At 34.7% G+C, this 60,948-nt stretch overlaps 3 protein-coding genes across 3 annotated transcripts; all 3 read left to right on the top strand.

The window, feature by feature from the left end:
* Nucleotides 1–14,338: 14,338 nt before the first annotated feature.
* On the top strand, nt 14,339–15,941 carry LOC127865052 (serine protease inhibitor Cvsi-2-like). The gene is made up of 3 exons (XM_052404936.1): nt 14,339–14,506; nt 15,050–15,160; nt 15,696–15,941. Exons 1-3 carry the CDS (start codon nt 14,470–14,472, stop codon nt 15,812–15,814), a joined length of 267 nt encoding a protein of 88 aa, XP_052260896.1. The 5' UTR covers nt 14,339–14,469; the 3' UTR covers nt 15,815–15,941.
* A 3,972-nt stretch (nt 15,942–19,913) lies between these two features.
* Nucleotides 19,914–21,234, top strand: LOC127865037 (GTPase KRas-like). The gene is made up of 2 exons (XM_052404916.1): nt 19,914–20,077; nt 20,306–21,234. The coding sequence occupies exons 1-2, from the start codon at nt 20,052–20,054 to the stop codon at nt 21,021–21,023; spliced, it is 744 nt and encodes a 247-aa protein (XP_052260876.1). The 5' UTR covers nt 19,914–20,051; the 3' UTR covers nt 21,024–21,234.
* Nucleotides 21,235–47,229: 25,995 nt separating this feature from the next.
* LOC127869071 (uncharacterized) lies at nt 47,230–47,847 on the top strand. Its single transcript, XM_052411397.1, has one exon. The coding sequence runs from the start codon at nt 47,230–47,232 to the stop codon at nt 47,845–47,847; it is 618 nt and encodes a 205-aa protein (XP_052267357.1).
* The last annotated feature ends 13,101 nt before the right edge of the window (nt 47,848–60,948 follow it).

Genomic DNA, 60,948 nt, shown 5'->3' with positions numbered 1-60,948 from the left:
TCAATATTGTTAATTAAGCATGGAATATTAATCAAAATTGGGGGTAAAGTTCAATCGACCAGTATTGACCAGTAATGACAAATTTGGGAGTATTGACTGGGGCGGTTTTAACCGGTAAAAACCGCCGGTAAAAACCTGGGGCGGTCGATTCGTGCCAACCCTGGGTGTACTAAAGGAATACTAGAGGAATACTCGGGATATTCTCAAAATCTTACACATGTTGTTTTTAATATAATTAAATAGGAACAATTGATGAATTAATTCAGTTTGTGTAAACTTGGGCTGGGTTGTGGAACTATAGTTATTTGTTATTATACAATTAAATAGGGTACTATGTAACTGTCAAAAAAACATGTGCATTCACACGCATATAATCCAATTATTGGATGTCACTGATATTTTCAATTTTACTAGTAGCTAATTAAGACTAATTAAAACAGAATTGGACTTTCCTTGCAAAGTATTTCATTATTAATAATATAATACTATAATTAGCTAATGTAATCAAAAAATATTGATATTTTAATAATTTAACTCAATGATATTAATAATATTTAAATTTTCCCCAAAAAACTAGGGCACGAAGATAGGAAGGATTTTTTTTGGAAAATCAACAGTATTGTCAGTGTAAAATATTTGTAAAGCTTCTTCTGAGTTTGAACTTCAGTTTTACATTTTATGACCTGCAACATATTCTATGCTACTTTATTTCACTATTGTAAGTCATTAAAGTGTTATTTGTTTTTCAACTATATAATGTGCTAATCTCATATAATGAATTACTACCCCATTTAAAAATGACACCTAATCTAAATTCATTAATACAATAGTTATAATTGTTTTATTGTAACATACTATTCCAAATGACCATCATAGAACATCAATGCTGTGCCTTTACTAAATTTTTCAATGATTTCAATTATTTAAAGAAAGAAATCTATCAGGCACTTATAAACAAATATATATAATAAGGGTGTCAAAATTTAACAAACTGAACAAGTCAATTTGAACTTCTCTTGCAATGCAAATGGAGCCACTTGAAATATCAAATTGTTCCCATACTAGTCGGCAATATAGCTATGACATTGTGTCTTTTCAAAACATGCATCAGACACACCTTCTGAAATTTTTTAAGCGGTTTTGAAAACGCTATTTCATTGCAAACTTTCGTCAATAAAGGATACATGCATTCTATACATAGATGGTGACGTCACTACGTTATTGTCACCTCTATACTTAGACGCATCACGCACCTCCATTTGGAGGCATTTATGACTACGACACAAAGAAGTCCGCGGATGAATGAAGAATTTGCTTTATAAGTAAACATTCGTGTTATGATTTAAAAGTTAAGTATTATTTTGTTCAGTCTTACGGTCTTATGTTAGTATCAATTATAATTTTCGTTAGTTTTCAACAATTTCGCTCTTTATTCATTTTTTTTGAAACAGTACTTTCACTTTCGGTTGTATAACAACATGTATCCTTTATTGACGAAAGTTTGCAATGAAATAGCGTTTTCAAAACCGCTTAAAAAATTTCAGAAGGTGTGTCTGATGCATGTTTTGAAAAGACACAATGTCATAGCTATATTGCCGACTAGTATGGGAACAATTTGATATTTCAAGTGGCTCCATTTGCATTGCAAGAGAAGTTCAAATTGACTTGTTCAGTTTGTTAAATTTTGACACCCTTATTATATATATTTGTTTATAAGTGCCTGATAGATTTCTTTCTTTAAATAATTGAAATCATTGAAAAATTTAGTAAAGGCACAGCATTGATGTTCTATGATGGTCATTTGGAATAGTATGTTACAATAAAACAATTATAACTATTGTATTAATGAATTTAGATTAGGTGTCATTTTTAAATGGGGTAGTAATTCATTATATGAGATTAGCACATTATATAGTTGAAAAACAAATAACACTTTAATGACTTACAATAGTGAAATAAAGTAGCATAGAATATGTTGCAGGTCATAAAATGTAAAACTGAAGTTCAAACTCAGAAGAAGCTTTACAAATATTTTACACTGACAATACTGTTGATTTTCCAAAAAAAATCCTTCCTATCTTCGTGCCCTAGTTTTTTGGGGAAAATTTAAATATTATTAATATCATTGAGTTAAATTATTAAAATATCAATATTTTTTGATTACATTAGCTAATTATAGTATTATATTATTAATAATGAAATACTTTGCAAGGAAAGTCCAATTCTGTTTTAATTAGTCTTAATTAGCTACTAGTAAAATTGAAAATATCAGTGACATCCAATAATTGGATTATATGCGTGTGAATGCACATGTTTTTTTGACAGTTACATAGTACCCTATTTAATTGTATAATAACAAATAACTATAGTTCCACAACCCAGCCCAAGTTTACACAAACTGAATTAATTCATCAATTGTTCCTATTTAATTATATTAAAAACAACATGTGTAAGATTTTGAGAATATCCCGAGTATTCCTCTAGTATTCCTTTAGTACACCCAGGGTTGGCACGAATCGACCGCCCCAGGTTTTTACCGGCGGTTTTTACCGGTTAAAACCGCCCCCGTCAATACTCCCAAATTTGTCATTACTGGTCAATACTGGTCGATTGAACTTTACCCCCAATTTTGATTAATATTCCATGCTTAATTAACAATATTGATAATATAAATTAAACAGACATGTTGCCAATAATGTCTTAAGCTATTAATACCCACAATTTTATACATGTTCAATGCAAATAAGTCAAAGCTGGTCAACTGGATTTTTCTGGTTGATTGAATTTTATTTCAATTTTAATGAATCATGAATGCTCAGAAAATTATGTGCTTGATTCAACACAACCTGTCAATTACTGTGTATTAGTTGTTCCTCATGCCCCACTGTCCCCAGTCTTCTCACAGTCTTCTCACCTATACAGGTTAGGGCATCCAAAACTGATAATAGGGCCTTAAATGGCACCTTCTTGACACAACCCTTACTTGTCATGTATTCTTGCCTGAATTTCTTTAAGTACTTTTTAAACAAAATAGTGAAAAAATATTTTTACTTTCCATTGATATAAAAATAAAATAAAAACATAATTAGAAATAATTATTAAAAGAAAGTAGAGTAGACCCACAATTGGTAACAATATTTGTTGGCAAAATCAAGAACTTTGATTGCTTATTCATTTGAAGACCAATTGAACTTTAAAATATAAAAACCCTCTTAATACAGAAAGGAGACAAGTTAGAAGTAACTATTAAATTAATAGCAAGTTATCTCCTTTTGTGTGAGTGAAATGAAATAGCCCAGGGCCTTCAATCCATTTTAGGGAAAGCGGGTCGCTACCCATAGCAAGGGGAATTTTCGCGGCGTTGCCCTTTTGGGGGGATTTTTTACTTACTCTCTAATTATAACATTTGTACATGTTTGCACTATTTTCATTGCTTTTTTCATAATTTAGTATGTTTGACAAGATTAAATTAAAATAGAATTGAGATATAATAATCATGAGACACATCCATCTATAAAAAAAAATAAAAAAAAATAGGGGGAATTTTTCCCCCAAAAAAGGGAAAAAAGTACACTTTTCAGGGGGGGGAATGCGGCCGAATTTCGGCTGTGGATTTGACATATTGAGGGCCCTGTAGCCTAAGGGCAGATTTGCTTCATTGTCACTTTCAGAGACATAACTCTGCATGCATATTATTACCAATTAAGGCTTAGGGGCCAGATTTATGACCCTAGAAACCACACTAGTTCTGTTTGTCATTCTGCCTATCAAATAGATATATCAATAGATCAGTGAAATGATGAATTATGGTTGTTTTTAGGGAAGCCTCAAACACATTTTACCAATTAAATAGATCAAATTAGAATGGTTTTTATAAGTACCTGAATTTTTTCTTTCATTTATTGAGATCCTTGAAAAATTGACTAAAAACACAGCTTTGATGTTCTATGATGGTCATTTAAAGTGGAATAGTTGTGATTTTTAATGAAGAATAATAACTATATCCAAGTTTTAACTGAAACACAAATTATTTTGACTAAATAAATATCATATGGGGATATTTATTTTGAGACAAGTAAATAAAATTGTAATGTAAAATTTAAATTATAATGTCCCAATACAGCTAGTATGAACATTTGACATTGATTTGTAGTACTCAGGTGTTACCTCTCAAAAATATTCTTTAAAAATTAAAGGAAACTCAACAATGAAAATATTTTCAAAACCAGGCAAATAATAGGAAAGTTATGTTTTCACTAATATTAAGTAACAACACACACCTACCATTGAACAATATATCAGGCACTTATGGTGCAATATACAAGCGTTAATTGGATTAGCAAGTGTATATAACAAGATAACAGCTATTGTATAAAGGGGTACTTATGGTGCAATATACAGGCCCATTAATCAGCATTGATGAGATTAGGTGACATCTTTGAAGGGGGATAGTCATTCATAAGATGAGATTAGCACATTATCATACAAAAACATTTTTATATAGTTTATCACTGTTTTAATTATTATTAATAAATTGCTTTGAATTTACCTTTTTTTAATTTATAAAGTTATTAATTTTTCCTTAAATTCCACAAATTCATTTAATAAAAACGGGTAATTGTGTTTTGTGTTTCTTATATCAATAAGTTTTTATTACATTTGCTAATAAATTATATTATTAATAATAAAATAATGTGCAAGGAAAGTTCAATTCTGTTTTAATTAGTCTAAATGAGTTATTAGTAAAAATAAAATATCAGTGACGTCCAATAATTTGATAATAAAGTTTAAACATATGAATGCATGAAAAAAATGTTGACAGTTACAAAGTAAATATTTATTTATCATATTTAACTGTTACAAGCAAAACAGTTTCGAAATTAATTTAAATTTGATTTTAACATTTTTCTATTCACCAATTGACCATATTTATTTGGATAAAAAACAACAAACACTACAATTGCACAACCCTGCCCAGGTTCACTCAAACTGAAATAAGGTGTTAATTGTGTATTCAAAACGGGTCTTGATTACACATTATTCTTGGTTGCATTTGTGTTGAGCAACATGTATAAGATACTCAGTAAGATTTTGAGGATATTCCATTTATTCCACTAGTACACCAACATGCACTTACTAATGATTTACATGCAATCATTACACAGTTAAACCCTCCAAAAAACAATTCTAAAACCAAAAAACCATACAAGCTGCTTCATAGATATTAAAAGTTAATTAAAGACTTCATAAACAAAATAATAATTTTGATAATAAACAAAGATTATACTTCAACCGAACAATTATACATTTATTGGGGGGGGGGGGGGGGAAACATCTGCACTAAAACTAAAATGGGGGGGAAACGTCTGGGGAGGAAACGTCTTTGGGGGGAAACTTCTTGGGGAGGAAACGTCTTGGGGGGAAATGACCGGAAACCATTCCCAAAATGGTGAAAAAAAAGGCATATATATTAAATGGAAAACATTCAATATTATGTCAAGAAAAATACAGCTGTAAAAATCTCACCTGCTTGTCTTTGATGTTGCAATTAGCACATTCAGCATTTTCAGTAGCTCTATCTACTAAATAAATATATGAAAGTGCCAAATGTCCAAGATACCATGACGTCTTCCTCAAAATGTTAGATCCTTCGAACTCCATTTTATTTTGTCCCTGACTAATCCTCTCACACATTAGGCCTAAATGTAAGATTCCTTGTAATGTTCACAGCGTTTATTTTAAATCGTTTACGTTCTCAAATTTCAGCAGGTATCTAATTATAAATATTTATTTATGATTTTGATTTATTTACTATTTCGAAGATACAGTCTTGTAACATGTTTACTAAGGCAGTTTAGTTAGTCTAAGTTACGTGTTTAGTGATTCTTACAAACAATAGACTGACATGAAAAGTGGCTCCTTTGAAGCACAAACTGCATCCAACTATATATTACAGCTGGCCCGGTTTGATGGAGCCTGTTTTTGATAATAATTAATTACCATTTTTCACTTCCGTGTTTATTATGTTTACCAACGCCATGATGGAAAAAAGTCCGTTTCCCACAATGCTTAGCGCGCATTCACACAGGTCAGTAAAGACCGGTGTGACACAATGGTCAAACCTGCCACAAAATGTTTAACGGGCATGATTTTTCGAGAAATAATGTTAATCAGGTCACAAAAATAGTTAAACCGGCCAAGCAGCCCAATAATTATTCACATACTTTATGATATAAGTAGTATTATAATTATATGTCCGTAAAGAAATGGAAGTTTCCAATTTGTACTGTATGTGGGTTATTTGCCTGTATATACGTGACACTTGTTTACGCATTTATCGCAAATCACGCACATCAGTTAAAGTGGTTTGCGAAATATGAAACAAAGTATCACTATGTATTATTGTTTGAATACATGTTAATGATATAAAATGATACAGTATAGAAATTTAAGACGGGTGTCTCTGCTGTTAAATGAAAAATTTCAGGCTTACAATAAAAGGAAATGTAAAATAAAATATTTATTAGCCTAAATAAACTTTGAAAGATTGCAAGTTTTGTCAAAATATTTTTCAATATCTGTAATGTATTTCCGACTCACGCGTCGTTAGGAAAAAAATACACATAACAAATCATTGTTTCCAATTACATGTAAATCGCCACAAAATAGGAGAGGTTGGTCTGCACAACCAATCACTTTTTGGTTCCATATCATACATTATTTAACTTGTTCTGCATTAACTTAAAACAGTGTTAAATTATAATAAGAAAAACTGATCGACTGTCTTTGTTGTTTCATAAAGGCTAAAGTAAGCTCCATGGATTTAAGTGAGGCTAGTATGAACTTACTTCTAAGATGGCGTCGTTTTCGTGTTTTTCGTGAAGGAATAGTGGATATTCTCACCCGGTAAGCCGCTATATATTCATATTTCATATTTCTTATAAATAAATACGCCCTTTCGACTGTACGGTGTTCATTTTCCCCTCTGTATTGTGTTTTAATATCGTAGACGTCGGAAAAAAAGTTGCAGCAAATTGAAGCAAAATCGTCCACAAATTTGTTGTTTAATTTCTTGACCTTCGAGACTTTGGTTGTTCGAATATCGTCTTCAAATATCGTTTCCGTGTAGGAACTGAATTTCTTGTAAGCATATTTTGGAAGCTGACTTTCAAACGACCAACACATCTCATACATATGCTAGAATGTTTTACACGGGGAAACTTTTGAGAATGAATTTTGCATTGATGCGAATGGTGTGAATAACTTTTTTCATTAGTGGTCAAGAGTTAACATTTGTTATTCATTTGCAGTTGACCCAGTACGTTATATACTAGGAATTGTTTATTTTTAAGTAATTAGCTCACATGTGACGTATAAATTGATTTCAACGTTGTATCACATTTAACGCTAACATCTGGTGTGCGTAATATGAGGCATTTGACGGTATTATTTACACCGTGTATTTTTTTACATGCTTTTTTAACACATATGAACATATTTCGATTTCAAAACGCCTTAAACTAAATACTATGCTTACTATTTTCAGGTAGCAAGACACCAGTTATAGACGCCGTGGATACCAAGATTAAATCAAAGCGCTGAAGGCACTGAAGATGTTCGCTATTGCATAATTTAACACGCAATTCATTTTTCAAAATCAATCGCAAGTTTGAAATGAACACACGCAATTCAACTTTATAAAGTGTGTGTCATAGCGCACGGGTCGAGTTTTGTATGCACTTTTTATCATCCTTATTATTTCATAGAAATAACTTAGACAAAATAAAAACAACATGCTTTATGGACGTTCTGAAAGCATAGAATGTATGATGAAAATGGTAATGAGAACTTAATATAAAGAAAATTTTCAGTCACCATCATATTAAATGAATATTTTTTCTAATATCAAATAACTATCTCACCAAGAATATAACTTCATAATGAAAGTTCCGTGTACAAAACTTTTATTTTTTGACACCATATACAAATTCAAAATAAACAATAATCTTCGTATCATGTATATGGAGGAATAAAAGTATATACACATTGCTGTTTATGCTTTACTTGTTACCCGAGCAGTTCACACGGTGTCAACAACGCTGACATAAACATAGGTATGGTGCACTAATGCGCTTTTAGGCGTTTCTGTTTTACTATGTTTTCATCTAAGTGACTTTTACATAAAGCCAACAGACACGCATGAATATTTTTGAATATTTAATAAGCTGATTCGAGATACAATCTCTGAATTTTTGCTACATCACTGCGTGTGTGCTCAATTCAAAGGATGTAGCACTGTTCAGTGTAAGGAATTCCGGACTACTCTCTGTATGCTCAAACGACACAAATTGTGGCCCTGTTACAATTACGCGTTACAATCCATCTCGCAGAATTTCACTTTCGCCTCCAAGATGAGAAAACAATCATTAGCGAAATAGTATAGTGTCACGATAAGAGAAAATCGTTTAATTATCATACCACAATGTTTGCCGTACTTGGTCAGCACGTCTGGAAATCATTCCTTAATGTGTGGATAGGCTGCCATTATTAACAAGTTTGCTATTTTGGATTCAATTTTGTATCAAAAACGAATTGTTCTTAAATGTGACATTTTCAATTCGCAATGAGATTTGTAATGACCCTCGTCATGCGAAAATGGGTCTTATTCCATATGCGCCCATCACATAAATAGCCCACTCAGCTATCTCTCCTTTTGGTAAGAAGAAACATAACATATTGAGTGAGTTTTTAGCGAACAGCATCGCCTACGGCCTGACTGCGCAAAAGTACATGTTGGGTTTAACAAACGCTTGCCGAAACGCATAAGACCCATTTTCGCATGACGGCGATATTGACGTGTGATTTAAATGTGTCGAAAGAAAACTGCGTTTAAATCAAATATCAACATACGATATATTTCGACAGTGAAGAAAGATACTCATAACAAGGCATATGAGGACACATATGAAGTGCTCTCCCGTAGTATATTTTTTATCTACTCACACTAATGTGTGGTTTGACAATGCTAACACACATTTTATGCGGTGAATATGCATCTTACAAGTGAAAAACACAACACAATAGTTTAACTTTTGTTTAATTGTATTTATTTATTTAGAAAAGTAAATTGCAAACTTTATTTCAAAGTCAGCCTATACGCCGACTTCATTTTTAAAAGATAGTTATTGTATTAAATATATTTAATATAATATATTTAGTTGTTTTCGGTTTTAGCGATTATAAAGCATTTTCGAGGTTGCCTATAGTTCGACTGTAGTAATTGATGAACTCATATCCAACTGTCTATGTATTGAGAACTGTGAATATAAACAAGCTAAACCTTCTACTAACCTTCTACTATTGCGTTGCTAGCACCCGTAAATACAAAAGATCGCCGCTATCTGTTGAGAACCAGGAACGTTTTCCAGAAATACCCGCTGTAGTAGCATGAACGAGGTTACGAAACAGGTCATTCGTATTATTATTATAAATTGTTTGTTATATTTGGGTTTAGCGATTATGAAACATTTTTTGTTTTTGTCTATCGTATCGCTGAAGTTATTGTTAAACTAATGTTCAACGTTTTATAAATTGAGAATATAAATAAGCGTTAACTTTTTCCCGATTCTATTAATAGCCTCAATTTACGACCTGTACTACGTCACTGAGGTGTATTTGAGAGCGTAACCTATTGCGTTGTTATCGCCCGTGGACTTTCCTTTGTTTATCGACAGGCGCATCTATCAATAGCCTCATATTATGAATGGACTGAGCAAAAATACTACGTCATGAAGACGCTGCAGAAAGTGGACTATTTTATTCATTTATAAACAATCTGCTCCGCGACACGTACACTACGATCATTGTTTATTGATTCTTTTCTATAATATCACCGTTCGAAACTATTGCATTTAACACGATATTAATATCATGTTTCCATTTGTGAATGAATATAATTGGAGAACTCAAACCTCTTGCATAAATTATACAACTTTTTCTCGCGCGGATACGGGTAGTAAGCGGGTATTGGGCTCCTAGTAGCTAAGCCGTATCGACATGAATTTTGACTAACCACCTTAGACGGCCGCTAAGCGACCATCTAAAAAGAACGCATTACTAACCGTAAAAGAAAAAGAAAGTTACAAACCCAGCAAAAAAAAACAGATTACGAACAAATACCACGCCCGTAAAACACACAAAAACAATGGCACAGACGTCCAATATATATGCATTGAAAAAAAATGTTCGATACTATTACAAGGTTGATGAGACAAAAATATTACCAGTATTGTGATTCGGAATACATGAAGCGATATGGAATACCTGACACGAGCTTAAAAGATGCATATCAGTTGATATTTTTTTAATTGCAAACTAATACTAATTGTGTATTGAATACAATGACATTTTACGCGGTTTGTCACAACGGTACTGATATACATGTATGTATGTAACTTTGATGTGACACATTTTGGACGACCTACTTTTAAACATGTTCTAGTTAATGAATTTATCCTAATCTTAAAAAGTGAACTTGTAGCGGATGTTTAGATTTGTGCAAATGCAATGCATGATATGATTTCATTAGAAGTGATCAATATATACATGTATTCTTTTTCTATTGTATGCATCTGTGATTTAAGACTGTTGTGTTGAGGAAATAAAGTTTTGGTTCACCTGGAAAGGTTATTTCGTTTGTTCCTAACATTACCTGCTCATCTTAAGTTGTGTTAATGTGTCCAATGCATAACGAATTTATTTCGACCCAAATTAATTATTTTATCATGTATTTAAGTGCTAAGGACACTTGAAAATGTATGCACAGACACTTTTGAAAAAAAATGACGTAACACGTATAATGGTTTATTTTAATATAAAATACACGTACGAAACTATCATCATGACATATACGGAACGGAAAGTGTAATTTAGTAGAAATACTAGAAATTATATGACATACTTGTCTATGAAGACTTTATTATAAAAAACACTACAAACATCTGCTGTACATGAATTTGATGGTTTAATGTGTCTTAATCTGCTGCTTTAGTCAGGCTCTGTTGACGGATTCTTTATGAAATAGTCTAGTTAAACTTTGTGGTTCCATGAATGGGGAATTATATCTCAGTCCTCCTCTACTTTTAAATTCTCAAATACATATACTACAAGGAAAGATGCCCTCATTATCGCCCTCTTAGGCATGCATCATCTGAAAATACGGTAATATAATGGTTAAACAAAAGCTCATATTTGAATATGGTCGGCACGTCATAAACTCCATTAAATATTACTGAAAGGGGCTGATAAACACTTTATTATCTCGTATACCAGGGATCCCACAACACATCCTATTGAAAAAAAATGTGAATTGATTCAGTTGGTCGGTAGTTATTTTCGTACAGCATTATTATCATTCATTAAGTAACTTTATTAAGACAACGCGTATATTGCACCACATAACATGCCATATTGAACATATTGAAGTACGTGTATAGACTTTCGTGTCAAACCCTTTAACATAGGAAAAAGCTGTTTGTCATTTGAAAGTCAGCTCCTAAAATGAGCTTTAAAAAAGTCAGTTCCAAATAAACGGGGGGGGGGGGGGGGAGGAATAATCCTTATAATTCGACGCTAAATGAATCAGTAGACATAAACATGCGTCAATAATAATATAATCGCGATTAGTATTATAGTTTGCTGTAAACATGCACAAATACTGTTTGTTTTACGAGAAAATGATATTCGAACAGAATCTCGAAGTCCAAGAAATTAAAAAACAAATTTGTGGACGGTTTTGCTTCAATACATTTTTATATCGACTTCTGTGGTATTGAAACAAAAAACCAAGAGAGAACAAAACCGTCAATTAAGTTGTATTCCAAGGTCTGCGGTCTTGAAACAAAAAAACGATTGGAGAACAAACAACGTAGAGCCGAAAAGCTGTATTCGTGAAAAAGAAATATGAATATAAAGTGGCATACCTTTTGAAAATATTGGCCCCTTCACGGAAAACACAAAACAACGCCATCTTCGACGTAAGTTCCAGCTGACATCACTGAAACCCAGTTAGCCCCAGTCTACGCATGACCCCCCCCCCCCCCCCCGCCTAAAGGATGTACACCATCGTACGCCTAAATGATGTGCGCCATTGGAACATATCTGTTCTAGTATTCACCCCGTGTATAGTCGATTAGTATGACTATATAACAGGCTATAGAGTGGAAAACCAGAAAACGTCCTACAGTCAGGAGCGTGTTTTTGCGAAAGTTAAATTGCCCGGAAGTTTGCAGACGATATAGATAACATTTAGTATAGGTATTATGTTTCGGGACTTGTCATGAAAGTTTGTGTAGCGATATGGTAGCGTATTCGCTCACGGTCGCAGAAGACACAGGTTCGAATTCCGGCGAATTCAAGTTTTTTTCTCAACTTTTTTTCTTACTATAAATTACTTAAGACTATTAAAAACATTAAATATTTTTTTGTAAGCAGTCATATTTATTTTCATATTAAAATGCCCAAATCTATGAACAATTCAACTACTGGTAAGCAAATTATGATAGTTGTATATAAATATGACATGTTTAATAAATTTATGCCACAACTAAAATCACCAATTGCAAGTTGTAGTATGGTTGTATCAAATTCATTTGTGTTTGCAAGTGAACCTGGAACTTTAATTATTATTTTCAATCAAGGATACCCCAGAGAAAATTTCAATGCTCAAACTTTGTATTTTCTCTTCCTTTATTTTTCGAAATATTGTTACACCCCATTTGCTACCAAATTCTGTTATGGGATGGTGGTCAAACAAAGGGTAAAGAAAAGACGGTTGGCAACGTTGAATGCCTGATGATTCTTAATTATCCGTGTTTTTTTTTTAACTTTGATTGTGACGCGGGATACCATAGCAATAGAAAATATGTAAAGAAAAACAGACAATCAAAATGTCGTATAATACCTCTGAACTCTACATGTATGTAGATATAATCCGGCAAGTAATTGTTCTGGGAGAAAGACTTGCATCATAACTCTGTGATTGCATTGATTTGAATGACGAATTGTTTAAATCAACAAAAACTGATCAACACCAAGGCAGTACATATTTTTCTTAAGTTTTTTCAGTTTTTCCCATTACATCGCCAAAATTAGGGGAGATGATTCTGCTTGACCTTATCTTCTTTGCCATACACAAGTAATTTCCCATTGATAAGGAATTTCAATGACAGATTTTTCAAATCTCGATTCCAACGTTGTTTTTTGTTCATGTTTAAAATCGTTTTGCAACATTCTTAAATATTTAAAATAAACTCAGCCTGAAACACCAAAATAAACGTAAAGGGTCGGTCGGATAAGTGGAGACAAACAACTCTTTTTACGTCTTACATTAAAGAAACAGAGTTTGGCATGTATTGAAGTTTGTCATTAAATGCTTTATATTTATAAATGTAAACATTGGATCTTTAAAGCTCCAGTAAATTTTTTTAACAAAAAAAACATTTAAAAAAAGAAAATAAACGTAACCATCAACTGGGCTAGAACTACTGACACCTGGTGCCCTGGAGAAAAAATCTACCGCTTAGACCACTCGGCCATCAGTGATCATACAAAGAGTAACGTATTTTATACTTTATATAAGCAATCCTCGTAGTTTCACAAAATGTAACGACAACAACAGAACTCCCCAAATTATTCAATCGTTTCGCGTTGCAACGCTTTATAATTTTCAGGTTTTTAAATCGTCATTAGATGCATTTAGTTGATATTTTAGAACATGGTAAATGTTCAGTATTAACTGTTTCCTCACAAATATCCTAACAAAAACGAAAATTTGCGAATCTAAAACAAGTTTTTTTATTCTGTCAATTTACAAAAACGTGAAAAGGCCCCTTTAACGTCGAACACAGAATACTTTATTTAAAAATTGATATTTACCAACAGGACAGTAAGTTTGATTCCCAGCCGGCCTACATTGGTTATGAAACAATTTATACAATAATTATCTCCATGCCTATGACTTTTAAAAGTAGAACGGTTGTAATTATTAGTATAACTTTTGTTTATACAAAGTACTGGTAATTCGTCCATAGGAAGATACTCTGCCAGATGAGAGACCGTGAATCGAACGCCGTAATATGACATAACATTTAACAGTCTCACTTTATTTTACGTTGTTGCTCCTTTCGTAACATGACACGGTTGCGTAAGGGGAAATGACACAAACCAGTTTTTCGACGAGAATCGTGAATTTATATCACGACGAGAGTCGGTATTCGTGTTACAGATCAAAAAGTAGTATTCATGCAAGACACATTCAAATGGAATGTCAAAATAAGGGGTCGCTTATCGCGGGACCGTGCTACCGTGATCTCGAACTGTGTTGGGGATATATAAATTGAGTAGTAAGGACCGAACACACCAGTATAATTAATTGCAGTACTAGTTCGTCGACTGCCAGTTCCACTCAAAATGAAGGTCGCCATAGTTGTTTTCGCTGTTTGCATCGGTATGTAAAAACTATTTGTTCGTTCAATCGTTCGTTCAATCGTTCGATCATGCGTTCGTTCGTTCGTCCGCTCTTAGCTCTATCGACCCCACACACGGATCCAAGGCTTGTCAATAATATATTTTGGCCGGAGGCATCCGTTAATGTCAAATCCATGTATTTACTGAAACTTTTGTTATAACTTGTTTGTGTCTCTTATTCGTCTTTTGGCGAAAGGCGCTTTTCGCTTTTCGTTTGTATCATGGTTATGACACTGCTTGAAAATATGAATAAAGAAAAATGATTCGTGCAGCTTCATATTTCAAACAATTTCAGCAGTTTCATTGACTTTAATGAGTCAATTATGTATCTTTCTCATGAAAATCTTGTCGAAAGAAAATTTCTCATCGTCCGTCCGCCTCCCACCGTAATCCCCTCTCTGTGTCGCATGATCGAATAGTGCCGACCGAACCTAATATGTTGTAGTTTTTTAATAAAAAGAAAATATATCGTTATACTAGTACCTTACAAAGGCACTACACACTCAGCTCAATCTCGTTTCAGCCCTTGCCTATGCCGAGGAATGCCGAGACACCGGTGACTGTGGTCACGTGACGTGTCCAGAGCAAGACTACGTTCTGGACTGTGCACACAGGCAATGCACGTGCACACACAGTGAGTAGTCGGGTTTAGTTTAGACCTATTTATTACAGATCGTTTCCGTTAAGAATTTCAGGTTTATTGAAACGCTCTCGTAACATATGTAGTTCTTGGCGTCTTAAGGGCCGATCTAAAGAATGACCCCACACTGGGGATCGAATCCATGACCGGTTTGAATGTGATGATGTAAGCCCGTATATACTCGGACTAGTTATTGAACGAATTGTGCAACGAAGTAAGGATCTTCATGGGTTCTCACTTGACCTATGTTTGTCTGTAAAACTTTCCGTTTGGCCATTGTCTGTTAACAAAAACGTATCACTTTTCAACGTGCAACTTGTATGATAGCATACATAAGTATTGGCGAGCGTAGCGTTTGATCGAAATAATGACATGAATTGCCTCTTTAATTACGCTTGCTTAGTTTATGATGATGTTAATGATGCTTATCTGGATGCTAAAGTTGACGCAATCAGCCCTCACGTGCATTATCATTTCCTGCTAAATAAACCAGAACCCTATAACAGATATATTTAATATTGAATTGTAGCGACCGCCAGGTGTGTTGCCGCTCGTGACTGTTCGGGCCAGTGTGACCGCGACTGGCACTGCGTTGACGGCCAGTGTCGCTGCGGGTTCGGATTTGGAGGTGGTCCCGTGGGCAAATAGACAAACACGCTTTGTTCTGGCGTCACCAATGCATTTCGTGTGTAGTTTATGATGAATGATAGTCATTATTATAGTTAACTGTGAATTAAATGTGTTGTTTTTATGATATAAAAGATATGTCAATACATGTAGACGTTTTATCTTCAGTTCCCGTCGATTCTCGCGGCCTCCGGAATTTCAGTCCCTCGAAAATCCAGGTGGTCGGTTTATTGCACGATCTTTGTTTCAGTTTTTAATAATGTTTTCATTTAACATGCTCATGTACTTTATAATAGACAAACGACTGTTGGTAAAACGTATTATATTAATGTCATATCTCAGATTGCGTGCATTTGATTATGCAAATCTGAACCACCGGTTTTATTATCCCAAATAAAATGTATGTCGTGAAAAACGGGTCAGGTTTAAGGCATTTTTAATTATTTTGTTAAGCCAAGCGAACTCTCATATTAATGTGTCCCAATTCCATGTATAACCTGGCGCTCAATTGACCATCGTCGCCTCAGGTACTACCGGTACTTTAAAGTTCCCCGGAGTACCCTGCTTCCCGTTAAGTCCTGTTTTGCGACAAACAAGCAAGCTTACATTCGCCGGGATCTGGCATTGAGCCAAGGGTTTCACACCGGAGAGCCGCTTAGTATGTGCGTTAAGATCGGCTTACGTATACTTACCCAGAAAGAGTGCGGAAAGTTTAACTGACCGCCGCGTTATAATTGATACACTGTTAAAAATGGAGAACAACAGAATAAGTAAACATAAATGAAACAAGAATGAAATAAATGATATATTGTGAACCATCATATGCCAATCGAAAAATCTGAAATATGTATCAAGGGAGCTTGGTATTTTTCGAGCAAGTAAATGCGCGGCTGTAAATATTATTTATGATTGGCTAGACTTTTATCTATGCTTTTGTATTTTAATTAACGTTATCGTCATTACTATTTACGAGACTGAACTCCTTTTTCATTCAGAAGCTAATGTAAAAGTTATATCTTGTGTATGTTTTCTTGTTTTGTTTGTTACAATTCATTATACTGTTATTATCGCTTCATTTTTATTTAAGCACAAAGGAACAATTCGTTGTTATTGTTGTGTTGTTGTTATATCTACTGACGCAAAATATTACACGTGCAATGTATTTTGGAGTACATTTTATGAAAATTTTAATCTTTATTCAAATTCTTTAAATATTTTCAAATAATATGCAACATAATCTGCAGCTTAATGTCAAAATACTTTACTTTGACCCCTTCCTGGCCGCCCAAAATCGCAAGGAAAATGTTTGGCGTCACAAAGTTTAAAGATATTACAGCCCTTTAAAACTCGCCAGTCTTCTGCAAGAAACGAGACAATTATTTATGCGTTAAAAAATTTAAAAGTAAAGTAACCCATTAATAAACACATAAGTAAAGTATGTTATCTAAAAATCAAATACGACGAGATTCACTTTGTGAAAAACACTGAGTATGCAAAAAGTTGGCCAAAAAAGATAGAAACATATTTATTGTAATGACGGCATATATAAAACAAATTGTCGAAATATGGTAATTTAATCAAAATATCGTTCCCATCCGAATTTTTAAAGGAATTGTTAAGATTTTTGTTTTCAATTGTCAAAAGATATGATTGCTTACAAATCTTTAATGTTCTAATAATTCTGAGTTATTGTTATATGAAGAAAAAAGGTTGAGCAAAAAAGAACAACGTCGCCGAGATTCGAACTCTTGTCGTCATGATCCGTTGGCGGATGCACTACCGCTGCGAATCGCACACTTTCAGTAGTCATGATCCGTTGGCGTATGCACTACCGCTGAGCATCGCACACTTTCAGTAGATTTTGCGAAACATAATACCTATTGTTAATGTATATATCTCACCTCCTACAAAAATGACCTAATCCGATTGGCTTAGAGCGGTCAGGTGCCCATGGTTGATTTTTCATACGCCCAGAGTTATTTCCATACACCCCGAGTAATCGAGTAGTCGGTTGAGATATAATCGCTACACAGTAAGTAACTGATGGTGTATGGGATATACACCCTCAATACTTTCATACAATACTAAGTATCTAATATTATATCGTCTGCCGACATCCGGGTATATTTATGTCTTGTAAAACACGCACCGGACTGCGATACGTGTTTCTAAAGCCAATAAAAATCACATCGCACAAAAACAATTTGTTCTCACACGTGCGATCCCAACGTGAGGAGACGTTTAAGGGCATCGTGTGTATGTAAATGTCTCGGAGATACTACTATCGTCTACAAACATGCGAAGTCTTTAAATGTGAAAACCGGAGTCAAATCTGTATGAATGTGACTAGTAATATGGTACTAGTAGGGTGGTGCATTTGTTAACAGAATGAATAAGCTATTATATGAATGAAAACAACAATAAAAAAAACAGTAACGCACTCTAGGCAATAAACTAGAATTTTAGAAAATGTAAATAAAATCCACAAAGCATGAATGAAAGAAAACAAAATATTGACAATCTTTCATGCGAAAAATAAAGTACAATTTTACTGAAAACAACAAGTGGGCTCATATATACAACTCCGTTTAACTTAATTGAATTTATATATCAGATTTTGGTAGTAGTAGTAGCAGAAGTAGTAGTAGTAACAGTAGTATTAGTAGTAGTAGTGGTGGTGGTGGTGGTGGTTGTGGTGGTGGTGGTGGTGGTGGTGGTGGTAGTGGTGGTGGTTGGTGTGGTTGGTGGTGGTGGTTTGGTGGGGTGGTGGTGGTGGTTTTGGTGGTGGTGGTGGTGGTGTGGTTGTGGTGGTGATTGTGGTGGTGGTAGTAGTGGTAGTAGTGAAGTAGTAGTAGTAGTAGTAGTAGTAGTAGTAGTAGTAGAAGTAGTAGTAGTAGTAGTAGTATAGTAGTAGTAGTAGTAAGTAGTAGTATGTAGTATAGTAGTAGTAGTAGTAGTAGTAGTAGTAGTAGTAGAAGTAGTAGTAGTAGTAGAAGTAGTAGTAGTAGTAGTAGTAGTAGTAGTAGTAGTAGTAGTAGTACTAGTAGTAGTAGTAGTAGTAGTAGTTGTTGTAGTAGTAGTAGTAGAAGACAGCAGCAGCAGCAGCAGCAGCAGTAGTAGTAGTAATATTAGTATATATATTTTTTAAATGTTAAATTTTAGAAAATATAAATAGAACGCACAAAGAAAGAAAACAAAATATATTGACAGTATTTCATGCGAAAAATAAGGTACAATATTTATTAAAAAACAATAAGTGGGCTCACTTATACAATTCAGCTTTACTCCGTTTAACTAAATTGAATTAATATATCAGATTTTAGTAGTAGTAGCAGCAGTAGTAGTAGTGGTAGAAGTAGTAGTAATAGTAGTAGTAGTAGTAGTAGTAGTAGTAGTAGTAGTAGTAGTAGTAGTAGTAGTAGTAGTAGTAGTAGTAGTAGAAGTAGTAGTAGTAGTAGTAGTAGTAGTAGTAGTAGTAGTAATAGTAGTAGTAATAGTAGTAGTAATAGTAGTAGTGGTGGTGGTGGTGGTGGTGGTGGTGGTGGTGGTGGTGGTGGTGGTGGTGGTGGTGGTGGTGGTGGTGGTGGTGGTGGTGGTGGTGGTGGCGGTGGCGGCGGTGGTGGCGGCGGTGGCGGCGGTGGCGGCGGTGGTGGCGGCGGCGGCGGTGGCGGCGGTGGCGGCGGTGGCGGCGGTGGCGGCGGTGGGGTGGGGTTGGGGGTGGGTGGGTGTTTGGGTGGGTGGGTGGGTGGGATTTGGGTGGGTAGGTGGGTATTGGGTGGGTGGGTATTGGGCGGGTAGGTATTGGGTAGGTGGGTGGGTATTGGGTGGGTGGGTGGGTGGGATTTGGGTTTGGGTGGGTGGGTGGGTGGTGATGGTGGTGGTGGTAGTGGTAGTAGTAGTAATAGTAGTAGTAGTATAGAAGTTGTTTCCTTGGTGTTAACACCTTCAACGAAACTGCGGATTACAATTACATAAAACTTATATTATGTTATATAAAAGCAGCATTTTGACGTAAACACTGTTTTCCTTCGTATTAACACCTTCAACAAAACTGTGGATTCGAGTGCCTATAAAGACGGCGGCTCTACCTGACAAGAGGCAGTTTGTGTTTAGACTCCAGACTTTTCTCGCACGAAATCAGTGAATAACTGCCAACTCGTGTACGTGGTTTTACTTTAGATTTTGCTACTTAATACAAGGAGCTAGATATTCACTATTGCATCCTTATTTTATACTGCAGGACAGCGTCACGACAGCCATGGAAAACCCGATGACTTCATTACCGTAAGTACATATACTTGTGATATTTTATGGAAAGAAACACACCGAAATGTTTTAATTTATTGTTTAGTTTGAAAGTATTCTTAATATGTATATATATAAGAACTGTAACTGTATTAAAACTTCTCCACAACATTATTTACGAACAGTATTGAGCCTTTGAAGAGCATATTAACCTTTAAAAAAAATGACCTTCGAAAAAATTATACATTGAATTATTTGTTCGTTTAGGGACCTCTATAACTCCATGCGACTGCGAGCCCTGACAACGCCGAGCACCAAGGCGCGGATCGTCCTCCTGGGTTCGAAATTCGTCGGCAAGACCACGATCGCCGAATGGTTTTTGCAGAAGCGAAAGGTGACTGAGCTGCAATCGAATAAAAGTCAGCAACACGTTCTTATGTCGCCGGACTTCACAGTGGATCTGATCGACACCGACGAGACCGCACTTCCGGCGCTCATCAAGATGAACATCCGGCGCGCCGACGCGTTCGTCCTCATCTACGCCGTCAACGACTTCTATTCCTTCGAGTACATCCGCTTCATGCGAGACACCATAGTGAGAATGCGCAGCGCCGAAGTCCCCATCGTCATCGTCGGTAATAAGATGGACATCCCGGTGCGCATGGTGCACCCGGTTGTCGCCGACTGCTTGGTCACCATAGAGTGGGAGCACCCGCACGTGGAGGTTACAGCGAAGAACGGCGACGACGAATTGGCGGCCATCTTCGAAGAGCTGTTTCTTCATCCGGCTCTCAACAACGAGACCCTCATGATGGGAGTTTCCGCATCATCACAAACTACGACATCGAGGCGAGAGACGCTTAGTTCGTTACCGAACGAGGTGAAGCAAAGCATGTCGCCGCATTTCAAGCCACAGAAAAAGACGTGTCGGCGAAAATCAGCGTTTCGTGTGTGGACTTTGGTGAAAAAAATCATCATGAAGTGAAACGGAAAAAGACGGTTTATTTCGAACAGTGAGTTTTCACCTGACGATGGTAGATGTGTATGTCAATGCTCGTTAATTTTATATTAATATGACAAAGACTATTATTGTATATAAATTAAACTTATGTGAACATTTTGTCTTCATGTACTGATTAAGTTTAGTCGCCGGCGACACAAATGTATAATTTAACTGTATCTATAGCAAAACTATGTATAAAACACGATTAATTGCTATAAATAAGTAATGATTTGTATGTGTGTGTGTTTTTTTTTTAAAGTTTATGATAATAAATCGCATAAAAATTAACTTATATTTGTTCTTTATGTTGCGTATTTAATTTTACATATTAAATTCATACATTTTGGTTTGGAAAGAATACTGACATAGTCGAATAATAGTTTTGGATTATTTAAATATATTCGAAAACTCGAGTTTTCAAGCGTCCGAACTGTTTCTTATTGCGCAAATACCATTTCAAATATTATATTTATTTAATATAAATCTTGAAAACAGAATAGAATTATTAATTTTAAAAGCGAAAATTTATTGTTATGTTCGTCACTTATCACCCCATGCACGCCATGCCGATAAGGTATTCGACTAATAACCGTAATCATAATTTTATCAGAATACAAACCGTTTTTTGTATAACCCTCTTTTTTACTTATCGTCAGAGCGAGTGAAATGATTCCGAATGCGTCATTTCGGCATGGAGATTTAAACCCATTTTATGCCTAGTGGACTCGCCCATCCTTCTAAATTGGATCAATGTACATGTATTTCCAAAATTAGGGATGTCTAGTATATTTATTTCTATATTTAGATTATTTCTTACAGAAATTCCTTTAAGCAAACAGCGCAGACCCTCATGCGGCGTCTCATCAGGGTCTACGCTGTTTGCCAAGGCCTTTGTTCTAGACGCTAGGCATAAATGGGTTAATTTAGGTAATAGTTGTTAGAAAATAAAATTGAACATATAGCTAGTTTGAATTGAACGCTCTCGAGCCTAAATCTATTGAATCTTATAGCAATAAATTAATTGGTCAATATGTGAGTAACTTAATTAAGATGTTTATGTATTTCGAACGTAATTTGTGTTCTTTTGCTTCCGAGGCTGCATTATCTGAGGACCCCGACTGTTTTTACCAGCACTCCTTATTAATTTGCTAACCCATGAAAGGTGTGACGTTTTTCAAATGATAGCTGCAACTTCCAGCTAATAAGCTGTTGTTTAAAGTTTTTCAAGGTTGGTGTGGTCTTGTATTATGCGGTTAATACGGGGTATCCGGTGAAAGCGCCATCTGTCTGGTATGATGACCTTACACAAAACCCACATTGGTTCGGTAACGGAACCCGGTTCGCCGAGGCGAGCAGCGCGTGTATGATCCACTGTGCTAACCGGACAGCCGAATTAATCTTAATTAATTAGATAATGATTGATTTATAAAAAAGATATTGCAATAAAAATGATAGATCATTTGAAGTTAAAGGAAGTCTGGTGTCCCATGTTGTTTTAATTGTGAGACGCTGAACGGTGAACAACATGTCAATTATCTTAGACACTCGATCACGCTGGGTATGGCTATACCTGAATAACGAATGGGACAAATGCATTTTTTTATATAGAAAATTTCATTTGAAAACTGCAAAAACTGAATGCAAATGTACCTCCGGTAATTAGTACACATTTCAACACAGTAAAAATACTTAGACATATTGCAATAAAGTGTTTCTATTCCAGAATGTAGAGTAATGGAGGTGCTTCAAATACTGAAATTTTGAAAGTATTCAATGGAATTTAAACGAAGATAGAGCATGTTTTCATAGGTGATATTAATGATGTAGACACTTTGATTTCCGATAAAGGACACTTCGGATAACGGAGACTTTCAGCAAATCGGGCACTTTGATATCCGACTTTTATTTTCTACCTGAAATTCATTCCTGTTTATGTTTGCTTGTCTTACCAAACATTTTTAAGTAAGAAATCAATCAGCATAGTCAAGCGCGATATATTGAAAACCCATAATATAATGCATAACAAACGCCTGTGAATCATAATCAAGCACGCTGTTCGTTTTCAAAAATCACATTACTATCAATTTATACTATTAATGTTATAATTTCATTTTTAGTTGTTCGCGATAGCGAACAGCTAATGTTGTTATTGGAAATTTCAAGTCAGTTCTTTGTTATCTACGGAACGCGTACTACCCGCCAGAACTGCCGTATCCGCGAGAGAAAGAGTTGTATAATTTATGCAAGAGGTTCGAGTTCTCCAACTATATTCATTCACACATTGAAACATTATGTGAATATCGTGTTAAATGAAATAGTTTCGAACGGAGCTTTTATAGAAAAGAATCAATAATCAATGTTTGTATTATACGTGTCGCGAAAGAGATTGTATATGAATGATTAAAATAGTCCACTATCTACTGCGTCTTAATGACGTAGTACAAGTCATTCATAATCTGAGGCTATTAATAGATTTGGAAAAACAACGCAAGTATAAGGTTACGCTTGTTTATATTCTCAATTTATAACACGTTGAACATGAGTTCAACAATAACTTCAGGGATACGATATACAACAACAAAAATGCTTCATTATCGCTAAAACCGAATATAAATCAAAGCGCTGTAGGCGCTGAAGGCCTGGGGCTAGGTTTAGTGTGACGTAAAATGCATTTAGGATGTTTTGTCCGAATTTCTCCCTTTGTCCGAATTTATACGGATTGACCCTAGCGGTTGAGTGCAGAAGCTCAGAGACTGTAAGAAAAGACAATAGTTGTGTATATATACTACAGTGTGCATAGACGGTGGAGGACAACACGATACTGGTTGTTGGAACGATAGCCTTTTGTTTAACTCTACAGATCTGGTAGAGGTTCGTCTACATAGGCGGTGAAGATATACAACAACAACAACATGGCCGCACAAAACTGTTATTGTTGGCGTCAAATAAATCACTTTCAAAAGCCTAAAATAGCTTTCTATTACATAATTAACAGATCAGAAAAACACTCATACTTCCTTTGTAATGTATATACAAAAGAAAATACACTTAAGCCCAAGTCTCACTTTTGCCGGTAGAGCCCCGGTCCATCCCGGTTTGCTAACGCCGGTCGATTATTATTAAACGCAGTCACACAATTTTCCGGTTCCGCCCCAGTTGAAGCCGGTCAACAGCCCGGCAGAGTCCCGGTCAACCCGGACTGGGTACGGTTTATCCCGGAGCCCCGACAGAGCCCCGGTTGTCGCAGGTAGTGCCCCGGTGAAAGCCGGCAGCGTCCCGGCATAGCACCGGTTGTCGCCGGTAGTGCACCGGTTGAGCCCCGGTGAAAGCCGGCAGCGTCCCGACAGAGCCCCGGTATACCGTAACACCGCCGGCACTCACCGCGTCTATACCGGCATCCGACCCCGGCAGAGTTACAACAAAGCCCCGGTTTCAATCCGGTCGTCGCCAGTAATGCCCCGGCGGAGCCCCGGTGAATGCCGGTGGCGTTCCGGCAGAGCGCCAGTTTTCTTATATACCGTAGCTATACCGGGACTCTAACGGCATTCACCGGGACGTTGCCGTAGCTCTGCTGGGGTCTGTATGGGCTACGGTGCCGTCCCGGTCGTGGCGTTCCGGCAGAGCGCCTATTTTCTTATATACCGTAGCTATACCGGGACTCTCACGGCATTCACCTGGGTGTTGCCGTAGCTGTGCCGGGGTCTGTATGGGCCCCGTTGGAGCTACGGTGCCGTCCCGGTTGTTCCCGGTGCCGTCCCGGTTGTTCCCGGTGACGCGCCGGTCGTTGACGGTCATTGCCGGTTCATTCCGGAGGTATTAATCATTTTAATACTTTCCCGGTGGAGCAACGGTTTCCCCCAGTTCATCCCGGTCGTCCCCGATGGAGCATCCCGGATCACGCATCGGGGCTCCGCCGGCATCATAGTGAGACTAGGCCTTTACCCTGATAAAGAACGATGTACAGATTGTGTACGTTGTCTCACGTCGAACTTTTCGCGCTCGATTTGCGCTCTCGATCTGCGCATTGAAATATTATATCCGGTAACTTCGTATATTTCCGAGAATTGTCATGAATAATTGTTGTTGTTTTTTTCATTTTCTTTTTTCTTGAATGTCTCGTTAACGCAAAATAAAATAACAATATCGTAAAATATGTTTATAATTACCAAATGTAATGTCTTCAAAAAATGTATCAGAAAAAAATTCTTCTTACTGTCTCCGTAGACACTCGTATCTTTTCGACCTAGACTCTCAAGTGACGAACTTATTCTCGCATGAATATGCAAACAATAATTAAAACTATGTCGTAGCCAATGCTTAGCAATTTTGCTTCAATCATATTTTTTTACACGTTTTATGACACTGTCATGTTATATAGTGATGTTCTGTATTTACAAGGCGGGTTATTGAAATCTGCTAAAAACTGCTTTTATTGCGCATGAATTACCGCCAAGTGGTAAATCGGACTTTGGGGAATTCATTCATTCGTGGGTTTTGGCAGCCAGCCAATTCTGACTGTCTCAGAAATTAGTATCATTTCTATAGCCTTAGGGCTACGCCCGAGGCCAAAAACAATTAAATACAAGATAAGTATTGATGCAACGCATCAAAGGGCGTCGGGAATTTCAGTGTAAAAGGCACTCAATGAAGTTACATGGAACGATTTTTTTCTACTGTAAATATTACTATATTGGCCGATTATTTTAAACAAAATAGAAAAACATACTGGTATTACCATTATCTATGATTTTGTGTTATAACCCCTAAATAACCATTATCTAAGATGTTGTGTTATAACCCCCAAATAACCATTATCTATGATTTTGTGTTGTTACCCCCAAATATTTCATAGTTCATTTTATTTACATTAGTTTCCTTTTTTTACTGGCATTCGTGTGCAGTTTTCATTAATGGAACAGAACTGTGCAGGATTTAAAAAAATCTGCTTCATCTTGTAAGCGTAATTTCATATTTTTTTCTCAACTTTAAGGGGAGATGATTCTGAACTTATTCTAACGTTGCTCATTTACGATAGGGGTTGAGTACTCATTGATATGAAAACACTGTAAAAGTTTTAATTTGTTTACGAACCCCCACCCTCTCACATATATATTTCATGGGCATAATAAAAACAAAAAATGGTTACAGTAAAACAGCATATTTATTTAAACTAAAATGTCTACATCAAAACAAAAAGTTAACATAGAACACAAATAAAATAATCTGATTCTACTGGGGCTCGAACCTTGGCCTTTCACATGTGAAGCGAGCGTGTAACCACTACACTATAGAACCGCTTGAAAAATCACCTTCTAACTAAGATATTAATAAGCTATCAATAGTCGGTTTAAATGTAAACCCAGAAGTTTTAACGCTGGATAGTGAGTGGGGTTAAAGGTCCATACCAAAGGGTCCATACCACTGGCAAGATACGAGTCAGGCCTGCGGCCATCTATATGTGCTTCTTAAAAAAATCCTGTAGGAGGACTTGATAGTAATGAGACTGGGGTGCTGTGATGGTGCTCCTCATTGATAAGCGGCTGCTTCCTTTATCAAGACTCATTATTACAATTAATAATACGTGTCGCGCTTCGCGCTCTATAGCGCCTTTATTAGTAACTAGGTGGTTGCTAGGATAGTGGAACAAAGTAGCTTTGTTTTTATACAAAACCAGAAAGTTTCACCGGTTTGCGTAATTGCCCTGTCCCTGTGATCTTTTATTATTGCCCAGTCCCTGTGATCAGTTATTAATTAAAAGAATTAGCTTTGCATTATTGGCAATAAATGTGGTAGTAAATGTAATAGGCACAAATGCAGTACTTATTTACACCAATTTACACAAAAAATCACCACTATGCAAGATATTCTGACAACAAAAATATACACATTGATCCGTAAAATAACTTTTCCTCCCATAAGCGAAAAAAAAACGTATTACATACTAGTCGCCGCACTTCAGTGTGAGGCCAATAACAAGAATTAGATGTTTCGTAACCTCGTTCATGCTTCTACGGCGCGGTTAAATTTGATATTTCTGGGAAACGTTCTTTTGTTCTCAACAGATAGCGTCGATCTTTTGTATTTACGGGTGCTAACAACGCAATGTTTATATTCACAGTTCTCATTTTATAAAACGTTGAACATAATTTCACCAATTACTACAGGTATAATATAGACAACCTCAAAAATGCTTTATAATCGCTAAACAACCAAATATTAAAAAACCACTATATATAACAAGAAATATCTGTTAAAAAAGTAGTCGGCGTAAATGCTGACTTTGAAATAAAGTTTGCAATTTACTTTTCTGAATAAATAAATAAAACGAAAACAAAAGTTTATCTATTGTGTGTTTTTTCACTTGTAAGTTGCATTTTCACCTAACCTGTGCATTTGCGCAGTCTGGTCAGATGCGATGCTGTTCGCTATAAAAATCACTCAATGTGTTATGGTATCAGTATGTATCTCCTGACCAGACGTAGAGATGCGCAGGCTGAGTAGGCTATATATATGATGGGCGCATATAGAATAAGAGACATTTTCGCATGACGAGGGCCATTAAAAAATCTCATTGCGAATTGTAAATGGCACATTTTAGCACAATGCTTTTCGATACAAAAAATTGAATTCAAAATAGCAAACTTGTAAAAAAGGGCAGCCTATCCAGGCGTTCAGGAACGATTTCCATACGTGCTAACCGAGTACGGCAAACATAGTGGTTGGATAATTAAATGATTTTCCTCTTATCGTGACACTATAATATTTCGGTGATGTTTGTTTTCTCACCTTGAAAGCAAAACTGTGTTTATCGATAATCAATTATATATTCCCCGGACGATTAAGTGAACGAGTACCGACCCTGAAATTCCTTATTTTTATTTTTTTCCATTCAATATAAAACATTCAATGTATACATGCATATGATCATTTGACAAGATAATAACACGTAGCAGCAATAATGTTCAAACATGTTATACAAGATATGCTAATGTATACTATATATATAGTTATATAAGTAAAATGTAATAATCCAGATTGTGAATATTATATAATAAAAGTAAAAACACGTGTCTGGGATTTTAAATATATATTGATTTAGCCAACGCGTTTCGCATAGCTCATCAGGGCATAATACAATATATTACAACGTCAAAATGTCATGGAGATAACGTCATATCAATTATGACGTCATAACGTCAATAAATATTAAATGAAATTTAATTTGGGTTTAAATACATGTATAAAATGTTGTTCTTTTGCTAACCTAGCCTAAATATTGTTCGAAAATAGCTTATAAAATGGAAATATTTTAAATTTTGGTTCATTATGTGAACATTCATCTAAATGTTTACTTAAAGGCATCTGTCTTGTTGAGGGGTCTCGCATTTGTTGTTCATGGACAGATCGCCTATTTCTAAGTTTATCGCCAGTTTGGCCTATATGATATTGTTTGCATCCATTGCATACTAATACATAAATCACATTTTGTATATCACATGACATATTAGTTTTTATTTTGAACATTTTGCCATTAAAATCAAAAGAATTCTCTTCAATAATATAACCACACAGGGCGCATCTAGGGTCATTACATTTGGATACTCTTGGTTCTTGAGATGAAAAGTAAGATTTGGTTAACAGACGTTTCAAATTAGGTAGCTGTCGCTTACATTTTATAATCTTCTGATTTGAAATTATTTTATTCATAACCGGGTCTGTTTGTAAAATGTCAATGTTGTTTTTTAATACGCCAAACAGTTCTTTATTTTTTGGATTTTGTGTTGAAATAAATGGAATTATATTACTCTTGTCTCTTTGTGTTGATTTTGAAAGTAATTCATGTTTAGGGATGGAAAGTGCTTTTTTAATACCTGTATTGTAAATTTTTGTAAATAATTTTGAATTTTCAGCTAGGTTACCTAAAGTTTATATGTCGGACTGCTCCACTCCCTGCCTCCTTCTAAAAAATCAACGTTAAATTCGCTTGGTTTGTCGTCGTTATCTTGCAATATGTCGTCGCTCGTATTGTTGTTGTTTCTATAGTTTCTTCTGTATGAAGACCTCGTGTTATCTCTTATATTGCTTCTGTTTGAAGCTGAAAATTCAAAATTATTTTACAAAAATTTACAATTTTTCAAAAAGATCATTATATCAAACTGAAATTGACGTCTTATTGAGGGGTTTTAAATTTACACCAACACCTAAATATAAAAATGATTCTTATGATCAAATAAAAGATGTGGATGATTTTCATAGATCACTTAGGCTTAAAGAGTTTTTTAATAATAGTGATCATAATAATACAAACAATTCTATTGTAAAAAATCAAACGTCCTTTTATCCACCTAAACATATAAATAATACACTAGACCATTATATAAATGTTACTCGAACACTTTGCCTTCAACATTCTCAAATGGAAAATGACACTAAACATAACATATCATTAAAAGAAAGAAAAGCTATAGATTTATTAGCAGAAGACAAATCCATAACTATTAAAGAAGCAGATAAGGGTGGCGGAATTGTAATAATGAATACAGACTTTTATAGAAGAAAATTATTAGCAATGTTAAATGACGTTGAATATTATAAACAAATCCCTGATAATGGTAGTCAAATAACACTTTCAAAAATACGCAATTTACTAAAGGAAAAAAATAAACTAACTAAACAGGAAAATGATTTCTTAGTAAAATTCGAATGGAAAACAAGTCTATTTTATGGTCTTCCAAAAATTCATAAAAGTAAAATAATTCAGGATGCAATTAAACATAGCAATTCAGAATATATAGAGTTAATGGATCCAGACGATTTAAACTTTCGCCCAATAGTCGCTGGAACTAACTGTGAAACAAGTCGTTTAAGTTCTTTATTGGATATCTTGTTAAAACCGTTTGTAAAATATGTCAATAGCAATATAACAAATAACATATATTTCCTAAAACATATACCTTCACAAGTTCCAGAGTCAAGTACATTAGTATCTTTTGATGTAATTAATTTATATTCTAATATACCGCATACTCTTGGTTTAGAAGCTATTGATTATTGGCTTCAAAAATATCCAGATTCGGTTAATGAAAGGTTTTCGCAACGGTTTATAAAAGAAGGCATAAAAATAATACTTGAAAATAATAACTTCAATTTTGATGATAAGTACTACAACCAATTTAAAGGGACTGCAATGGGTACTAAATTCGCGCCAACATACGCTACATTGGTAGTGGGATTTTTAGAACAAAAACTATATGCAAGAATTGGATCAATTTATAATGATGAATTTCTTTCTTTTATAAACACATTTTGGAAAAGATTTCTAGACGATTGCTTTATTTTCTGGACAAAATTTCCCCATGAACTTCAAAACTTTTATACTATTTTAAGCAACTTACATTCGGATATCAAGTTTACAATGCAAACAAGCACAGTCGAGTTACCATTTCTTGATGTATTGATTATAAAAAGCAATACTGAAATTAATACGGATATATATTACAAAGAAACTGATTCTAAACAATATCTTAATTTTACCTCGTGTCATAATACACACACAAAGATAAATATTCCTTTCACTTTAGCGAAACGGATCTGCACCATAGTTTCGAATGATAAACTTAAACTAAAACGTTTAAATGAACTTAAGCATTCCCTTATTCAAAGAAAATATCCACAATCTATTATAAATACAGGTATTAAAAAAGCACTTTCCATCCCTAAACATGAATTACTTTCAAAATCAACACAAAAAGACAAGAGTAATATAATTCCATTTATTTCAACACAAAATCCAAAAAATAAAGAACTGTTTGGCGTATTAAAAAACAACATTGACATTTTACAAACAGACCCGGTTATGAATAAAATAATTTCAAATCAGAAGATAATACAATGTAAGCGACAGCCACCTAATTTAAAACGTCTGTTAACCAAATCTTACTTTTCATCTCAAGAACCAAGAGTATCCAAATGTAATGACCCTAGATGCGCCCTCTGTGGTTATATTATTGAAGGGAATTCTTTTGATTTTAATGGCAAAATGTTCAAAATAAAAACTAATATGTCATGTGATATACAAAATGTGATTTATGTATTAGTATGCAATGGATGCAAACAATATTATATAGGCCAAACTGGCGATAAACTTAGAAATAGGCGATCTGTCCATGAACAACAAATGCGAGACCCCTCAACAAGCCAGATGCCTTTAAGTAAACATTTAGATGAATGTTCACATAATGAACCAAAATTTAAAATATTTCCATTTTATAAGCTATTTTCGAACAATATTTCAGCTAGGTTAGCAAAAGAACAACATTTTATACATGTATTTAAACCCAAATTAAATTTCATTTAATATTTATTGACGTTATGACGTCATAATTGATATGACGTTATCTCCATGACATTTTGACGTTGTAATATATTGTATTATGCCCTGATGAGATATGCGAAACGCGTTGGCTAAATCAATATATATTTAAAATCCCAGACACGTTTTTTTACTTTTATTATATATATATATATATATATATATATATATATATATATATATATATATATGAATATGAATAAATACGAGTTGCATAAAGTGGGAAGAACACAAACTGGACTTGTTTATGAAAGTTTAATATGTTTCCATTTAAGTTCAAATATATGAAGTGCATCGTTGTTGAGGGCTATTTCTTTTTCAATTTGAATCTTTAATTATAAATAATTGATGAAACAGTTCATGGTGGGTGTTTGTTTCCTGCATTTCATGCTGAATATAAAATATTTCATTAACATAATAATGTTATTCACAGCGTTATTAACCTCTTGTATTTTGAAGGTATTTACCCCTAAACTGATGTCTAAGAGAGATAGTTTCACATTAAATTGTTGTTTATCTAGAAAGTTTGTCAATTGATTCCATAGAGATTGAATATGTTTACACTCCCAGAACAGGTGTTCTATTGTTTCAATATGTTCAATACACATATCACATAGATTTGTGTTTGATAGGTTGCACTTAAAAAGATATTTATTTGTAGCTATGATTCTCTGGATGTATTTATATTTATATTGGAAATAGTAGTTATCAGTAGTTGATTTTTATGGCATGACACATATTTGTTTCCAATTAAATTCTTTTTTTCCAAGAAGGGTTTGCCATTTAGTTTGATCTTTAGAGGGTTTGGTAGGGTTTTTGATTTGTAGTGTGTAAAAAAATGTTGTTCGTTTTGTTTTGTTTTGCAATTATGTTTTCCACGAAAGTTTTTTGAGTACATGGTGTTTCATTTGTATTGGTAACAGCTTTAATATGTATGGGTTTACTTTTGATCAATGTGTAGTACATCAGGAAATTACTTGTAGGTATTCCGAATATGTAGCATACATTATCAAAGGAATAGAAGTCGTTTATTCTGTAGTCGTACAATTGATCTACATATTTTATGTTTCGTTCAAACCAATGTTTATAGAAAAAAGTTTTATTGTTAGTACTTATGTCTTTATTGTTCCATATAATGGTTTTACTGTTTGTTTTGGTTTCTAAATTATGAGTAACTTTACACCATGCCGATAGAACATTCGGTAGAAATATGTTTTTGGTTGAAATTTCATCTAAAATATTATTGTTGATATTACACTAAAAAAGTAAGGAATCACCATATGTTTTCAGAATTTGCTGGTAAAATAATTTCCATTTACTCGTATTGGTATTATCTAAATACCTTTTAACCAAACTGCATTTGATTGCGTTCAGGAATGAATCAATGTCTGTTAGTCGGAAACCTCCATATTCTACTGATTTAATTAATTGAGTTCTCTTATTTTTATCAGGTTTACCGTCCCATATGATATTAAATATTTCTGATTGTATATCTTTAATAATATCATTCGTTGGGTTTGGGAGAACTGTTAGTGCATAAATCAATGCAAACGTTTTCAACACTGTGTTTTTTTCCGATAAGTGTGAGTTTACGATGCTGCCATGAATTTAAACAGAAGCAATATAAGAGATAACACGAGGTCTTCATACAGAAGAAACTATAGAAACAACAACAATACGAGCGACGACATATTGCAAGATAACGACGACAAACCAAGCGAATTTAACGTTGATTTTTTAGAAGGAGGCAGGGAGTGGAGCAGTCCGACATATAAACTTTAGGTAACCTAGCTGAAAATTCAAAATTATTTACAAAAATTTACAATACAGGTATTAAAAAAGCACTTTCCATCCCTAAACATGAATTACTTTCAAAATCAACACAAAAAGACAAGAGTAATATAATTCCATTTATTTCAACACAAAATCCAAAAAATAAAGAACTGTTTGGCGTATTAAAAAACAACATTGACATTTTACAAACAGACCCGGTTATGAATAAAATAATTTCAAATCAGAAGATAATACAATGTAAGCGACAGCCACCTAATTTAAAACGTCTGTTAACCAAATCTTACTTTTCATCTCAAGAACCAAGAGTATCCAAATGTAATGACCCTAGATGCGCCCTGTGTGGTTATATTATTGAAGGGAATTCTTTTGATTTGAATGGCAAAATGTTCAAAATAAAAACTTATATGTCATGTGATATACAAAATGTGATTTATGTATTAGTATGCAATGGATGCAAACAATATTATATAGGCCAAACTGGCGATAAACTTAGAAATAGGCGATCTGTCCATGAACAACAAATGCGAGACCCTTCAACAAGCCAGATGCCTTTAAGTAAACATTTAGATGAATGTTCACATAATGAACCAAAATTTAAGAGAGATAGTTTAACATTAAATTGTTGTTTATCTAGAAAGTTTGTCAATTGATTCCATAGAGATTGAATATGTTTACACTCCCAGAACAGGTGTTCTATTGTTTCAATATGTTCAATACACATATCACATAGATTTGTGTTTGATAGGTTGCACTTAAATAGATATTTATTTGTAGCTATGATTCTCTGGATGTATTTATATTTATATTGGAAATAGTAGTTATCAGTAGTTGATTTTTATGGCATGACACATATTTGTTTCCAATTAAATTCTTTTTTTCCAAGAAGGGTTTGCCATTTAGTTTGATCTTTAGAGGGTTTGGTAGGGTTTTTGATTTGTAGTGTGTAAAAAAATGTTGTTCGTTTTGTTTTGTTTTGCAATTATGTTTTCCACGAAAGTTTTTTTGAGTACATGGTGTTTCATTTGTATTGGTAACAGCTTTAATATGTATGGGTTTACTTTTGATCAATGTGTAGTACATCAGGAAATTACTTGTAGGTATTCCGAATATGTAGCATACATTATCAAAGGAATAGAAGTCGTTTATTCTGTAGTCGTACAATTGATCTACATATTTTATGTTTCGTTCAAACCAATGTTTATAGAAAAAAGTTTTATTGTTAGTACTTATGTCTTTATTGTTCCATATAATGGTTTTACTGTTTGTTTTGGTTTCTAAATTATGAGTAACTTTACACCATGCCGATAGAACATTCGGTAGAAATATGTTTTTGGTTGAAATTTCATCTAAAATATTATTGTTGATATTACACTCAAAAAGTAAGGAATCACCATATGTTTTCAGAATTTGCTGGTAAAATAATTTCCATTTACTCGTATTGGTATTATCTAAATACCTTTTAACCAAACTGCATTTGATTGCGTTCAGGAATGAATCAATGTCTGTTAGTCGGAAACCTCCATATTCTACTGATTTAATTAATTGAGTTCTCTTATTTTTATCAGGTTTACCGTCCCATATGATATTAAATATTTCTGATTGTATATCTTTAATAATATCATTCGTTGGGTTTGGGAGAACTGTTAGTGCATAAATCAATGCAAACGTTTTCAACACTGTGTTTTTTTCCGATAAGTGTGAGTTTACGATGCTGCCATGAATTTAAACAATTTTTAAATTTTTGTAATTTAGGCGATATGTTTTTTTAGAACTGTTTCGTTTTCGTTGTTTGTAAAAGTTATTCCTAACGTTGTTGCTTCATCCAATGTCCAGTTGAATTTCATTTCTTTTTTAAGATGAATATTACTTTGTTTAAATTTACAAACTCGTAGCACAGTGCATTTACTTTTGCTTAGTTTAAGACCCGATGCCATTCCATAAAGGGTTAGCGATTCTATAAGATTGTTGAATGAGTCACTACTGTCATTTAAGAAATAAGTTGCATCGTCATCAAACAGGGACTTTCTTTATCTGGTTCTAGCCATATGCCCTTTATATATGTATTTGATTGGATATAGTGTGATAGATACTCGATGCATATAATAAATAGCGAGGATGAAAGTGGGCATCCTTGTCTTACCCCTCGTTCGATGTTAAAACTGTTTGAAAAAAACCCATTGTGAATAATAATGCTGTTAATATCGGTAAAAAAAAGTTTAACCCATTTTATTAGACTTTCACAAAAATTCATATTTTCTAAACAAGAGAACATAAACGATTGGTCTAGTGAATCGAAAGCCTTTTCGAAGTCTGCAAAGAAAATAAGGCCTGAATTGTTTGGTTGGTGAAATAATTTATGCATTCTTGTGTCAGACGTACGTTTTCACCAATGTAACGTCCTTTTATGAAACCAGATTGAGATCTTGAGATGATTGATGGTAATATTTTTTTTAAATTCTGTTTGATATACTTTTAGTTGAAATTTTATAATCATTGTTCAGTAGACTAATCGGCCGCCAGTTTGATAAGAATTCTAAGTTTTTTCCAGGTTTTGGAATGAGTGATATTATACTTTGTTTTTGAAGCGTAGTAAAGTTTTCTTTGTTAAATGAATAGCTAAGTGAATTAATTAAATGCGTTTTAATATCATTCCAGAATATTTTACAAAACTCGATTGTGATGCCATCAGAGCCTGGACTTTTGTTATTTTGCATTTCTTTTAGTGCTAATTCACATTCATATTCATTAAGTTATCCGTCACACAATATTTTTTCCTCTTGATTTAAAGCATGATGTGTATTTTTAAAAATGGTGTTATTTTCAACATGTTTTCGTTTATAGAGGTTTTCGAAAAATAAACGTTGTTCTTCTAGTATTTGAGTTCTGTTTGTTATATCTTCGCCATTGACTATTAATTTGTGTATAGTTTTTTGTTCACTTCTACGTTTTTCAATGTTTGCGAAGTATTTTGTATTTTTTTCATTGTGTTCAACATGCTGTGCACGAGCTCGTAGTATTATTCCATTTAGATGTGTATGATAAATTCCTTCTAATACTTGTTTTTTTATGTTATTTTATTTTCAATTTCAATGAATGACCCTGAACTTCTGCTAGATGGATTTTAGCGCGTAATGTAACTGGGCCACAATTTGTGTCGTTTGAACATACAGAGAGAAATCCGGAATTCCGTACACTGAACAGGGCAACATCATTTGCGCTGAGCACAGACACTGTTCTGTATCCAAAGTTCAAAGGTTTTATCTCGAATCAGCCTATGAAATAATCGAAAATATTCATGCGTGTATGCTGGCGTTATGGAAAAGTCATTGAATGTGAAAAGCTGGGTAAAACATCTACGCCGAAAAAGCGCATTAGTGCTCTATACCTATGTTTAGGTCAGAGTTGTTGACACCGTGTGAACTGCTCGGGTAACAAGTAATGCATAAACAACAAAACTGGTTCAACAGCTCTGTCTTTACGACTACCTAATTCGTTTGTAAAAAGTATTGCTTGCATATTTATTTTCATCAATTATATTATTGTATATTTTGAATTTGTATATGGTGTCAAAAATCAAAAGTTTTTTGTACAGGGAATTTTCATCATGAAATTATATTCTTAGTGAGATAGGTATTCGATATTCCAACAATATTCATTTAATATGAATGTGATGGCAAATTGTCTTTATATTCAGTTCTCGTTACCATTTTGCTTTCAGAACGTCCAAAAAGGGCCATGTTGTTGTTATTTTGTCTAAGTTATCTCTATGAAATAAATAGGATGATGAAGTGCACACAAATCTCGACACGTCGTTATTTATAAATTTATAAATTTGAATGGCGTGTGTTCATTTCAAACTTTCGATTAATTTTGAAAAAATGAGTTGCGTCTTAAATTATGCAATAGCGAACAACTTCAGTGCCTTCAGCGCTTTGATTTATATAGGATCTTAATGCCAATATCTGAAGAAATATATTTCAAGTGACGACACAAAAATAGTGTACATAGGGGATTTATTTTGAGTGATAAGTTGAGATTAAGAGAGATGAACATGCAATGGATCGTGTTGATCAATACGATCGTGTTTAATTTTATGTATAGCAGGGCTGTAGATAACGTGAGAAAAGAGGGTCTTTAAGAGGTAAAAATCCATTATCGTTTGTCACAAAAATCGCATCATAAAGACGATTCTAATGCGTAGCCACAAAATGTAAAAGAGTAAGCGAATGGAAAACTCCCTTTAATTAGATCTTTTCTCTTATAGATCACTTCCTTTTACATAGCCATAACGTTTGCTCGAAGTGCCATTCACCTGACCCTTAATCACTTTATGCGTTGAATAAAAAGAAACACGGGTAAGAAATTTGAATTAAATAAAAAAAAAAGGTTCTGGGAAAAGGAAATGGTTTAATAAATGTTAACATGTCATATTATGAATAAGAATACTCTGCCGATGTATATGTGCTTCTATTGAACATAAATTTAATACAGAAAATATGAATATTCCGAATTTGTGGAGCATTTTGTCAAAGACCAAAAATGCCTGACTTTAAATGAACTATAGAGAACTAGTTCTTCAGAGCGAAACGGGATTGCATTTCTATTCCCTGCTTACTGCAACAGTATTATACAGCGAATTTTGCATTTCTGATTCACTAAAAAGAGTGTGCTATATGTGGTAAAATTGTTGAGTAATCTGGAATAGAAGTGCAGTTATCATAAAGATGATCGGTTAAAGAAGTGTCCATGAAAATTTGACATCCGACTCTAAAATCATTTTAATTTCCTCAAATACGTTAGTAAACTAAAATGTAACATGGTGTAACATTACTGGACATATTGATCTTTAATTTTGAATAATAAGCACGTTCTGGTTTATTTCGAAATATTTTGTTTTATTTTGTACTGATCATCCAATTCATATGGTTTATCGATGGCATTTTATCGTTATTCATATATAATCCACGGTTCTTCCGCGAATTTCTTTCTTCGCAATGCGAAGTGCTATACCAGTAATAGGCCGAATAATGTTCTGTGTACGAAAACCAAATGAACAGAATATAAATGCAGAAAAGCTGATGAACTCACCTCTCGCACGTGACACTTGTTTGTTCACTGTTATTTAAGTATCGCCATACCCAGCGTGCAAAGTGACAGAGAAAACACTAATCAACTATCCCTCTCTTTTGTTTGCTAATAATCATCTTGTTAATTTGTGGCAGCTTGTATCTCAACAACAACACCAACCTGTATTCGCTCTTAGGCATACGATTGCTCTTCAGCCATACACAATATTCACAGAAACATACATGTGATTGACTGAGTGAAAGCATGCATCGTCATCATCGCGCGCGAACAATCTCCAAACGAACACATCAACGAAGTTATATCAATAAAGGTAAACGTAAGTTTAATTCTTGTTGTATCCTTCGCGACGAGTGCTACCGCTGCTGTCGTCTTTTCCGGCATTCATTACCGCGACTGACGTTGCTCGGATGCCAGGTGTCGTTGCAGATTCTAAAGTCGCGTAGGCAAAAAACAGAACCCGCCTTGCACAGGCGTAATCAATACATTGCAAGTATACATTTTGATTTATGATGGCCGTTATTAAACTTTCAGCAAAAACTCGAATGGTTGGATATTGCAGCTATTATTCAAAATTCCCGTTGGGAATGCTGGGACACACTCTGGGTCTAAACATTATGTGGAATGTGGCCGTGAAGGACCTCATAAACTTCAAAATGCACACACACACGTTATAAAAAGGGAAAATCGTAAGTTAATAGACAGGCCACGTTTTGCTTATGTGTTACGCGCGTGCTATAATCAACCGCTCGTGGAAAATGTTGACGAAAAAAGTCGCCGTCCGGGTAAAAAACACAGATACGTTGCGCTCTGAGGTTATGCTGTATTGCATTTCGCTGTTTGCAATCACAATTACTTAATAGTGTACCTGAATATATCAGCTTTATTTAAATAATACATGCAAACGTCAAGAAATAATTAAGGACTTTATCGTTGGGTACATAACTCGGTTCATAGAACGGAGTTTATCAATCCTACTACTATTGACATTATACGAGGCATTGCTTAATGGCAAGACGGTCATCCCGAGGTTATAGTTGTGTTAGTTTTCAAATTTATACGGTGGTACATGTCCGCTTATTTGTCGGAATATGGCATTCACGGCCGTTAATCACAGACGCCACCTCTTTTTTAACATGCGTTAATTAATGAGCCAATACACCTTTCGAGTTGGCACTCTGGCCTGGATGTTTATAAATGTCATGGATAATTTTACAGGTTGATTAGGTTTTATATGTTTTTTTTTTAAATATATCGCATTATTGTTTAAATCGGGCTATGTAGTGCGATTCAGCGAAGATATATTCATCCAAAAATGTGCATAAACATACATTCTCAACCCATTTAAAACCTGATCAACTTATAAGTTCTGGCATGGTGGAGTTTTTATAAGAATTTCAATTTGTTTTTCCTGTGTTACAAGCAAATTTCCACCCAATAAAATCGCTAACGACATCAAACGACACGTTCAACATATATTAGATGCTGCATGCGCACAAATATTGGCTTCTTTCCGACGTAATAGATAATTTTGCATTTTTTCAAAAGTGATGGGGCCAATTCTTAGGAGATGGCGCAAATGAAAGGAGGTGGCGCCAATGCAGGATGCATCAATTAACAGTCGTATCGCAATGACACCATCACATGACGTACATTTGATAGATAATGTTATTTGTTATATTTACTTTATTTTTCAGCGTACATACGAAGGCTAAAATCTTTACATAACATAAATGCATTCTATAATAAATAAGATGTTTTTTTAATACATAAGTTATCAACTGAATTATGAAGCCACCAAAATGAATTAAAAAAATGTATGATATATACCAAATATGTGTAATAATTAATAAAACCAATAACTAAATTCTCAACATTATCAAAATACATGTAGTTCATCGACAGCAATTTGTGTTCACAGTATGATAACTCACGAACTTAATATAAGATAATACTTCTTCTTTAAACGATGAATTTTGTCCCTTAATTCAAATGCTTAATTATCCCCCGCCAGAGGCGGAGGGAAATTGTTTTGGCGTTGTCCGTCCGTATGGCTGTCCGTCCGTCCGGCACTTTTGTGTCCGGAGTCATATCATGGAAGTGCTTTGGCGGATTTCATTGAAACTTCGTATGAGTATATATATATGCATAAGAGGATGATGCACGCCAAATGGCATTGTACACCATCTGTTAAAAACAGAGTTATGGCCTTTTTTAATATAGGCACTTTTGTGTCCGGAGCCATATCTTTGAAGTGCTTTGGCGGATTTCATTGACACTTGGTATGAGTATATATATGCATAAGAGGATGATGCAAGCCAAATTGCATTGCATACCATCTGTTAAAAACAGAGTTATTGCCTTTGTATCTTGAAAAAATGCTTTTTACTCCAGGCACTTTTGTGTCCGGAGCCATATCTTGGAAGTGCTTTGGCGGATTTCATTGAAACTTGGTATGAATATTTATCCCCCGCCAGGGGTGGAGGGATATTGTTTTGGCATTGTCCGGCTGTCCGTCCGGCTGTTCGTCCGTCCGTCACTTTTGTGTCCGGAGCCATGTCTTTAAAGTGCTTTTGCGTATTTCATTGAAACTTCGTATGAGTATATATATGCATAAGTGGATGATTCACGCCAAATTGCATTGTACACCATCTGTTAAAACCAGAGTTATTGCCCTTTGTATCTTGAAAAAGTCCATCTGCCAGTATGTTCATCCGTCCGATTTGCACCCATCCTCAAATAAAGCATATGTTGCGGGGGATATTAATTCTACGAATTTGCTTGTTTACTTAAAGGCCATGGTCAACGCATTTTAATGAGGCTCATATATGTTGCTTTTTTCCACCATAAACTCCAAAAAATGCAGATAACTTTTATCTTACTAAGACGAAAGTTTAAATCCATCAATACATCATTAGAAAACTACTTATTCTAATTAAAAACTCACGCGACTCAAATGTGCTGAAGTTGTCTACTTATTAAAATAAATGTACCCGGTGAGTCCTGTAAAAATAAGAGAACCCATTAAATAAAAAATGTCATTTGAAAATAGCTATAAATGTGCATTGGTGCCACCTCCTATTTATTAACACAACCTCATTGGCGTTTGCTCCATCTCTGTTAAATAAATGCAAATTTATCGATTAGATCGGCTATAGGCCGATATTTTTGTGTATTACCTTGTACGTGTTCAAGCAATCGTTTTATGTAAGTAGCGTTTTAATTGGATGCGAATGTTCTCGTCACATAGGCAAAAGGCATCAATTTACTTTGACGAATTCTACCATGCCACAACTTATAAAGGTCCTCATGCTGCCAAATGGGTTGTGATTGTATGTTTCTGTACATTTTTGGTTGAATTTATCTTCGCCGAATCGCACTAGATTGCCAGAGTTTTAAAAATAATGCGTAAAATGTTAAATAAACATATAAATCCTAATCACCCTGTTAAAGTATCCATTAAATTTAAAAACATCCGGGCCTGAGCACCACCTCAGAAGAAGCATTGGCTCATTTATTAATGCATCTAAAAAAGAGGTGCCCATGATTAACGGCCTTGGGATAAGGCGCCACCATTTTGACAATCAAATCCAATTAAGTACACCTTATTTTAGCACAATATCACGCTTATTAAGGAATCAGTGTACTGTATATCAATTACAGAAATGTATCTGATTTAAACAAATCAAAAAGTTGCAAAAGAATTACTCGCTTCACGGCAATTTTGAAAATTCACAATACATTTCCCGAACACCAATTTTCTGTATGTTATTAATTAGTTAAGCATAGCGCTTTCGCCTTTTTTTTTAAATTCATGGGTCCATGATATTGTTGAATGAATAAACACTATCGAAATGCTGAATCATGTTTGACTTCAATAAATATATTTGCAGAGAGTGTGATTAAGAGGGCACGGGAGACATGCATGGAAAATAAACACGTTGCCAATCCAACGTACAATATTATAAGTAAACATAAATAACTGATTTGAATATTTCATCGAAAAAACCCAGAGAGTGCATTTTATTTTTGTACTTAATGTTCTTCACTTGGTATTAATGCTTGTATGTCGAACAATAGAAAGACATCTTTCCTATCCATATGCACAGAGTCAGTTGTGTTGAGACCTAACAGGTATCCGTCAAATTGAAAAAGCATTGGCACAGAATCTATCATGGTATTTGGCATATACATGTAGTAAATAATGATGCTGGACAAAGCCCATTCTGGTACCCGTGTTGTTTAGAACAGCGACACGCGCAGAGTGGGGGGGGGGGGATGGGGGGGGGGGGAAGGGGGGGTCTTTACCGTAATGCAGACAATGTTATGCATGCATCAGTAAAATATTTCATTTAATTTTCCGGGACTATTTTCTTAACTGCTTCCTCCCCTACCATCAAATTAAAAAAAAATCCATGACAAAGTAAAATTCTCAAAATCATACATCGTAAAATAATAATGGAGAAAGTAAAACGCATTAACTTACACGGCTTAATGACCGACCTGCAACATTGCGCACACGAATATTCATACGAGCCATATCGTTTTTCTAATAAATGTTATGTTTTCCGGGTGTAAAAACCCAACGAGAATGATGATATTGAAATTTCATTGTAATTATTTATTGTTGTACTATACTTGGTGACTTTTTGAACGCAGCATTTTTCAAACTTAAATATCTCAGTTATGAGTTAATATTTTTTATTTAAAATTGTACATGTGATCATTTGACTTCAGTATGTACAAGCAAACAATAATATCATTAATTCGTGACGATCGGAGTCTTCAGCAAGTGGGGACGGTAGCCTGCAACATGCCGATTGCGCTGTTGCGCTCCTGACATTTTATACGAGACATGTTGATTTTAAAATTAATGTTATGCTTTTCCGGGACATCAACCCACCTAAAATGCAGAAATTGAAATAAAATTAGAATGATATCGCGTTTCACCATTTTCACCTGCAAAAAGATGAAAATACACCTAACCCACGTGCAAAAGCGCCCGATTGTCACGGATCAATGATTTTAACGTAATCGTGCACATAAAATAGTGAAATGATCACACGTGCAACTTTGATTCAAAATCTTCACTCATCACTGAGATATTCAAGTTTGAAAAGTGTCGCGATAGAAAGGTCTCCAAGTGTAGATCAAACGTTAGGAAAGCATTGATGATGACACATGAAACCGTCAGCTTTCTATTTCCCAGTAAGCTTTACCTGTTCGTAGGTCGTATAAGACTCGCCTGGGGGGTTACGTCCTATGTACGGGTATATAGGGGTGTGCCAAAAATATGGGGTGTGTTTTTCGATTAAAATCATAGATATGGGTGTTGAAATCAGAAATTTGCTTGTATATAAATGCATATAGATTTGAAAATATCAGTATCATAATGGGTATGATAAATTAACCAATTATTGTGTTACATGACTAAAATATACAGACATATTTTGAAATGGCAAAGTTGTATGATACATATATGAAATTTACAATTAAACATATAATAACAAATTCAATAAGTATACTGTATTGATATGATAGAGATTAAAATTCTAGTATGAAATGTGTCCACTTTATCAAATTCTAGTATTGAAATGGGTCCACTTTCTCAATGGTATCGTATACTAATGGGTCTGCTTTTTCAAAAATCATGTATCAAAATGGGTCTACTTTATCAGATTTCCGTTATAAAAATGGGTCACATTTCGGAAGTCTCAGTGGGACAAACCTACCCTAAAACTTGGGAAGTTACCCCCCGGGAAGACTCGTCTGAAGTTTAGACAATAACTCACGGAAGAGCTGGGCCGGACGTCCATAATCGGCCCGCTGCCGGAATAAGGTTATATTACAATAATTCCGATTCCCATAGGGTCCCATTATTAAACTGACAACGTTTACAGCATTTTTCTTGCCTTTTCGACGTATCAATTTTTCCGAACCTGGTATCATTTTAAAGATGGAACTGTCCTCTTCCAATAATCGCAATCAAAAACATACTGATTCGCCACTTCTAAGAAAGAAAATCGCTGTCGAATGAACCCATCGTAGAAAAACGTGTTTCGGAATCCTAATTTCGACAAAAGCCCCACACAATAGAAAACACACCCTCAAAAGTTCATCTTTTAAGTTAGCTTCCAATCCAAGGCATTAAAGTACTCCAGACACATACAGGATATTACAAATAACCACAAAAGACATGTCTGACATTGTTAAATGGCTTATATTCAAGAAGAGAAAAGGAACTCTTTAGAAACAGGCACTTCTTTCGATTTAGTGTAATGTAACCATAACAGCCAAATGTCCTTTGGCCCGAGGGCCGTTATGCGGCTAGGACTGATTATGGACTTCGACCCAGCTCTGCCATGTGTTATCGTTCATATTACATATCATACTATTGTGTTTCTTCTCTAAAATGTATACAGAACCAGCTTACGCAAGTTGATTACGCAATTAATGATGTATCACATGGGACGTTATTTCCGTCACAAAAAAAAACAGTTTTAGCTAGACTCTCTGTATTTTAGGGATAGCGATTCGGACGCGATTTTTAATTTAACAGTTACATAATTATGTTTCAAGCATCGAACGAATTCAAAACGTATTTCGGGTTGTGTTCTTGTCATGCATAATTGGAAGCTTCAATATGAATACAATTATTGTAATCACTGCGACAAGTAATTGGATTTCGTAAATTGTGTCTTTTGTAAGCATTCGACACAATCATGACAATCGTTTAAATAAGTGATTTCAAATCAATATAGATACACGGACGGAATAACATAAAAGAAAATAGCACATCGTAACGTTGTTATGTTATTATTTTACGCATCAAATTAAAGTTGTCATCGCTGTAAGTGCGTCTTTTTCTGTCGTCGACTCCCCTTAATTCACGACTACCCTCGATTTGCGGATTTTTTTTAATGTCACGTGACCAGTCGCGAGATTTATTCGCATGATGATGGGGTGGGTTGTTGCAGCTGTAATTCAAAATTCGTTACAACTTTCCTGCGTCTAGTATTTTAATTATGTGGGAGTGCTTGGACACACTTCGGCTCTTAACATAATGCGGAGAGGACCTCATAAATTTCGAAATACACAAACATGCGTTAGTTTAAAAAAATCGAGTGTCAATGGACCGGCCGCTTTTTTTACTAAGTAACTTGGGTGCTTAAAATAAACCGCTCGTGAATTTTTTTATTTTACAAAATACGACCCCGTCCGGGAACAAAAGATAAGTTGCACTTTGAGGTAATGATGTATTGTATTTCGCTGTTGACATGAACAATAACTAAAATAATTCCTCAATATATATGTTTGATTTAAAAGATAAATGCAAACGTCAACAATTATTTAAGAACATTATCATTATATTTAGAAAACAAAGTTGATTACTTTTACCATAATTAACATTATACGAGGGATGACTTAATGGCGAGTTTGACAGCACGGGGTGATAGCTTTGTTTGTTGGGAAATTTAAATGGTGGCATATGTCTGCTGTAAAAAATGTCTCTATGGCATATGATTGGAATTAGGTATTTGTCCGGCATCACTTTTTGACAATCAAACCCCATTGAGTACACCTTATTGGGAAAATGGGGCTTAATGACTGCATGCTCATTGTCAATTGGGTCATGTGAGTTGTGTATCGTGTTATTTATTAAAAGTTGACCCAGCATTTGTAAAAATATTGCAAGACATATACATTTCCAGAAAGGAAATTCATTTCTGCGTCGAATAAGACCAAGATCGTGAAAATCGCTGCACAATTGATGAAGATATGGATGTTCAAAGCGATGCACCCCGTTTTGGGGTGATTTTGAGTTGCATACCTTGTTATATATATATTTGATAGTGAATTTTTTTTTCTTAAGAAAAGTTAATTTTACGTTATTATATGATTACTTATCATTCAAAATGATGTTGCACTAATTAATATCATAGCCACACGCTAACCACCTGTGAACAAGAACAGCAACAGCAATGCCGCATTATTTTTGATTTCAATAAATCTATTTGCGGAGAGTATTACTGAAAGGGCACATACAACACAAATGAAAGAAATCAACATATAGTCAATCCCTTGAAAAATACAGAACATATAAACAACTGACGTGACATTTTCATTAAAAACGACAAGGAATTCACGATATGCGTGTTGTTTGTTCCATGCTTGTATATCGACAAATAGCAAGACACCATTCCTTAAACGAATCTGCGAATTTGAGTCCATATAAAGACGGTGGATCAAACTACCAATGGCCAATTGTTTTCATACCCCAAAAGTTTCACACAATTTTATGTCAATCAGTATGCTCGCGCAATGGTTTTCAACCGAAGTCCCGTGGGTAAACAACCCCATTAAGCGTGTTAAGAGAATAGTCTCTTTGTTTTGAGACATCGCCCGTTTCTAGCAAATACTACAAAAACTCATGAAGTTGGTTAATAGTGCTATTGTGCTGTTTTATTAAAAGACCTAAATATCCACTTTTGCATCTTCCTTTTACACTACAGAAAAGCGACACGACAGCCATGGAAAACCCGATGACTTCATTACCGTAAGTACATATATGAGTGTTAACATTTTATTGAAATACGCAGACACACACACAATGAAATTATTCAATTTATTGTTGAGTTTGAAAGGATTCTACAGACACTATTATAACTGTATATGTAAATTGTAACTGTAATAAAACTTATCTACACAATTCTGTGCAAACAGTTTTGAGCCGTTGTGAATCATTAATACCGTAGGAAAGACATTCACCACTGACTTATTTGTTCTTAAAGAGACATCTATAACTCTCTCCGGCTCCGAGCCCTAACAACGCCGAGCATCAAAACGCGTACCGTCATTCTTGGTTCGAAATTCGTCGTAAAGACCACGATCGCCGACTGGTTTGTGCAGAAACGGAAAGCGACTGAGCTGCACTCAATGAAAAGTCAGCAACACGTTCTTATGTCACCGGACTTTACTGTTGATCTCATCGACACCGACGAGACGTCGCTTCCGGCGCTTATCAACATAAACATCCGGCGCGCCGACGCGTTCGTCCTCGTCTACGCAATCGACGACTTCCATTCGTTCGAGTACTTCCGCTTCATGCGCGACGCCATAGTGAAAATGCGTACCGCCGATTTTCCGATAGTCGTCGTCGACAATAAGATGAACATCCCGGAGCGAAAGGTACACCCGATTGACGCCGACTGCTTGGTCACCGTAGAATGGGAGCATCCGCACGTAGAGGTTTCAGCGAAGAACGGCGTCGAAGAACTGACGGCCATTTTCGAAGAGCTGTTTATACACCCGGCGCTCAACAACGAGACGCTAATGCCGGGGATTTTCGGACCTTCGCAAACAACGACCTCTAGGCGGAAGACGCCGAGTTCGTTGCCGACTGAGGTGCAGCAAAGCACGTCAACGCATTTCAAGCCGCATAAAAAGAAGTGTCTGCAAATGTCAGCGTTTCTTGTGTGGACTTTGGTGAAAAAGATCATCAAGAAGTCAAACGAGGAAAGACGCGTTTATCATGAACATTGGATTTTTACATGACGATGGTAGATGTGAATGTAAATGAACGTTAGTTAAATATTAAAATGACAAAGAAAGTTTTATACATATACATTAAATTTGTGTAAACATTTTTAATTTGTGTAAGATAATTAGTATCTCAATGTATTGTTTTAGTTAAGTCGCTTGCGACCTGAAGGTATTAGTCAAATGTTTTATTGCAGATTTTTTAAACACTCTTAATTGCTATAAATAATTGAAGATGCTTATTTTTGTATGTTAATGATTATAAATCGGATATAACACTTTATATTTGTTCTTTATGCTGCGTATGTAATCATACACATGTAAGTCATACATTTTGTCTGTATATAACGGATGGGAACGAATACTGAAATGGTACTCGAATAATCGTATTGCATGATTCGAATATATTTGAATACTGGATTTGTTAAGTACCGGAATGCCATGAAGAAAGTACTGAACCTGACTACCACAAATACCATTATAAATCTTATATTAGTCTTGAAAAGGGGAATAGAGAAGTTATTTTTAAAAGCTATAATTGATCATTATGTTCTCAGTTTAAACTAAATGCATTTCATATCCATAAGGTAGAAGGCATTTTCAGTTAACATAAACCGGTAACCGTAGTCCTTTTTTTTGCAAAACAAAACTTAATTTGTATGATGCCTTCGTTTTATCGCCTGAGCGCATGATATAAATCCGAACACGAAAGTATGGCATCGTGACTTTATTTAACTTAAAAGTAGTTAGAATATAAAGTGCATATTACTCTATAACATATAGCTTGTTTGAAAAGAACGCTCTTGAACTTTATCAATTTATTCTTATTTCAACAACGTTGATTGGTTATAATGTGAGTAAGTAAATTAAGATGTGCGTGTATTTCGAACTTTATTACGTCCAAACGCGCCCAAAGCTGCATATTTTTGAGGACCCCGGCGATTTTCCAGCACTCCTTCCAAATTTGTTTACTATTGGTGGGACGTATTTCGAATTATAGTTGCATTTTGAGCTCTTTAGCTATTATTCAAAGATTTTCAAGTTTGCTGTGGTCTTGTATTGTGAGGAAAAGACGGAGTACTCGTTGAAAACCCCACCTGTCCGGTATGGTGACCACCAACCAAACTCACATGCCTCTGGGCACAGCATCTTAAAAAATAGATTAAACATGCTGTAATAATAATAATAATAATAATAATAATAATAATAATAATAATAATAATAATAATAATGATAATAATAATAGTAATAATAATTATTATTATTATTATTATAATAATAATAATTATAATATGATAATAAAAGCTTTTTTTACAGAAGGTTACCCATAAAGACAATAACACACCATTCAAATTATGCATATAAATCAATTCTTTTTTACAATGTGTACTTCTTAAAATAACATACACAAATAGGTCTATAACAAGTACCGGTAAAACATTCAAACAATATTTTTTACACCCATACATAACACACAATTTGCCATTTAGACGGACACTCATGAAATATCATTGATTAGAAAATAACATGACATATCATTGATTATGAAATAAATGTGCTTTATATTCCCTTTTAAAAGCAGAGATAGAGCATGCCATTCTTATTTCAATTGGTATACTGTTCCAAATATCCATGTTATGGTAGGAAAAAGCTCGTTTCTTATAACCTGGTATCGCTTTGGTATTAACAATATCGTTATGGGTGGCAGACCTTTAGTTATGTTTGTGATTTCGAGAAAAAGTTATAATATCATTTAAATATTTTGGAGTCTGATTGTTGACACATTTATATATCAAAATTGTCGTGTGGTATATACATCTATTATTAAACGAGAGCCAATTAAGTTGTAAAAACACTTTTTTGGCTTTTGTAGAATGACTTTCGCTGCGCGTTTTTGTAAAACATTCACTTTTGTTTAATTTGTTTTATTAGCGTTGCTCCAGATCGTACAACAGTTATCAAAAGTGGTTAGAATATATGAATTATGAAATAATTTCTTCATATCAAAAGTGAGATATTTTGATATCTTTTTTAGCCGATTTATTTTACTGTTTATTTTAGAGCATGTTTTATCAATGTGTACTTTCCATTTCAGATGTTTGTCGATATAAAGTCCTAAAATATTATGGCTAGTGACATTTTCAATAGCAATATTATCTATTTTCAGATCAAGGTTGATGTTCTTAATTTTTTGTTTCGAGCCAATAAGCATGCATTTTGATTTAGTAGGGTTTATCATCATGTTATTGAGGGTGCACCATTTTTGTATGGAATATATATCATTTTGTAAGTTAGTCTGAATTACTGAAGGATTGGCCCCTGCAGCATAAAGTGTCGTGCCATCAGCATACAAGTCTATGTCTGATTGGTCTAGTAATAACCCAATATCATTTATATAAATAAGAAATAAGAGACGGCCCAAAAAAGAACCTTGAGGGACAGCACTCTCAATAGTTAGATGGGTAGAAAAACTAGTCCCTAGTTTAACGAATTGTTGTCCTTGACTAAGATAAGTGTTACAGGTCGATAATTGAATCGTTTATAAATAAAATGCTTGAAATGGTTTTGTTTTATCTTACATCACCTGATATATGCAGTTGAGGTCCGTTCGTCACGTTCGTCGTATTCGTAGACGTACGTGGGCGTAGGATGACGTAAACCGTAACAATATGTAGGAGACCGTATCAGGTAAACTAACATCTATATTGATCTTCACCTGTCCACTCTCCTTTGTTACGCTAATGCCCCTCTAGCGCTGACCAATCGTATGTAATCGATGATGATATGCCTTTGATATTGTATGCATAGATGACCAGCATTCTTGCTATTCATAAATATATTTTATTTAAATATATATTTGCAGGTAAATGCGTACAAAGTTGCTTTTAGTAACATTGTTTTATGTTTCTGTAAGTTTTGAGCCAGCTCCATATTGTATTTTATGAGTGTAACCTGTAAGTTAGATTGATTAACCTGTGCGACATTTATTTCAAGTATTTATAAAATCTGTCGTTTCTATTGTTATTTATGTCTTCATTGTTTTCATTGTCGTCAGGTATGGATACGAATATTGTTGCCGTTTTTACAAATCATACATTTGCTACTTTATTAGTGATTCTTTACTATTTTGCATCTAAAATGTTTTGGAAAGGATGTTTGTGGAGGTTTTAGAATGTATCTAAACTTAACATATATTCGACGTGGTGTATATACTTTAAATGTCTAATGTTCGACTTCTGTTGGAAATGCTGAAATAAAATATGTGTATATTATGTAAATAAACTGTAATTGTAGAAAAAAATACTTTTTTAATTTCTTGTACAAGTTACATGGAAATTTGTCCAAATGGACTGGTGGCAGCAACCGTAAATAAGACCACAGGTTCTTGACTAAATTAAAATTCAGTTGAGATAATTTGCGCAAATGTTAACTTTGATAGCTACCGTCGAAGTCTAATTTTGAGACACTGGTACCAAGCGTTGGGATTAGAGACTTTAACACGTGCGATTGTGAAACACTCATGCAGACAGCTGGGATATGGACTTTAACACGTGCGTTTGTGTTAGAATTCAGAAAATTGATTGAGCAACTTACTGAACGAGAAGCTTCGTTACATCAGATTGGCCTTGAATTTCGAAACTTGTACGATCATCTTCGGGAAGAAATCGATGAATTTACAAATGTTGTACGTGCCATTATTATGCAGAAAAATGATAAAATTACATTTTTAAAAAGGAAAATTAGTCAACTTAAAGATGCTCTCATGAAAGTAGCACTCAAACGTGGTGAATGACAATCAAAAACTGATTAAATTTTGATAGTATAATTATCAATGGAAAATAACAAAGTGAAAGGGACTTTCGCTGAAATTTACAAGAGATGTCCTCCTCCAGAAAGAAAAGTTACATGTTTTGCTGAAATATACAAAAGACATCCGCCACAATATATAATTTATGTTAAAAGGTGTAAAATGTGTAAATCAATTCCAAGTTATTCAGATAGTGTTTTTAATGAGTTTCTGTATTATTTTTTTACACCTATTTGAAGCCAGGATCGGATGGCTCATTTGAAAGCAGTGTACAATTCAGTAAAGTGGATCTAAGAATTATAGTGTTTGCTTCACCATATTTAACGTGATTATCTCTTACATTCGGTGTAAAATAGTGTCATAGTGATAGTATAATATCAGTACGATATCAATAATAAATAATCAACATGTCCGATGATAATAGTGAAGAAGAAATGCTTCGGCAAGAAATTGCTGACTTAAAACAGAAACTGGTGATCTCGGAAGAAACCAGAGAAAGGAACTTACAAGATAATATGTTACAGAGGAGAGACTTCAGGCTTTCGGCAAAGACATCAAGTCTTCAATTGGAAACAAAATTAATATTTTTGCAAATCAGATGAAAAGTTCTAAGACTGTTAACCGGCAGTCCTACCAACAACCCAATAAGAGGGCTACTTCTCAACAACCTCGCAAGGAGTTTGCTAGAACCCCGCAAGATATTGTGTGTTATAACTGTGGCGTAAATGGCCATATTTCATGCGACTGCAAACGGAATAATGGCGGAAACCTTGGAAGCAAGAAGTAAAACTAGGAAGGACTGGTACAAACGGCCCTGTATTGGTCCAACCTAGCGTACGACAACTTTATAAAATTGCGAAATGCAGAGGGATTAATTTTGGAATATCAGTTTTGCTGAAAACATTACTCAGTGATATTACTTGTCATTTTGTAATTGACACAGGTGCCTGTGCAACAATGATGATACAGCACTTTTCAATAAAATTGCTGATAATTTAAGTCCGGAATTACAACCCGTCGATTCATTCATAAGGCTTGAAGTTGCGGATAATGGACTTTTAAGTATAGATGGTGTTGCTAGTGTTGAAATTCATATAGGTAAAGACGTGTTTCAGTGGGACGTTTTTGTGGAACATATTAGATAAGAAGGACTACTGGGACTAGATTTCTTGCATAATTCCAATTATAACTTAAACAAGAATGGCCTGAAATGAAAAGGCAGGAAATATGACACTGTTATTGAAAATGTACCTCTTAGAGCAGTCAGGGTAACCTGTAACAAAGATATTTTTTACCAGCAGAATCAGAGTGTTTAATTCCCGGAATAAAATCAAATGTTGGTGTTTTTGATACATAATTCGGTCAATTTGTGAAAAGTTCACCAACAAATAAAGGCATTAGTGAGGGACTTTTAATTGGAAATGCTGTCTTCAACGCCGAAAAAGTGAACAATGGTGGTCCAATACCGATAAGGATAATAAATACATCACCATATAGTGTCACCATTAAGGAAGGTTCTACTCTTGGTTATGCGGAGGATTTACAAGAAAGTGATTTGGAGAGCTCTCGACTTCAATGTGAAAATGTTTCACATGGATTAAACCAAGCGTGCAGTGATAGATCTGACATAGAGAAAGTGCTTTCCAAGTGGTGCAAACCTTTACAAGATTTGTACAAACGTTCAAGCGCAGAACTTTCTGATAATCAAAGGGTTTTACTTGTGAATCTATTGGATGAATTTAAAACCTATATTTTCAATTGGTCCTAGTGATTTAGGGCGTACCAGTGTTGTAAAACATACCATAAATGTTGGAAATCATAGACCAATTAATGTACCCCCACGGCGGGTACTCAAGGCATTTGAAGGCCAGGAAGAAAAGATTATTCAGCAACAACTTGACGCAGGAGTTATACGGGAGAGTAATAGCCCTTGGTATTTCCCAATGTGTTTTGTCAAAAAGCGGGGAAGCGGTTCTCGTGCTTGAATTGACTATATTGACTATAGACTTTTAAATAACATTACAGTCAAAGATTCATACCCACTATCCAAAATTGACCAGTGTTTGGACAGTTTGGATGGAGTTGTCTATTTTAGTACTTGTGATCTTGCTTCAGGATTTTGGCAAATAGAGGTAAAGGAAGAAGACAGAGGCAAGACAGCGTTCTGTATTAGTAAAAATGGACGAATATGTGACATGACTTATGGGACTGTCAAAGTCGCCTGCGACATTACAGCGTTGTATGGGATAAATATTCCGTGGCATTCAATGGAAGTCTTTATTAATATATTTAGATGACCTTATTACTTTTGGAAAAGATTTTACAGAACAGTTACAACTTTTGCTTGAAATGTTTCAACGTTTAATTAACGCTGGATTAAAACTGAAACCTGGGCGGTCATAAATTTCATTGAGATGCGGAGCAACAGGCGTCATTTGAGGATTTAAAGTCTGCATTTTTAAGTGGAGACATCTTAGTTTATCCAAAGGATGAAGGAATGTTTATTTTGGTTGTTGATGCGAGTGATACAGGGGTTGGTGGTTGCTTGTTCCAGATGCATTATTGCTATAAATTTTTTTTAGATGCAAATAGTAAAATAATCACTAATAAAGTAGCAAATGTATGCTTTTTAAAAACTGCAACAATATGAACAAATCGATGATGATGTGCCTTTGATGTTGTATGCATAGATGCCCAGCATTCTTGCTATTCATAAATATATATTATTTAAATATATATTTGCAGTTTGTTGTCTTTTACCTGCTGTTAGACCAGCTTAGAACGTCATTGCAACTACTGTACTAAGTACTACTAAACTATAACAGTAAACAGCTGTAACATAAGAATGAAAACAGGACAAGGTACCATCAGAAAAGTGATGAAGTTTTAGATTGTATAACAAAATTTCATCATCTACTAAATCAAAAGCTTTTGTTAATGTCAATAAAAACAGAACCAATACAATTACCATTATCTAATCTTTTAAGTCGAATCAGTGCTGTTTGGCAAGAATAATTTTCTCTTAACACTGACTGATGTTTATACAACACATTTGTTATACGAAAGAGTTCTTTTAATTCATTTGATAGATGCCTATCGAATATTTTGGATAGAGTTGGCAAAATTGAAATCGGACGATAGTTATTACAGTCGTCTCTGTCTGAGCCTTTATATATTGGTAGAACATACGCTTCTTTTACCAAATCGGGTAAAACTCCTGTACGAATACTATTGTTTATTATCGAGGTAATTGGAATAACAATATGCTCTCCACCGTATTTTATAATATTTGCACCGATCCCGTCGATTCCCATAGCCTTGTTAACATTTAACTTGCCAATTATTTTACTTACTTCGAGAGGGGTAATGTAATTTATAGAAAATGCATGCTGTTTTAAGGATTTGTCGAGTTATAACTTCAAATAAGCAAATTTGTGTTCGTGAAATTTCAGCTTATCAACAATATTTGATATGTTTGTAAAATGCTCATTTAAGGCAATTAGGATCCTACTTTTGTCCTCAACATACACAAAGTTTACTAAAATTGTATTTGGCAAATTTATTCCGCGGTTTTGACATTGTCATTATTAGATATCATTTTTAAATTTCTCCAAATATGTGCCATACTAGTACCATTTTAACAGCTATGTTGTAATATTCTTTCTTGCTTTTGCGAATAAATGCAGTAGTTATATTTCGTTACACTTAATAATTGTCCCAGTCTTTAATTTTGCGGAAGTGATCTCTATCGCGCATACTTTTACTAACTTCTTCGTTTATCCATTTTGGCATATGTGTGCTTTTTATTCTCTTTTGCTTGTAAGTGGCGTGCTTATCTAAAACGCTATTCAAAATTCTATATAAATATTTGGATCGTGAACAGTTTCAATTAAATTAAGTTGCAAAATCGATAGATCAAATTGGAAATCAGATATCACAAACTTTTTAAAGCATCTTTATCTAATAATCGAGTGAGTGCCTTGTTTCGAGATTTTATAGTTAATTTTCCTTGTCATGCATACCGGATAGTGGTCGCTTATAGATATTTGTGGGACATAAATAGTACTTACTCTCTCCGTTCGATTAGTATATACATGATCAATTATTGAAGACGATTTATCTGTGATTCTGGTTGGTGTGTTATCAGTTGCAAGAGGTTATGCTTTAATACAGTTTTTGACCACATTTTGCATTCATAGGACTTGCTGTCAGCAATGTATTTAAAATCGAAATCACCTAATATGTGATACTTAATGTTTAAACCCTCAAACTTATCAAGTAATGTATCAAATGTTCTATCCATTTTTGCGTCTTATTAGGTGGACGATATTTAAAATTTAACAGAAAAGATTTTGTGTTTTTAAAAGCATATCTCAATACATACAGATTCAATCCCATCAGGCTCTAAGTCTGCAATATTCCGCCCCCTCCCTTTTATGACTTCTGTCTTTACGAATGTACGTAAAATTCGGAATATTTAAATTTACATCAGACACATTTTCGTTCAAAAATGTTTCACAAAAACCAATAACATCCACATAACATTTTTCAGACAACAAAACGTTCTTAATTTCATCAAGTTTTGGCAAAAAGTGTTGAATATTTAAACTTACGATATGAAGTCCCGTTTTTGAAAATTACAGGGTAGACCCTGCTGAATCATCTTTATCCTCGCAAAAATTATTCCTTTATTTGCAATAGGGCTTGAGAATGTAACATCATTATTATTGAATGACATATTATGACATTGTTCTGAGTAATCAGAAACTTTAATACTGGCACCAATGACACGGTCTATATCACCGTATTTTAGCACTATTTCGGATTCATTGCATATACAAATCTTAAAAATACAATTTTCATAAAACCTTGTTAAGTGCTTTCAATTTGTTGTGTATCAGTACATGTTTGTGTCTGTCTACGCGTTCCTACTGAGCCGAACTCAATCGTCTGCATTCAATAGACTAAGTGTAGTGATTATTGTAATGACAGTACTTACCATGTCTTTGTTGCTGTCCATAATTACTAGTGTTCTGATATTGGTATAGATTATTCTTTTGGCCATCCCTTCCGTCACGTGAATCGCCATTCCTTGAGCCTCGATCAGATGCGAAACTTCGGAAACCGTTACTTCCTGTTTGCGTCTAATAGTCATCTCGCCCGTCACGTGAGTCGCCATTAACACCTTTGCAAACTGAAAGATAAAAGCACATAACAACTATCCTTCTCTTTCGTATGCCCCTAATTACCTCGTTAATTGATGGCATCAGTTATCAATATAACAATAACAACAACATGTATTCACTCCGGAGTACTCGAAGAAACCCCACCATAACGGTATGGTGACCAACAACCAATCTCACATGCTTCTGGGCACGTGTACCCACAACTAATAATCATCTCGTTAATTTATGCTAGTTATCATCTCATTAATTGATCGCAGCCGTTATCATTATAACAATAACAACAACATTTATTTACACTTAAACATACAATTCTTTCCAGCCATGTACACTTTACAAAATATCACACAGGTGATTGACTGAGTGAAATCGTGCATCATCCTTTTCGCGCTCTCGCCATTTTTATTTCTACACAAGCCAAATGCCTAGTTCTCATTTATTCAACAAGTTTCGTTTATTTTGTTCGAACAAATAGGAAATGAAATATAAAGAAACGGTGTAAAAAAAGGTTTACGTAACTCGGACAGTCGGTATCCAGATAGATAAATCAGAGGAATGTAATTTATACAATTTCCAACGCGGAAATGAGGTCTTGACAAGTGCGAGTGGAAGCTTCAATGTGTAGGACTAACACATTTACCAAAATCCGCCTATTGACAATTATTTTATTTCAGAAATTGAAAATGTCATATAAGCAATATTAAGTATAAATTTTATCACGTGTATATGTAAACTAATAGGGAATATTTGTATTTGCGTAATTTATCGAAATCAACGCTACAAATCGCTGTTCATGTTAGAAACAAGTAAAAACTATATAGTATTTTATGTCACTATATCAATTTTAATAAAAACGTATCGATGCCACCGTTTTGTTGTTCTTCACTTTCAATTATAATGATTGATAAATGTCCCATAAGCAATGTTTAATATTATTTATATCTTTTTTATACGTAATAACATAGGTGATTTCGGTACCCGCTCGGCGTCAGAAAGCGTGTAAAATTTGATCGAAATTCCGGTTATAAAGCGCTATTCGTGTCAAATACATATGGGCACAATGTTTCGTTAGTATATTCGTAAATAATATGGTTAACTACCAGTGTAGATTTGTGAATTATTTTTACTAATACCACAATTAAACGTAGTTACAGGTTAGATTTCGGTTAGCGCGCAACCGTTTGGGAGCGTATTTAAAGGACCGAATTACCCTTTATACATATCTAATGATTTTTTCAACTAATATTTTTTGCATTTGCATAATAAATATTTTACACGAACCCCTTTAACAAGTGTTATAGGGGTGAAAAAATCCATACAAATCATCCGGAATAACGCGTATAGGCAATCTATAGGCAAAGAAGCGACTTTGGTGTTAGCTTGTCTAGGTTCTCTAACCGCTAAGCCATGACTAAGTGGGCGGAGCGATCATCGTCCAGGCGAGATGTCAATTACCATCCCGCTTGGCGATCCGATCATCAACTTTTGGGAGTCAACGAAGTCAGCGGGAGAGGACGTCCGGGTCGAAGGATGACGGTACTCGCTAGATTCCGCAGAAATTCCCCTATCCGACCCTCTTCAGCCGATGTTGTGAAACCGCTATCCAGCTTGAACGATGCATACAAACGGTATTTCCTCTGGATTTTGTTTATGAACAGACCTGCGTGCCTTACTTGTCAAATATGACCAAAAAAATATCTCGCTGACAATATCAATCAATTCTTAGTTAATGCAATGTTTTAGAACTCAACTCAAACCATCTTTATATTTAAGAGTTAAATTGATTTTCAAGATGAAAAAAAAAACGGACGGTGCTCGAACATAACTGTGCTGTTTATTTTATTTGAGGTGTTAAATTCCATATTTTTGTATTGTAATATACGTTACTGATTATTACTTTGAATGGTATGTCATATCTTGGGTTATCCATGTTTAATATTACGAAAAAATCAATACATTTTTGTGTGAAGGGGTAGCGGATATTTCACCCATTCAGCTTGACGGTGTATGTGCTTCTCTGGATTTTTGTTTCAAGATCGTACACGTCGGGATAAAAAGTTATTGAAGTAAAACCGTCCATATCTGTCACATATCTGTTGTCTACTTACGTGACGTTCGATAAATTGGATGTACAGATATTATTTTCTTTTATAATACACAGTTTTGACGCACGTGTACAGTAAAATATAACTAAAATCACGATTACAATGTTTAGTCTTTCCTGAGGCCGTTTCATCTCTGATAACTTATTATTTGCCTTAAAATTGCCTTAACCCCCCTTTTTGGAAAATGAAATAATCGTCATTGAACTATTAATTAACAACCCTGCTTCATTTTTAATCACAATATGAGATCGTGGGAATCCTGTATAGAATTATGAGAGATTGCAAACCAATTTCATTTTTAATTCATCATGTTTTTGCAAAATCGCACTCCTGTGTTAGCAATATTTCACCACTGAAGTACTTTAAGTGGCTGTTCGATTGGCGTGCTTTAAAAGGGGCCTTTTGACAGATTTTGGCATTTATTGAAGTTTGTCATTAAATGCTTTATATTGATAAATTTAAACAGTGGCCCCAAACATCTCCAGTAAAACACAAAAACAAAAATACAATTTAAAAAAAAGAGAAAAAAAGTAACCCTCAACTGGGCTCGAACCACTGATCCCTAGAGCAAAAAGTCTTCCGCTAAGGCCACTCGGCCATCCGTGCTCATGATATGAGGAGATGTATTTTTATGCTTCTCTTCGAAGAAGAAGGGGTATATAGTTTTGCTGCTGTCTGTCGGTAGAAGTCGGTAGATGTCGGTAGACCAGTCTGAATGTCGGTAGAACAGTTCGTTTCCAATCAATAACTCGTCAACGAATTGCCCGATTGGCTTGAAACTTCACATGTACATTGGCCTTAGACAGAAGATGACCCCTTTTGAAATCGGGGTCACTAGGTCAAAGGTAAAGGTCACTATCACACTAAGTGTGAAAATTGTTTCCAATCAATAACTCGTCTACGAATTGACCGATTGGCTTGATACTTCACATGTGCATTGTCCTTACACAGTAGATGACCCCTATTGAAATTTGGATCACTAGGTCAAAAGTCAAGGTCTCTTTCACACTAAGTGTGAAAATTGTTTCCGATCAGTAACTCGTCAACGAATTGACCAATTGGCTTGATATTTCACAAGTGCATTGGCCTTGGAAAGTAGATGACCACTTTCGATATAGGGGTCACTAGGTCAAATGTTAAGGTCACTATCACATTAGGTGTGAAAATCGTTTCCGATCAATAATTCATCAACCAATTGACCGATTGGCTTGATACATCACATCTGCATTTGCCTTAGACAGTCGACGAATCCTATTCAAATTGGTGTCACTAGGTCAAAGGTCAAGGTCACTATCACACTTAGTGCGAAAATTATTTCCGATCAATAACTTATCAACCAATTGCCAGATTGTCTTGATACTTCACATGTGTATTGGCCTTGAACAGTAGATTACTTCTATTGAAATAAGAGTCACTATGTCAAAGGTCAAGGTCACTGATACACATTAAGAGTACAATCGTTTCCGATAAATAACTTGCCAACTGATTCACCGATGGGCTTGATACTTCCCATGTGCATAGGCCTTGGTCAGTAGATGAGTACTTTGAAATTGGGATCACTAAATCAAAGGTTAAGGTCACTTTCACACTTAGTGTGAAATCGTTTCCCATCAATAACTCGTCAACTGATTCGCCGATTGGCTTGATACTTTACATTTGCATTGTCCTTAGACAGTAGAAGACCCCTATTGAAGTTGGGGTTACTAGGTCAAAGTTAAAAGTCACTGTTACACACTAAGTGTGAAATCGTTTCCGATCAATAACTCGTCAACTGATTCACCGGTTGGCTTGATGCTTCTTATTTACATTGGCCTTTGGCAGTAAATGACATCTATCAACATTGGGTCACTAGGTCAAAGATCAAGGTTACTGTCACAATAAGTGTGAAAATTTATTCAGATCAATAACTCATCAACGAATTGACCGATTGGCTTGCTACACACATGCGCATTGGCCGTGGACAGTACATAACCCCTATTGAAATGGGGGTCACTAGTTCATAATGCGCATAATGGATATT

This window comes from Dreissena polymorpha, chromosome 1 (genome assembly GCF_020536995.1).
Source record: "Dreissena polymorpha isolate Duluth1 chromosome 1, UMN_Dpol_1.0, whole genome shotgun sequence".
Classification (NCBI taxonomy): Eukaryota; Metazoa; Mollusca; class Bivalvia; order Myida; family Dreissenidae; genus Dreissena; species Dreissena polymorpha.
Note: the sequence above shows the minus strand (reverse complement) of the source record. Positions and strands in the feature narration are given on the sequence as shown.

Bases quoted from the DNA above. Each gene is read 5' to 3' on its own strand.
- LOC127865052 (XM_052404936.1), top strand. From the start codon at position 14,470: ATGAAGGTCGCCATAGTTGTTTTCGCTGTTTGCATCG. The intron at 14,507-15,049 runs GTATGTAAAAAC...ATCTCGTTTCAG, and splicing joins TGTTTTCGCTGTTTGCATCG to CCCTTGCCTATGCCGAGGAA. The intron at 15,161-15,695 runs GTGAGTAGTCGG...ATTGAATTGTAG, and splicing joins GCAATGCACGTGCACACACA to CGACCGCCAGGTGTGTTGCC.
- LOC127865037 (XM_052404916.1), top strand. From the start codon at position 20,052: ATGGAAAACCCGATGACTTCATTACC. The intron at 20,078-20,305 runs GTAAGTACATAT...TTGTTCGTTTAG, and splicing joins AACCCGATGACTTCATTACC to GGACCTCTATAACTCCATGC.
- LOC127869071 (XM_052411397.1), top strand. From the start codon at position 47,230: ATGAAAAGTCAGCAACACGTTCTTATGTCACCGGACTTTACTGTTGAT.